At 43.0% G+C, this 72089-nt stretch overlaps 1 protein-coding gene across 1 annotated transcript; it reads left to right on the forward strand.

Annotated features, from left to right (window-relative positions):
* The first annotated feature begins 28628 nt into the window (after positions 1-28628).
* On the forward strand, positions 28629-31815 carry LOC123403363 (tetraspanin-2-like). The gene is made up of 2 exons (XM_045097302.1): positions 28629-29354; positions 31129-31815. Exons 1-2 carry the CDS (start codon positions 28644-28646, stop codon positions 31429-31431), a joined length of 1014 nt encoding a protein of 337 aa, XP_044953237.1. The 5' UTR covers positions 28629-28643; the 3' UTR covers positions 31432-31815.
* Positions 31816-72089: the final 40274 nt, after the last annotated feature.

Below are 72089 nucleotides of genomic sequence, written 5' to 3' on the forward strand. Positions count from 1 at the left end.
TGCAACGGCACTACCACCGCCAAGAAAGTCTTCGCAAAAAGGTCCGTCCACGAACAACCGTGTGACGCCCTCGGCTTAATCGTACGCTAATCATACACGCAAATGCGTACGATCAAACCCAAGGACTCACGGGGAGATATCACAACACAACTCTAGACACAAATAAAATAACATCAGCTTCATATTACAAGCCAGGGGCCTCGAGGGCTAGAATACGAAAGCTCGATAAGCACACGAGTCAGCGGAAGCAACAAATATCTGAGTACAGACATAAAACATGGGGTGCCTTAGAGAAGGCTAGCACAAAATATACAACGATCGAACGAGGCGAGGCCTCCTGCCTGGGAACCTCCTAACTACTCCTGGTCATCAGCGGCCTCCACGTAGTAGTAGGCACCGTCGGGGTAGCAGTCGTCGGTGGCGGGGACCTCCATCTCCTGGGCTCCATCATCTGGTCGCAGCAAACGGATCAAGGGGACAAGGGGGGAGCAAAGCAGCGGTGAGTACTCATCCAAAGTACTCGCAAGTCTTACATCAGAACTATTCTAATTATGCATCAGTATCAAAGAAGGGGGTTATATGTGGACTGACTGCAGCAATGCGAGAATAGAGAGAGAAGGCCTAGTCCTATCGAAGACTAGCATCTTCAGGGTCTTGCAGCAATAGACGAGAGTAGAACACGGGTAAAACATTAATAGTCATATTGTTGCAGCAATATAAAGTGAGGTCACGCCTAAAGATCCTCCCTCGACTCCCTGCGAGGAAGCAATCCCGAGGCAAACTAATGATCCAGTTAAGTAACAATTGTAGTTGTAAAAGATCGGGGCACAACTCCAAGTCATCCTGTAACCGTGGACACGGCTATCCGAATAGTTAATTTTCATCCCTGCAGGGGTGCACCACATGTCCCGTCACGCTCGATAACACTCTGGCCGGACATACTTTTCTGGGTCCTGCCCGGCCTCGGAATATCGACACGTCGCAGCCCCACCTAAGACTAATCAGAGAGGCCAGCCCGCCGGTCTAAATCCTAAGCACAAAGGGTTCATGGGCCCAGTTCCCCTTCACGCTCCTGCACGTGGCGTGGGTGGCCGACGTCAGTCCTAGCACCCCTTAATCACAAGCGCGATGCATCTCGGGACCACTCGGGCGCGCGCCGCTACACTGCTGGCATCTGAAAAGCTTCGGCTGATACCGCGACGCCGAGTACCCATAATTCTTCCCGCGTAGCCGGTTAGTGCGAAAAGGTGTCCGACCAACCCAGATCAAATACCCAAATCCATTAGCATTTTAATTAGGCCAGCAACACAGTCTCGCGGGAATCCACCCGTCTTACAACTAATCACCAGATGATCCCAGTAACATGGTCGAGTAACTGTGTGGTCGTAACATCGGGGGAATCCGAGGTATCACCCTCGTTGGATTCCGAATGATGTACCCGTCAAGGTGGGCTTAGAGGAATCACCCTCGGAGGTCCCACACTCGCGGGGTGGCACGACAGAGACGTCATCGGGAATGGTGAAAGAGGAATCACCTTCGATAACCACGACCGACTAGCTATACTATAGAGATATCATCAGGAGTACTTAGCGAGGTGTCACCCTCGGTACCCGATAGTATCTCTGTAGCGTCGTACAACAAGGGGGGGGGGGGTGAATGTGCTGTGTCGGGTCTGGCTCGTCGATCAGAGATCGAGATTTGAAAACAAGCGGGGCAACTGGACTACGGGGTCAGAGGGGATGACTGCTCCACCTATACTAAGCAGGTTAAAGGTACAGGACTGAAAGTAGCAGTTCATCAAAAACAGGCTATGCATCAGATATAGGAGCTAACTACAACAGTAGCAAAATACTAATGCAAGCAGTAGGAAGAAAGACATAGGCGATATAGGAATGATCAAGGGGAGTTTGCTTGCCTTGCTGCTCTGCGGCAAAGGACTGATCGGCAGGGTCGTAGATGTACCCGGCAGAAGCGTCAGTCTCGGGGTCTACCGGTAAGAAGAGGGGGAAGAAACAATAAATAATAGCACCGATGCAACACAAAGCATGACATGGAAAGATGCAGGCCAGACATGAGCTAACGCAGCAACATCCGTCATAGACGGGTCGGAAGAATATCTAACGATATTTTCCGGGTCTCGGGCTACTACCGGTTATACTGGAAATGATGGAAAAGTTCCATGTTTGCTATGCTAGGGACGCGTGACACACGAACGGACCGTGTATCCGGGTTCGTCTCGCTTCGCTGATCAACTTTCATGTTGAAATTATTTTGATCTGACTTACGGATTATTTAATATTAATTTACAAAGTTTTATTAATTATTTAGGAATTAAAAACAGATTTAAAAGATTTAATAAAATCCCATTATGACATCATCGCGATGTCAGGCTGACATCTACATTTGACCGGTCAACTGACCTGCGGGTCCCGAACGTCATAGGCACAAGTTTTTATTAAGATTAATTATTTATTAATCAGATTAATTCAACGAGGGACCCACGTGTCATACTCTAATTATGTTAATTAATTATTTTAACTAATATATCTATTTATTTATTTAATAAAACATTATTTTTATAATTTATATCAACTCTCGCGTGGGGCCTCCCTGTCATAGACAGCGGGTGCATTGGCCCCACCGGTAAGTGACCCTAGGCCATTTACTCATCTTTTTTATTAGATACCTAACCGTGCAAATACCGTATTCCTCTAAATATCCATATACGCAAATACATACATCACATCTCATACATACATACATACATACATACGCATTTAATACATCATTTATTCTTATTTCTTTTTCTCTCAAAACTCTCAACACTCATCTGTGTTAACAGAGACAGAGAACTCTGTGCTAACTCCACCTAGAAGAACCGAAAGTTCAAATCCTCCTACCGGAGTCTACCGTCGACGGATCGAGGCCCCGTTTGCCGGAACGGAACCGGGACGGCGAGGAGATCGACATGGTGGGAGGAGCCCGAGGAGGGGCTCACCGACGGTGACGAGACGGCCCGATGAAGCCGGAGTTCGCGGGAAGAGGCGGAGGAGACGGCGTGGAGGCAGACGAAGCGGTGACGGTGACGGTGACGGCGCGGTTCCGGCAAGGAGGAGCCCGAGGTGGCCGAGACGCCGTGGCCGTGGTGGTGGTGGTTGCCGGAGTTGGTGAAGAGGGGTCGGCCGATGGTGGAGGGCCGAGGCAGCCGGGGCCCCCTGCCGGCGGGGTGGAGGCCGAGGGGCGGGCGGCTCGTCGGCGGGAAGGAGGAGGGGCTCGCCGGCCGGGAGAGGGAAGGGGCTCACCGGCCGGGAGAGGAGACCGACGGGGGGGGGGTATAGGTGGGGGGGGCGAGCCGGCGCTGGGGGCGGCCGCCGGTGGGAGGAGAGGGTAGTGGCGTGGGGGAGGCCGCCGACGGGAGGGCCGACGGGAGGGAGGAGGAGGAGGGATCTGGGAGGGAGGTGGGGCTGCGGGAGAGGGAGACCGTGGTGGGAGGAGGCCACTGGAGGGGAGCCGAGGTGGGGAGGGATCTCGGGGGGGTGGGGGCTCTCGTGGGGTGGGGGGACCGAGAGAGAGAGGGAGTGTGTCGGTGGGGGTGCCCCCCCCCACGAGGGGGAGGCTGGCGGCGGCGCTGGGAGGGGAGGGAGCGAGAGGGACTCCCTCGCCAGGGAGGAGGCGCTAGGGTTGCGGGATGGGGGGGGGTGGCCGGCTAGGCCTTGAGCCCAGTTGGGCCAGGGGGTGGGGTTGCTTTTTTTTTTGTTGCTTTGTTTTGTTTTATTTTGTTTTCTTTTTCCCTTTTTATTATTTCTTTCTTTCTAATTTCTTTTCACTAACTGATTTTTCTTTTTAAATACTTTCTTTTAATTATACTTTTCTTTTTCAATTTATTATACATACTTCTAAATCTCTCTTTCATATACATATTCTTTTAATATTTGTAATGAACTTATAAAGTACTTTTCGTTTGTCTTCAAATTTTGAATCCGGACAAAACTCGAATCAACACGGGTCTGAGATGGGAATCCGATGACGTGGCATCGTTAGCGGTTGATCACTGTAGCTCAATTACAATAATCACTGTAGCAAAAGTCGAGGATGTCACAAACCGCTAGGCAGGCGGTACTAAGCTCCTGGAGCGGTACTACCGCTGACCAGGGGCGGTACTACTGCCAGCCAGCGGTACTACCGCTAGGGCCAGCGGTACTACCGCCAACTCTAGCGGTACTACCGCTAGGTCCAGCGGTACTACCGCTCGCCACTGAAACAGCCATAACTTTCGCATACGAGCTCCGAATCAAGCAAACCCAAGCTTGTTGGATTCAGGACGACAAGGGCTACCCAAGCTTGTTGGATTCAGGACGACAAGGGCTATCCAAACAGCCACTAAAATCTTAAGACCGTGCGGTTATGAATATGCCAAAGATATAGAGATGTGAGTCCTCTATGAATGAAGAACCGGCAAAAACTCCAACATCGAAAACATCATAGTAGTTGCATATGGACTCCGTTTTCGATGAACTCGAGCTTGTCATGAAGATGACCATAAGCTCTAAAACTCACAAAGAGAAACACCAAATAAGAACCAAGAAGTATGATGCAAGGATGCAAATGGTTTGAGCTCTCAACGAACGATACGATCAAGCTACTCACTTGAGAGCCCCCCTTGATAGTACATCAATCTATCCTAAACAGAAAACCTATCAAGGGCAAACCTATACCTTGCACCTCGTCCTCTTGAGCTAGATGATGATGAACTTGGCTTCCTCAAGATGGACCACCTTTCTTGATTGCGTTGGCTTGACGAAGACTAGTTGATTGCTCCCCCATACTCACTATGGGTGAGCCACTCTTCAGCATATCTTCACAAGTCCATTGCCACCACAATGAACAGCAAGCTTCAAGCAAGATATCTTCGTGCTGATCCACTTGAACTTGCACACCGCCATCTTGATGACGATCACCACTTGACGTCATCCTTCATGGGTTGTATGAGATCTTCCTCTAGACGCAAGCCCATGGAAACACACCTAACCCCCACATAGAACTCTCACAAAGACCATGGGTTAGTACAAAAACACGTAATGGACAATGCTTACCATACCATGGGATCACTTGATCCCTCTCGGTACATCTTGTATGCTTTGTGTGTTGATCATCTTGATTTACGCTTTGTCTGAGATCTTGATCAACCTTGTGTCTTGATGACGATCACCACTTGACGTCATCCTTCATGGGTTGTATGAGATCTTCCTCTAGACGCAAGCCCATGGAAACACACCTAACCCCCACATAGAACTCTCACGAAGACCATGGGTTAGTACACAAACACGTAATGGACAATGCTTACCATACCATGGGATCACTTGATCCCTCTCGGTACATCTTGTACGCTTTGTGTGTTGATCATCTTGATTTACTCTTTCTCTAAGATCTTGATCAACCATGTGTCTCTATGACCATTCTTTGGATAATACCTTGAATACCATCTTGGTCATCATATAAACTCCTTGAACCCAACAGATGGACTTCAAGAAGTGCCTATGGACAAATCCTATAAATATAACTTAAGGCAACCATTAGTCCATAGGAATTGTCATCAATTACCAAAACCACATATGGAGATATATGCTCTAACAGCGTTGAAGGGGGGGACCCGCCACCTGAGGAATTTCCTCACGACCAGCACGACGGTCACCCCTGCCTCCCTCAAGGTTTCTAACCTCCTCCACACCAGCGACAACCTTGAGTCGGTGAGCCTCTTGTTCCCCCACCCGGGGCTCAGCGCCGCCGGGAACGATGGGGTCAACAGCAGGGGATGTACTTCCCCGTGTCCACATACACCCACTCACGCGTGAAGCCTTCGACAGTATGATCGACCCTCATATTGATGCACTCGCCCGCCGTCCCGTCCACAGCCTGGAAGGACATCCACCCAGAGCGTTGGTCAGGGGCGGTCAGCCGGAGGGAGAAGAAGTGTCGGAACAACGCCACGGAGGGAGCAACACCAGGAAGGCCTCGCAGAGGAAGGCGAATGACGAGAGAAGAAGAACGAACGTCGGATCAAGATGCAGCTCATGAATTTGGTAATGCCCTAGCACGATATTGAAGAATTGAGGGAGTGAGGGAACCAAGTTGGAGAAGAGCGTAGGAAGATGAAGGGTGGCGGAGGTTGCGGCCAGCTCGGCAAGGGGAGTCGAAGCCGGCAAGATCTTTGTTGGCCCTCATTCACTTGAGTCAGCCGTGACCATGGGGAGGATCTTCTCGAGCCCCTTGTGATTCAGCATTGCAGACCTACCCAGGGCGGGTTCCGGTGCCTGGTGTCCTTCAACCATCGCCATTTCCTCACTCCTTCTGCTTGGGGGAGCTATGGCGGTGCTGTGGGAGAAGGGGCAATGGCCGCTGGGCGGACGGGAGCACTCTTATGCTGAAAGGAAGGCATGGTGAGATGGCACAAGATAAGGAAAAGAAATAACAAACCGACTTGACGTGCAGGCTTTATGCCAGCTCGGGGCAGTTATCGAGGCATTGTGGGGAGAAGGGGCATCCCACGACTGAGGGGCACCACACGTCATGCCTGGCCCATAGGCGGTTGGAGCCCATGTCTCTTTACCCCTCCCATCGGGCGGAGTCATTCCAAACGCAGGCTCGGGGGCTACTGTCGAGCCCCTAGGACCATGGGTACCCCGGCCAGCGGCCCTTGGCGCGGAGTGCTACATTAGCCCAATTCGGCGTGGCGGTAGGACGGTCGGAAAGTCCCTCGCGAGGCATGCATCGGGAATCGACGCCTGAGACCGTGCAGAGCTGCACACTACCAAGGTGCGTCCCGAGGCTACCCCTAAGGGGCCCGCGGGACGGGCTCACAAAGGCCAACTAGGCAGGGTCTCACGACCCTGCATCTTCACTGGGTGACGCAGGCGGCGCACAAGCGGTGCTAGCAGGCGTGGACATGAGGGCTTTCCACTTTCGTGCTAAGGAAGCGGGGCCAGCTGACGGGCTCCCAAAGTAACCCCCAAAGGTTTGCCGATTGGTGTAAGAAGTCGAAGGCTGGGGGCTCGGCAGGACGGAGGTCACCCCCGAGCCCACCAGCACGTTATAGCAAAGTGCTTTTGCAGGGGAAGACCACCTTTGTGAGGGCAGGCCGCATTCCTGACCCCTTTCAAAATGGTCGTTGTGGCGACCCTTCCCGCTAAGTGTGTTTTCGGGGCAAGAGGAGCAAGACTAGTATAAAAGAGAGACCTGACCTCTGTAACAAGGATCCATCGTCTCCACCAGGGCAAGAACCCATCTTGGTACTTGTCTTCCACCTGAAGCAATCCAGACAAGCAGGAGTAGGGTTTTACACCGCAAGGTGGCTCAAACCTGGATAAACTACTTGTGTGCTCTTGTTCGATTTCCTTAGTTAGAGCCATTGGAGAGTCACGGTGAAGTTGTGAGGTTGAACAGAGTAGGAGAGAGAGCGCAACCCAGAGTTTGAACCCTTCTAGGTCTGAGGAGCCCCGATTCCGGCAGTTTCCCTATTATGCTAATGGATCTCATGAGGTTTTCGTTGAGTTTTGTGTGCTAAAGTTTTCAAGTTTTGGGTGCGATCATGATGAATTAAGGAATAAGGAATAGCAAGAACCTAAGCTTGGGGACGCCCAAGGAACCCCAAACTAATATCCTAGGAATACCCGAGAGTCTAACCTTGGGAATGCCTCAGAAGGCATCCCCTCTTTCGTCTCCATTCCATCGGTATGTCACTTGGAGCTATATTTTTATTCATCACATGATATGTGTTTCACTTGGAGCATCGTGTATTATAGTTTCCTTTTGTTTTAGTTTTCCACAATCACTGTTTTCGGGACACGCCTATTTGAGAGAGAGACATGCTCATCATGATTTTTCAGAATACTCTATGCGCTTAACTTATATTTTTTGAGCTAATCAACTGCTCCATTACTTCACTTATATCTCTTCGAGTACACTGGCGTGTAGATTTTGTTGAAATAATTGGACTCCCGTTCTTCACTTATATTTGTTTGAGAGTCTTGTAGGGGGTAATGGTAATTTGCATGGGTTATAAGTCTAGTCCAAAAAGGATAGGTATTCAAGGATGATATAGTAAAAACTTTCATGTAGCACACACAAGAGAAATTGTGGGTTAACGATATTGATGTGGTAATATGAAAGGGTGTGAGTACATGGTTGTTAGTTAGTAGAAATATCGATAGTTAAAGGGTGTTAACTTGCTATTCATCTAAATATTGGGTATGGTATGTTGATGATGTGTAAGCATTCTTACCTCGTTAAAATCCTAGTATTGTTCAGGTTGGGGCATGCGATGGTTAACTCCTACCACCTCCTCCCTAGTGGCATGTGTGTAGTACTTTGCCTCAAGAGAGCTAATAAGGCTTTGCAATAAGTATATGATATCTATATGACTAATGTGAATCCATGAATGTACGCACACTCACCTTTCCATTTTTGCTAGCCTCTTCGGTACCGTGCATTGCCCATTCTCACCTCGAGGATCGGTGCAACCTTCGCCGGAGCATCCAAACCCCATGATATGATACAATCTATCACACATAAGACACCTTATATATTCCTCAAAACAGCCACCATACCTACCTATCATGGCATTTCCATAGCCATTCCGAGATATATTCCCATGCAACTTCCATTGTTACATCACATGACTCGTGTGTTCATCATCATATTGATCATGTAGCTTATATAGTATTCGTGGCAAAAGCCAATGTTCATCATTATTTACATGTTATGCTAGATCATTGCACATCCTGGTACACTGCCAAATGCATTCATATAGATTTATCTTGTTTAGTAGTTTTTCATATCGAGTTGCAAGTAGATAGAAGTGTGATGTTCATTATTATTAGAGTACTGACTCAGTAAGAAAAGGTTGATGGAGACAATGATTCCCCCACAAGTCACAATGAGACTCTGGATGGAAAATAAAAAAAACGAAAAATAAAAAATAAATAAAAAGGAAAAAAGGAATGAAAAAGTAAAAAAGAGAAAGAAATAAAAATAGAAAGAAAAAATGAGAGAAAAGAGAGAAGGGACAATGCTACTACCTCTTTTTCCTCACTTCCACTTAGTGAAAGCACCATGTTTTTCACATAGGGATTCTCATGTTTTTTCATTTTTGTATGCTAGTGGGAATTTTGCATTATAGACCTTGGCTTGCATATTCCGATGAATGGTTGCCTCCAATGCCCGAAGTCTTCATGAGCAAGCAAGTTGGATGCACACCCACTTAGCTTCCGTTGAGTTTTCAAACACTTATAGCTCTAGTGCTTTCGTTGCATGGCAATCCCTACTTATCACATTGATATTGATTGATGGGCATCTTAATATCCCATTGGTCCGCCTAGTTGATGGGAGACTTCCTTCTCCACTTTTACACCTTCAATAGCTACCACCATACTCTATTCCACCCATATGCCATGTCCATGGTTCACCCTCATGTATTGAGTGAAGTTGAAAATGCTGAAGTGCGTTAGAAGTATGATCCAATTGCCTAGCTTAACACAGTGGTGCTTAACATTTGTACTTATGTAGCGAAGACGGAGCCATGCCATGCTAATATGATAAAATGAATGGGGAGTAACATTCTTTAGGGATCGTATATTTTGAAAGTTGATGATTGTGTTACTTATGTTTATGGATTTTACTATATTTATGTTTATTAGTTCATATTTTCTCAATGATCATACCTAAAAAATATTACATGTTAGGTACCATGTCACATCAAAAAATTTGTTTTTATCATTTACCAACCCAAGGACGAGCACGAATTAAGCTTGGGGATGATGATATGTCTCCAACGTATCTATCACTTTTGATTGTTCCATGGTATCATACGATTGTTCTTGGATGCTTTATATGCATTTATATGTTTTTATATCATTTTTGGGAACTAACATATTAACCAAGTGTGTGGTGCGAGTTGTTGTTTTCTGCGTGTTTTTGGCTTTTCAGGAAATCAGTACAAACAAAGTCCAAATGCAATAAAACTTTTGGATGATTTTTTATAGACAAACATAAGACTTGGAAGCTTCGGTGGGAGACCATAGCCCACACTAGGTGGCTCCAAGCCAACAGGGCACACCGAGAGGGGTGGCCATGCCCTGATGGCTTGGGACCACCTCCTGATGCCTCTTGACCTAACTCCGCCTCTATTAATCCTAATATGTTTGGAAAACACAAGAGAGCCACCCAAATGCTTTTTATGACACCTCAAGCTTCTGTGCCATGGTGATCCCATTTGGAGCCCTGTTTCGGTGCCCTGCTGGAGGGGGGGACCAATCACGGAGGGTCTCTACATTAACCTTGCTGCTCCCATGGTGGTGTGTGAGTAGTATACCATTGACCTATGGGTCCGTAGTTAGTTCCTAGATGGCTCGATTCCCGCAGCGATCTATCCTATGTAGTCATCTTTGTTGTGTGTTTGTTGGATCCAATGAATTGTAGGTTTATGTTCAGATTATTCATGAAAACTATTTGGGTCAGCTCTGAATTCTTATATGCATTATTATGGCAGCTTTGTATTTCTCTCCGATCTATCAGTTTGGTTTGGCCAACTAGACTGATTTATCTTCAGCAGGAGTGGTGAGTTGTAATGGGTTTAATCTTGCGGTGCTCATCCCCAATGACAAAGGGGGACATGACCCATATTTGTATTGTTATCATTAAGGATAAAAAATGGGGTTTATTCCTATTGCTTGAGTTTACTTTGTCTACATCACGTCATCTTGCTTCAAGCATTACTCTATTTTATACTTAATACTCTAGATGCATGCTAGATAGCAGTTGATACATGGAGTAATAGTAGTAGATGTGGTAAAGAGTCGTTCTACTTGCTTATGGATGTGATGCCTATATGTGTGACCATTGTCATGAAATTTCAGCTCGATGAGAGCTACGGATCTCCAGATATTTAAGAAACAGTGAAGGGCCCGAAAACAAAAGCGAAAACTGGAGAGAAACAGAGAGAGAGGTCCAATCTCGGAGGGGATACTGCCCTCTGGGAGCCATGGCATCCATGGACCAGAGGGGAAACCCTTCTCCCACCTAGTGAGAAGGACAAGGAAGAAGGAGGGGATCCCCCCTCTCCCCCGGTGGCGCCGCATTGTCGCCGGGGCAACCATCGTGATAGCGATCTACACCAACAACTTCGCTATCGTCATCACCACCACCATCACCTTCCCTCATCTATCTACAGCGGTCCACTCCCCCGCATTCCGCTGTACCCCCTACTTGAACATGGTGTTGAATGCTATATATTATTATCATATGATGTGTGGTTATCTTACGATGTTTGATTAGTTCCTTTTTGTCCTATGGGATGATTGATGATCTTGATTTATTTGAATTGTGTGCTTTATATTGGTGTTGTCCTAAGATGCTTTCCGTAAGGCGCACACGTAAAAGATTCATGCTGGAGGGTTTGCAATATGTTCATGATTCGCTTATAGTGGGTGGCTAGAGTGACATAAGCTTACACCCGAGTAAGGGAGTTGCATGCGTGTGGGAGTAAAGAGGACTTGATGTTTATTGCTATGGTTGGGTTTACCTTAATTATTCTAGTAGTTACGGATGCTTGCTAGAGGTCCAATCATAAGTGCATATGATCCAAGTACGGAAAATATGTTAGCTCATCCCTCTCCCTCATATAAAACTACAATAATGATTATCGGTCTAGTTATCAATTGCCTAGGACAATCTCGCAAATCCTATCACCACTTTTCCACAGTCGGTATATTTACTTTATTGTTATTTTATTAAAATAGTACCTAACTTTTATTTCCATGTTCTTTATTACCTTGCAAACCTATCTATTACACCTATTAAGTACTTCTGGTTTCATACTTGTTCTAGGTAAAGTAAGCATTAGCGTGCGTAAGGTTGTCTTGGTGGTCGATAGAACTTGAGAGAATATTAATTCTACCTTTAGCTCCTTGTTGGGTTCGAGACTCTTACTTATTGAAAAAGGCTACAAACGACCCTACATGTGTAGGTTATCAAGACCTTTTTCTGGCGCCGATGCGGGAGAGCAATAGCGTACTCGTTGATATTCTCGTGTGTGCTTGTTTGCTTTATCACTAAGTAATTATTATTTTATGTTATTAGTTGTTATATATATTTAATTATGGATATGGAAGACAAAACACCAAAAACATTAGTTGTACTTGATACTCATGGAGATGGGGAACCTCCTAAAACCCTCGATGCCGGCTATGTGGAAACCATTAAATACTATTTTGGTAATCCTGAGAATTCCCCATTGGACTTGATAATGGGATATACGTTGGATCAATGTAAGTATTTTAGGGATTATCGCTTGACTCAAAAAGGGAAACACTTATGGGATCAAATTAACATGGTGTGTTGGTATGCTTGGAATTTATGCTTGAGATGTGATTATACTTGTTGCTCTGAGATGGAGACTTCACACCTTCCTTTTCAATGTGAATTTAGTGGTAATAAAACCTTTGACTCTTATGCTAATGGTATATATGATTACTATGATGTGGAAGAAATAGAAGAATTTGTTGCTTTTTAGGGTGCATATGAAATTGCTTCTTTCATTGAAAAGTATGATGATATTCCTTGCAAATCTGAATTTTTTCCATAGATAAATATTTCTATGAGAATTATGAATACAATGCCAATATTAATGAATTTATTGAAATAATGTCTGCTGCCTTAGAAGAGACTAATATTTTGCAGAATCTATGTAAGAAGAAATTGTAGAAACTATGAGCTCATTAGATGAAAAAGATGAGGATGAGAGCGAAGAACAAAAGGAGGAAGAGCGGATTAGCTAGCCATGCCCACCTTCTAATTTGAGTAACTCTTCAACTCATACAATGTTTAATTTCCCTTCATGCTTACCGAAGGATGAATGCTATCATGATTGCTATGATCCTTTGGATTCATTTGCAATATCCCTTTTTGATGAACTTGATACTTGCTATTCCTTTGGCCATGATGCCAATGTGAATTAAGATTATGAAGATGAACTTGCTATAGTTCCTTATGTTAATGATGAAATTATTGTTATTGCACCCACACATTATAGTCCCTAGTATCTTTTTGAATTCTCCCAACTATACCATATCTGAGAAGTTTGCACTTATTAAGGATTATATTGATGGGTTGCATTTTACCACTACACATGATGATTCTGATTGATATAATATGCATGTGTTTGGTGCTCCTACTTGCAATTATTATGAGAGAGTAACCACATTTTTACCTCTCTATGTTTCCAATACGATAAAATTGCAAGAAACTACTTATGTTATGTATTGGCCTTTACTTGATCTGCATAAATTGTTCTTTTATTACATGCAATGCATAGAAAAAGAGTTAGACTTCGTTGTAACATGATATATATCACCTTGTGCTCACAACTAAATTACAAATCGTTGTTAATTAAAATTGGCTTTGATATACCTTAGGATCCGGGTGGATCCATTACTTGAGCACTATATGTCTAGCTTGATGGATTTAAAGAAAGCGCAGTGAGGGACATAGACCGAAAGTTTTAGAGAGTCATTTATTTCTGTTGTGTGCTTTTAAAATAACTAAAAACAAAATAAATTGGGGAGCCCAAAACTTTTTCAAAAAGAAAAGTGGAAGTGAGAAGGACGAGCACCGTTGAAGTGGTGAACTAGCCTTGAAGTTCGTTCATGCCCATGGAAACTTTGTGAATCTTGATTACAAAAAAAAATCAAGAAAAATAATTATCCCCTTATGAAAATCCATTGTATTACACTAATAATGTGTCAAGATTTACCTTTAGGATGTTTGAATTGCTTGTTTGATATGTGCAGTGCAAAAACAAAAACTTTGGTTGTAGTGTTTGATTTTTCATATTTTACTAGAACGTCAAAAAATATGAAATATTTATAGAGTACTGTTATAGAAATAGTTTACCACGTACTAGATTTTCATAAATGTTTGAGTTACAGAAGTATATGTTTCATGTGCATCTTTCCAGACTATCCTGTTTTTCACAGATTGTTGTTATAGTTGCTTTGCGTGCTTATGTTTTGAATTCTTGTTGAGCCACATTGACTTGGGGCCATATAAGTGTGATATCATACAGTGGGTAATGTTATATTATAATTATGCGATAATTTTATGACAGGACATGATGAGATTTGATGATTATGTACTAACATTTCTAGTAAAAGTTCTCTTAAGTTTTGTGTGGATGAAGTGTTCGAAGATCGAGGAGGTATTGATATGAGAAAAATATGGAGAGGCAAAATCTCAAGCTTGGGGATGCCCAAGGAAGCCCAAGTAATTATTCAAGGATACTCAAGCGTCTAACCTTGGGGATGCCCCAGAAGGCATCCCATCTTTCTTCTTCAACAACTATCGGTATGTTTCGGTTTTTGTTTTGTCCACATGATATGCGTAAATTCTTGTAGCATCATGTTCCTCTAATTTTCCTTTTAGAATTGCACCATGATGGTTTGTGAAACTCCATGGTTGGTTTATAGAATGCTCTTTGCACTTCAGTTATATCTTTTGAGTTGATTTATAGAATGCTTCATTTGCTTCACTTATATCATTTGAAGTTGGATGCCTACTTCTCTACATATAGAAAACCATTATTTGTGGAATGCTCTTTTTCTTCACTTATATTTATTAGAGCATGTCCAGGTCTTTTGTAGAAAGAATTAAACTCTCATGATTCACTTATACCTATTTAGAGAGTCAAGAGGAATTGGTCATTTACATGGTTAGTCATAAAATCCTACATAAAACTTGCCGATCACTGAATATGAAATGTTTGATGCCCTGCAGTAGTTTTGTGACATTAAGATAGTAATATATGGGTGCACTAGTTGATGATTGTGGATTAGTAAGAATATTTATGTTAAGGTTTGTGATTCCCGAAGCATGCACGTATAGTCTCTAGTTATGTGATGAAGATTGGAGCAAACTTTATCCTTGATTGAAATCCTTTGAGTTGTTATAATCAGAGTCGTGGGATGGTTAACTCCTCCTAACCTTATCCTTCGGAGCATGCGAGTAGTACTTTGCTTTGAGAGAGCTAATAAAACCTTGCAATAAGTATGTGAGTTCTTTATGACTAATGTGAAGCCATGGATATACGCACTCTCACCTTCGCATATTTGCTAGCCTCTTCGGTACCGTTCATTGCCCATTCTCACTTCAAGTAAACAAAAGTATGATGATCACCATTATTGAAGCATTGTCCCAATGAGTAAATAGAAATGGGGAGGCCAAATGATCCCACCATAAAAAATGGGGGAGTCGAAAAAAAGGAAAAAAATCCCACCATGAAACAATAATGATAAATATGTTAACAAATAAATGAGAGAAAAATAGAGAAGGGACTCTGCTACTATCCTTTACCACACTTGTGCCTCAAAGTGGCACCATGTTCTTCATATAGAGAGTATCTTGTTTTGTCACTTCCATATGCTAGTGGGAATTTTTTATAAGAGAACTTGGCTTGTATATTCCGATGACGGGCATCCTAAAATTCCCAAGGTCTTCATGAGCAAGCAATTTGGATGCACACCCGCTTAGCTTCGGTCGAGCTTTCATACACTTATAGCTCAAGTGCATTTGTTGCATGGCAATCCCTACTCCCCGCATTGATATCTATTGGTGGGCATCTCCATAGCCCGTTGATAGGCCGAGTTGATGCGAGACTTCCTTCTCCACTTTTACACCTTTGAAACCTACTACCATATTCTATTCCACCTTTATGCTATATCCATGGTTTGCGCTCATGTATTGCATGAGTACTAAAAAGCTGAAGCGTGTTAAAAAGTACGAACCAATTGCTTGGTTTGACACTTGGGTGCTCATGACTTATACTTTATGCTAGGAAGACCAAGCATGACATGCTATATGATTTTGTAGGGATAGCATTCTTCAAGCATTATTATTTTGAAAGAACATGATTGTTTGCTAGTAAATCTGAGTATATATAGATGTCTTTTTGTCAAATAATAGACTATTGCCTTGAGTCACTTGTATCTTAATATACATGCCATGATTAGACATTTGTTCAAGATTATGATAGGTAACATTCCACATAAAAAATATCCTTTTATCATTTACCTACTCGAGAACGAGCAGGAATTAAGCTTGGGGATGCCGATACGTCTCCGTCATATCTATAATTTTTTATTGTCTCATGCGAATATTCTACAACTTTGATATACTTTTGGAAACATTTTATATTATTTTTGGGACTAACTTACTTATCCAGTGCCGAGTGCCAGTTCCTGCATTTATGTGTTTTTTGTTTCGCAGAAATTACATATGAAGCAAACTCCAAACATGATAAATATTTACGGATTTTTTTGGAATATATGTGAATTTTGGGAGTCGGAATTAACACAAGATGATGCCTGAGGGCCCCACAAGCCAACAGGGCACGACCTGGGGGTGGGGTCGCACCCTCATGGCTTGTGGCGAGCCCTTAAGTCAGTTGGAGCTCTCCTTTGGCTGCATGAAAGATAATTTTTCGGTAAAATTGCCCACAAAAAATCAACCCGGTCGGAGTTACGAATCTATGGATATTTAAGAAACGGTTAAGGGCTAGAAAACAATAGCAAAAACTGGAGAGAAACATAGAGAGAGAGAGAGAGAGAGAGAGAGATCCAATCTCAAAGGGGCTGCTACCCTCCGGGAGCCATGGCGACCATGGACCAGAGGGGAAACCCTCCTCCCACCTAGGGAGGAGGACAAGGAAGAAGAAGGAGGGGGGCTCTCGCCCCCTCTCTGCCGATGGTGCCGGAGCGCCACCGGGGCAGCCATCATGACGGTGATCCACACCAACAACTTCACCGCCGTCATCACCACCACCAACACCTTCCCTCATCTATCTACAGCGGTCCGGTCTCACGCATCCCACTGTACCCCCTACTTGAACATGGTGCTTAATGTTATATATTATTATCCTATGATGTGTGACTATCCTATGATGTTTGAGTAGTTCCTTTTTGTCCTATGGGTTGATTGATGATCTTGATTGATTTGAGTTGCGTGGTTTATATTGGTGTTGCCCTAAGGTGCTTTCAGTGAGGCGCACACGTAAAATATTCATGCTAGAGGGTTTGCAATATGTTCATGATTCGCTTACAGTTGGTGGCTAACCTGATAGAATCCTACAATGACTAAGGGAGTTGCGTGCGTATGGGAGTAAAGAGGACATGATGTTTAATGTTATGGTTGGGTTTACTTTAATTATTCTAGTAGTTACGGATGCGCTAGAGTTGCATATGATCCAAGTACGAAAAGTATGTTAGCTCATGCCTCTCCCTCACACTATTAGGGAAAAGCCTAGTAGTAGCACGACTCTAAGGGCTATCAATAGCGCGGGGCACCGCGCTACTGATACGGCGCTACAGCTAACGTTTAGCAGTAGCGCGCTTCAGCCCACTCTACTGCTATAGCTACTTAGCAGTAGCGATGTCCATACCAGCGCTATTGCTAAGTGCCTTAGCATAAGTGTTTTCCTGTTCAGCGCTAAAGAGCGCTACTACTATATTTTCACATATCTTTTTGTTTTTGCTACGTATTTACGATTTTTTTGTACAAATTTTATACAATATTCTATGATGAGAATATTGCCAGTTTATGATATGATTATCATACACATAATAGCCTCATCATATCATCCAACACAAATTATGTCGTCACATCCTAATCATGATATAGCTATACAAGTTACATGGCATGACTCATCATACATAATGTAGTATTTCTTGAGGCACCGGTTCGTATCCCTCTATCGCACTAGCGTGAACCTAAACTAACTACTTTCTGCTTCGGCTCTACTATCTAACCCTCTCTCGCTGTCGCTTGGAAACAGGTACACATGGGCCTGACACTCTGGTCACTCATTGTATACTTCTGGCATAGCACTTCTTCGCCATCCATGATCTATGTACCTCGTAGGCATTGCAATCACCAGAACCATGTCCTTCATCGTTGCTAGCCATGTTTCCAAAGATTAAATCTAGTCAATTAATTCTAGACCTAATAAAATAAATAATGACATAAAAAGTCCTATATTTTGGAGGAACGTTGATTCATTCCCGGTGCGGCAAATCCCGGGCACTCGATATGTCCTAGTTTGTAGCACAAGTCATGCCAAAATTCACGGAAAATTTCGGCATGACCTTTGCTAAGAAGTGGACAAATTGAGCACCTGAAATTTGCCGGAACGAAAATGAATCAACATTCCGGCAAAACATAGTCCACTCGGCTTCAGTCCCTGGAGACAACAAAAGTCCACTTGGGCACAATCGAACCACTTCAATGTTGCATATAACAGGACCACTTAAGAACATGTACATGAGCAACTAAAACAATGGATAAACATGAGCAAACACTATTGAGGAATTTGCATATAACATGACCACTTCAAGTTTGGATCTCCTAGTGTTTGACACTTCAAGAAAGTCTACACAGATCTCATGCTCTCTCAAACTCAATACAAAAACCAAATATAGATGGATTAACCCTAGAAACCTAGAACCCTTACATATTTTTGTCCTAAATTGTTGTCCTAATATAAATTATTAAGCTTAGTTAACCAAATTAACCTAGCTAGTTCACTTAGTTATTTAACCTACCTAGTTAACCTACTTAAGCTAGCTAATTCTTAGGGTTCATAACTAAATACCCTTAAGTTAATTAACCTAGAGAGGAGGGGTGGCGCTACAAAGAGGAGGGCGTTGAGGGTGGCTCCGGTGGCGTCTACGATGGCTTCGATGATGGCGAGGGAGGAAGGAGCGTCGAGGGAAGCAGGGCGGAGAGGAGCAAACGAGGGTGGCTCCGGGGGTGCGCGTCTCCAGTGGCTGCTCCGGGTGCGGCTCCGATGATGGCGACGGAAGTGGCCATGGCGCGCGGCTCCTGTGGCGGCGATGGCGCGCGGCTCTGCTGGCGGATCCGATGACAGCGACGGAGGCAGGGCGAGGAGGGAGCAGGGGCGGCGAGGAAGAGGTTGGGGAGACGCGCGCGAGAAGAATGGGGAATTGGGGGAGGGATGCCCGCGCAGAGGGGCAAGTCAAATTTAGTAGTAACGCTCTTACCAAACAAGTGCTATAGCTACTTCGCTATAGTGCTTTTTGAGACAACGCGCTGCTGCTGCCAAACTTAATAGTAGCGCAATTTCGACAAGAGCGCTACTACTATACCAACGCTGTGCTGCTATCAAATTTAGTAGTAGCGCGGTGTCGATAAGAGCGCTACTACTATACCAAGCGTGGCGGCAACGGTTAGATCAGTCATAGTAGCAGCTTGTTTTACGAGGACGCGCTACTGCTATTTGGGTAGCAGTAGTGGGCTTATTGGTCGCACGCTACTCTTACATAGCAGTAGCGCTTTTTTTAACAAGCGCTACTGCTAAGATTCCGTGTATAAGCTTTTTCCTAGTAGTGTCATATAAAACTGCAATAATGATTATCGGTCTAGTTATTAGTTGCCTAGGACAATCTCGCAAATCATATCACCTCTTTTTCACACTCGCTATATTTACTTTATTGTTCTTTTATTAAAACATTACCTAACTTTTATTTCCACGTTCTTTATTACCTTGCAAACCGATATGTTACACCTACTATGTACTTCCAATTTCCTTCCCGCAAAATAGTTTCATCCTTGTTCTAGGTAAAGTAAGCGTTAGTGTGCGTAGAGTTACATCGATGGTGATGGAACTTAAGAGAATATTAGTTCTACCTTTAGCTCCTCGTTGGGTTCGACACTCTTACTTACCGAAAAAGGCTAGAAACGATCCTCTACACTTGTGGGTTATTAGGGAGCCTCAAGGACCTCCTGGGAGTGGATGGTTGCCGAGCAGACGCATGGAAGGATGGCAATCTCGGGAGCAACTTCCGGGGAGGCCGCCCAAGTTACACTCTCGTCCATGCCCACAACGACGAAGCGATAAGTGGTGGCGGGGCGGGTTGGAGGTCGACTATGGGCACCGGGAAGATGGCAGTAGTGGCGTCCCGGCGCGAGCATTCCGTCAAACAGGTAACATGCGTCCTTGTGATACACGCAGGGGGCGCCTCGTGACTGACTTATAGCACTTCCCGGGCCTTCGTGATGGAGCCGGAGATGTCGGGCGCCAATGAGGCATGCGTCGTGGTTGAGGCCATCGGGTGGACGAGCGGGGTAACCACGTGAAGGTCACCTGCGCTTGCAACACCCAACACTAAGCTTATCTCCTCCGCCTTGGCGCATAATACCTTGAGATACCACAACAACTGCTCATTGGCATACGTGGCATCCCACTCCGATGGTTTGACAACGGACATGGCGTCGCCGCCGGTGGAATTGGGAGAAAATCAGGAATTTTTTAAGAAGAAGGGTGGTGTGTAGCTCTGAATACGAGATGTAAGGTATCATATGCCTCTCTTACGATCTATTGCTATTACAATGGATACAAACTTGGATTACAAGCATCAATGTAGCTACAAGAATTGAAAATTAGGGACAACAAGAAAAAGAGGGACATAGGTAGGAGAAGGGAGTCGTCGGGTGCGGTTCAAATGTGATTCACTCGATGGATCTATTACTGTTAGAGTGGATACAAGCTTGGGATACAAGCATCAATAGAGCTATAAGATTTAAAAATTAAGGACAACAAAAGAAAAAGGGTCACATGTAGGAGAAGGGAGCCGCCGGGTGTCGTTCAGCTGTAATTGACTCGATGGTTATATCGTTGCTTTGCCTAGATACTTGTAGCTCATAGTGGTCAATGGTGCCAACTAAGCCCGACCCATATGATATCCATGGTCCAGCCCAAATACATGTAGGTGTTAAGAATTAATTTAATTCTAGTAATCAATGCTTAAGTCGGTTGTGGGGTTTAGCAACCGTCACTTACCGCCTATGTAATTACCTCCTTTATACTAGGGTATAAATACCCTCATATTCAGTTAATGAGATGACTCTTCGATCATTTGCTTTCATTCTTTCACACGTTATCAGCACGCTCGCCATTGAGCGCAACGGCGACCCTCGTCCCGACGAAAAAGCATCCAAGCGACAGCCTCGCCCCGTGAATGAAGAACAGGAGCACTGGCGTCCATCTATCTGGAATAATAGAGAACGTGAACGACGACGACATCGGCTTCATCTGGCGTCGGCCCCGCTGGACTGGACCAACGGCTTGGCCTCCGTCGTCGTAAACAGTGGCGGGCCCTCACGCGCTCGACCCCAACGAACTTCATGAGAGGAAAATCAAGGAATCAAGGAATGAATCAGAGTCATACCTTGATTTCATCGATGTTACTAACAAGGTGCTTCTTTCCAATTTTACCACGCATATACTACTGTAATTGCTATCTGAAATTAGTACCTTTAGCCCTCGTAGTTGCAGCGCACGGAGGCATCGAGCCTTTGACGCATCAGCGGCTGGTTCGGGTTTCTTACGTGACGTAGTGGCTCTACTGGTGTGGCTTCCCGCGGCCCGTGCAACACGGCCGCCTAAGCATCAAGCGGCGGTTGCGCGTGCCTCGGCCCTTGCGTGTCCGCGCTCCCGGTGGCCGACGAAAGCGACGACCATGGACGCTCATGTCGTGGCGGCGCCCAGCCTGTTGCCATGCCCCACTGGGACGGTTGGCACCGATGCCCTCTGGCGCCAGCGAGATATGGTCAGTGCGCGGCGCCTGCATCCTCCAACGGCCTTGCATGCGGTACCCTCCTGTCTGAAGATTCTTCCAATAAGAACGAGTGCGGCAGGAGCACATCTCGCTGCCGGTGATGCGGTCAGCCAGCCGTGGGTGTCTCTGCCTGTAATGAAGACAATAATCTCCATTATCCACACATAGCACGGGGGGAGAAAAATTGGGGCAACCTTAGGCTGGTCATAGTGGGAAGTATCATGCATATGTTACTATTGTATAATACTACCTTCATAATGCATAGTATCATAAACTAGTATTATAGATGACCTCATTTATTGACATGCATGACACATAGTACCTTAGCATTTAATATGCTATGGTATCTACCTATGTTACTCTAACCATCTCTCTCTTCTTTAATTATCTGCCACATCAGCATGTTTGCTAGTCCCAAGTATATGTTTCCACCTAAGTTACTCCCACTATGGTCAGCCTCATCCCTTTGGCGAATTTTAGTTTAACCCATGTGATTACTCTTATTCACAAATTAGTCTTCACACTTCCTGTACAATGCAATAAGCAATCGTGCTTACTGAAAATTATAGATTAAGCCATCAGCTGTTAAGTAAATTTGGATGTGAGACCATCATGAGGATGGTTATTGCAGACATGGTATTTCTGGAAAATGTTATATGTGCAACGTATATGATTTTAGTGCAATAACTAGATTATACAATTGAAATTAAACTTATTTGGAATCATAAAGTATTGGTGCCATCTGCTACATATTTTGCAGATTATCCATCACTGTCGTGAGATCTACGTTTTGTCATTTTGACAAGATGACTATCTTCAACGTGCTCTTCCAAATATTAATGTATATATAGCCTATCTTTTTATTTGTGAATCACAAGGTATTGATAACATCTATTGCACAATTCGCAGATTATTCATCACTACCATGAGGTCTACATCTCGTCAGTTTTACAAGATGATTACCTTCAAAGTGTTTTTTTTTCAAATATTAGTATTGGATGTGACTACCTCAAGATATCATAAGGTAATATTGGCATCTACTGCAAAGACTTGCAGATTATCCAATATTACTATGAGATCTACATCATGTCATCCTGGCATATGACTACCTTCAAAAGTGATTTTCTTAAATATAGCATAACATAAGGTAATAGAATTATGAACATCTACTGACAAAATTCAGACTATGTTTTCTATTACTGTGAGATCTACACCATATTGGTGATTATCTTCAAAGTGTTATCCTATATAAATTGAGGTCTACACATATGGCTATAAGGCATCAGCCATACTAGAATTTGCTCCTCCGAAGCATTCATTATTGTTGTTCACTAAATGATTTACTCTCATAGTAAATATTGTTTTGCACACTTGCTATATGCCGAAATGGTATTTTGTGCTAATATCAACTAATCAAGCCTCATTTTTCTTGAATATGTCATAGGAAATTACGTAAATATTTGCATTTACTTGTGATTTCCTTCTATTACATTGGTAACATATATGGCAGTCGAGCCTATGTCACTATTTCTAATTATACTGTCGTCCGTCCATCAAGATGGATACTATAATTTATAGCAAGTGTTTCCAAGGACTTATGAAATGTCAACATGACATTGTGATGATACTTTCATAGTGACTAACGAATGTTAAACATGCAAAGTCTATATGTTTTGGCAGTGACTCTAAAATCATACACTTCCTCAAGAATGAAGTCCAAAACATTAGCAACGATTTCATCACATGCACTATATTGAAGGTTTACACCCCATGATTCACCAAGCATCACCTTGGCGGATTTTGCTCAATAATATCATTTCATCCATATATTTTATTTTACTCCAAGAAGTTGAATTAATAATGCATGCTCATTTCATGTAACACATGGCTATTCTATTGATGCACATATGCATTTTATATGTCACCAACTTCACTTGGTTCTCAAACTAAGTACACAATGGATGAATATAGATTCACCTTGAATATTCGCTCAAGTGAAACATGCTGCCATGAGCACATCGCGAATGATCTCCCATTCGTTTTTCAAAGACATGAAGTCTTATTGCGGCTCACAATTCTGTCACCTTAATCAACTTCAAGTTGAGATCTCATGATCAAAATCTTCATATGCAGATCCGATTGAAAATCCATTAATACACTTTACATCCTCTAATGATGGGACTACCATTTTCCATGATGAAGTAACATGGAATTTCTTAAAATCATCAGACTCACCCCACAAGTGCTATACCATCATTTGAAAATCTTGTTGGTAGTGAATACCAAGTCAGTGGCGACAAAATATAGCCATGAGGACTTCAAAGTAAAGTGGTGGCTAAAAGATAACCACAGACAGAATTACTTCTTAATAGGGAATAGATCATTTTCAAATGATCACAAAGACAACTCTCAAAATTTTCAAATGTGTGGTTACACAAATATCGTACATATGATTACCAAATCCCTCAAACATATGGTCAAAGCACATAGCAAATCTATTAAAAGGCTAATAAGTTCATTGGGATATTTGAAAATTTGCAACCATACAACCAGAAAATATTCTGGTAAATGATGTTATCAAATGTTCATTAGAAGGAGAACCAAAAATATAGTGCAATGAAAGAATAATCAATTCTTTTGTGCAATATCGTAATTAATTTTTCAGTAATATGGGCGACCTCATGTAATATACTAATATTCCCAAAATATCATTAGCCTATAATTATGCTACCACATGTAGTGCAATGTCTAATATCCTATTGCTTGGACATTATATTTGATAAATTTTGAATGTATGAATCAATTCATACTCAGTTTGTTGCGTACACAATATTTTTTTAAATCTTACAAAATCTTTGGTTTTAAGCCTTACAATCCTGGTTTGGGGTTGATTAGAAAAATTATTGGCAATTCTATTGGTCATAATACTTACCCAATCATCAAATTTTATATGCACCGCATGTGCCATAGGGGAAATAAGTTTTAAGACACTCTCACCTTAAACATTCAAATGAGCCACTCATTCTTTCTTAAACACATTCAAAAGATATGTGGATTACTCAACCATTATGTGGTATTATATAGATACTTCATGGTACTCATGGAAACATTTATAAAATGATTTCAAGTGTGTCTCTTGTCACATAAACCATGAATGATATAACTAAATTAATTGCTCATATTCTCAAAGTAAGAGCAAATTGTCCTAAACAAGGGATAAATCCATTTGAATGGACAACTTCGTTGAACTCATTTCACAAGCAATGTCTGATTATACATAATACTTTATGTGCATACCCAGAATGGTTTAGTTAAATATCTTATCAAAGATAGTGAAATTAATAACATTACCAAACTTATAGAATTGTAATTTAATAGCCTCTTGCTAGATAAATATGGCGTTACACACCGTAAGTATGATATAAATCATACCAACGACATAGCATACTACTTTCCCCTTCTAGTAATTACGTGGAAATCAACAAAGTATTTCCTATCTGCGATAATCTGGTTACATACCAATATCACCACTCCAGCATACATCAATGGGCTCTCGCAAAAAAATAGGGATCTATGTGAGGAATAACAATTTATCCGTCAATCAAAATTACTCATAGCCCGTATGCTGATTGCATCAGCAATAAGGACATTTCCGGCATTAGGGGGAGATTAGTACCACAAACAACACCGAGAAATAAATTAGACATGTTATTGACATTCAGTCCTTATATCCACGTACTCAAAGAATCTGAACAAGAAGTTTAGAATCACATATTTGCAACTTATTGCAAATCTGCCACATACATTTACTAATGACAAAGGTGTCACTCAAATTTATATTCCTGCAGTAAAATGTCAGAAAGAGTGTAGGTACCTGATAAACCACTCTTCTCCCCAAATGAGAGAAAGAGGGGGAGAAATCTGACCACATGAGATATAATCTCGCATATGCTTCCGCGGAAACAGAATAAATCAAATCCTCAACTAGTAAATGTAATTCAACATCAAGTTCAAAGACACCTCACTGGATGCTCATCATCCAAAGCCCGACATAAATGCGCACAAATGTTTTGGTGTCGGGATATCGAAAGACCTTGAATCCATTGTTGTAGGAAATCACAAGGAGTTAAAAGGAATAAATACATTTCCACAAATTTCACCGATTCCTCCAGAATCATATAACATAAGTCTTCATTTGTCGACATATATTTCTTCTGAAAATTGCTAAAACCTTTTGGGCCCTGAACCAAAATCCATGGTAGAGTGCCTCTTGCATTCATATTGGTTCACATAAAAGGAAGCAAGTAATGAAGAATAGCACTCGCTCATAAAAGAGTGATATTTACCACAGTAATACCTACTACTCATAAGTATCTCCCATAAGGAATACTAAAAACTTCTCATTTGACTAAGTCAATGAGGTGGTGAGAAAGCGAGGCTTGTAGCAAAAGGGTTCACGCAGAGACCCGACATCAAATTATGATGTAACATACGCTCTTGGTATGAGTAGAATTAAGTTTAGATAATAACTATCATTGGTAGTATAAATAATATTATCCATGCAGTTAATGGATGCAGTAACTACATACTCATATGAGTTACTCGTTTTGGAAATTTATAACAAAGTCCCTGAAGGGCTTACAATTCCAAATCCAAAATAAATCGCAACATATTTGTGTAAAATTTCAGAAGTCACTCTATGGCTCAAGATAGTCAAAAATCATATGGTACTACCGACTAAATGGTTTTCTTCTTCCCAAGGATTACTCAAAGAATGATGATCGTTTGGGTGTTAACAAAGGAATCCCAAATTTGAATTCCTTATATCACCTCAGTGTATATCGATGTTTTCATCATTAATGTCTCTACAAGAAATTAACATACACAAAATCATCTCAAGACGAAAAATTTGGATTCAACCAAATTTAGCTTAAGCTTACAACTTGAGCATTCTCAAGAATACATATCAGTCTACATATATCCAAAACATATACGAGAAGTTCAGTGTGGATATATCATAACAACAAAAGACATGTATGGTCATACTACCTTTGATAAGGTACATACCTAGGGTTGATAATGAATAGACATAAAGACATGAAGTTCTATATCTCACTAATGTCAAAGCACTCATATAATTGCAAACTATGTCAGGCCTGACACCATATTGATATGTTTGTTTAGAGTGCAACCCCAACAAAAGGTACATCCTTGATATATGGAATATCATCCTATATCCGAAGCTCACTATAAATCTTGGACAATTCCATCAGAAAATACAAGATATGACCATGATATGAGATAATGATATTGGCTCTTTATTTGACCCCAACAACGCCATATCAATGACTGAATTTGCTAGAATAGCCTTCACACGGAAGTCATCCAAATGGATTTTAATGGTTATTTCCAGTTATCATTTTGACATAATTGTTTTATCTAAAAGCATTGCAAAATATGCACAATTCAGTAGAATGGTTAACCACACTTAAAATCATGTGGTTGAGATTCATGAGAATCACATAACTTGATTTATCAAGATACTTCCACTTGTGTTACTCAATACCTACAGGTTATATGAAGAGCAATATCATAAATCACATTGCTCGGAAATTACTTATCCTCACGGATTATAGAAAAGTGAGGAAATAATTTGCAAACAAAATATTATTATAATCTAACAGATTATACGCAATATCATGTTCATGTCAATGGAATTGGTATGAGACATCCTCCATATTTGCAAAGTTCACGGGGAGTAATCTCCCAAACTATAACCTGTTAGCAATCATCAGATTGCATATATTGTACTCTTTTTCCCTTGATGATTTTTTCCCATAATGGTTTCTCATAAAAGGTTTTTAATGAGACAATATAAACACAAGTATCCATATATACCATATCATTTTCTCCTTATATTTTTCCCACTGGGGTTTAAAGGAGTTTTCAATGGCATATCAGATTTCCTTTATGAGTTTTCTCTCAAAGTTTCTCATAATGGTTTTTAACGAGGCAGTATCTTCTCAAAGATCATATGTCATACTTTTTATTTTTCCTATCTGTTTTTTTAAAAGGAAGTACTTAAGACATATTAATTGTTCTCTAAACTCTCAATGAGTTTTCTCCTTTTTCAAAGGTTTTTTTCATATGAGTTATCAAGAGACAATAATCATTATATGTTGCATAATTTTTTCCTTATTTTTCCCACTCGGTTTAAAGGAGTTTTAGCAACATATCTACACTATTCTCCTTATATTTTTTCCACGGGGTTTTTGGAGGAGACTGTAAAGACTATACAAGAATTTCTCAAGATGAAGATGTTGAGCATTCTCAAGGCGGACATATATTAGAAGGATTCTATCAAGATGGTGCATATTCACCTAGTCAAGCATAGATTAAGTGGAGTATTAAGAATTAATTTAATTCTAGTAATCAATGCTTAAGTCGGTTATGGAGTTTAGCAACCGTCACTTACCGTCTATGTAATTACCGTCTTTATACTAGGGTATAAATACCCTCATCTTTAGTTAATGAGACGACTCTTCGATCATTTGCTTTTATTCTTTCACAGTAGGTACCAGGGGAAGGTCTCTGTCACGCCGAGCCACCGTGCATCTTGTTTTGAAAAGAAAAGAACCAAAAGGATTTCATGTCTTTCTTTAGCATCGATCGATGAGGTTGTCATTCATCATACGGCCATTATACTAGGCCACACACCATCCTCGTTGGTACACTTGTGCATATAGAACTGCTAGTCTTTTTTTCTTTTGATATTTTTTCCTCTCAACTTTCACAAAAAAATCATCTCTTTTTCGGTTCCTAAGCTATAGTGGATCGACGTGGCATGTGAAAGCAAAACAACCATGCCCATGCCATACTCGTCCAAACAATCCCAGTCTCCCACACACGCGCTGAACACGCTGACAAGCTGCTAGGCGCACGATACGTCGGCAGTGGGGATCACACATGGTCTCGCGGGGCCAGCGTGTCAGCCCCAGTAAGTCCCCGCCACCTTTCCGCAAAACCGCAAAGCCCTTTTATGCCATCCCCCACCCACGAAGGAAGCCTGCACTGCAAACGAGACACCCCGCGCCGCGTCAAGAACACACAGCACAGCACAGCGCAGGCACGGTCTGGGAGAGTGGCAGCGGCGAGGGCGAGCCTCCAGCCATGGCGGTGAGCAACAACATCACGGCGTGCGTGACGCTGATGGCGCTCATCTGCGCCGTCCCCGTCATCGCCTCGGGCGTCTGGTTCGCGTCGGCTCAGGGGGAGGAGTGCGCGCGGCTGGCGCGCTGGCCAGTGGCCATCCTGGGCGGGCTCATCCTGCTGGCGGCGCTGGCGGGTTTCGTCGGCGCCTACTGGAACCGCCGCCGCCTCCTTGCCTTCTACCTCTTCGCCATGGGGGCGCTCATCGCCCTCCTCATCGCGCTCCTCGTCTTCGCCTTCGCCGTCACCCGCGGCTCCGGCGCCTACCCGGTGCTCGGCCGCGAGTACGACGAGTACCGCCTCGACGGCTTCTCCATGTGGCTGCGCGGGTACGTCTCCGACGACCCCGCCAGGTGGGAGGGGATCAGGTCCTGCATCGCCGTCTCTGACACCTGCAAGAAGCTCGCCCGACAGGCCAGCTTCGTCACCGCCGACCAGTTCTACCAATCCCACCTCACGCCGCTCCAGGTACGTACAGTATTATCCATCAACCCAACCCCCAGTCCTTCTCGTCGATATACAGTAGTATTTTTAGTTGTTTTTTGCAGGACAAGTATATTTGAGTGTTAGCTGAATCTGAATGGTGCTACCATGTATTCTACTTGAACTAGCTAGGATTAACATTTTTATTACATTTGTTGCTTCTTACAGCCTGCAAGAAGCTTTTAGTACTTCTACTGTCGGTTGTTTAGCCATAGATTTTTATCATATATACCACCTCCTCAAACATAGGATTCCACAAAATGAACACGTCAAAATCGTCGTACTGTTTCGACTGAAACTGTTGCCATACTACTAGAGATGATGTGAGCAAACGCATCGGTAGTGACACTTGTAGTCGAAACAAGATGTTGAGATGTGCTTTAGAAGGATCCGGGCATCAGGTTATCTTGGCCCTCGGAGATGCTACTAGATGAGGAGGAGGGGAATCCATCCGGTGGCAACTTTCTGACAGGGCACAAAGAAAAGCGGTGGCCATTGTTCACCGTCACTGTGACGTGGGCCATTCGGCTTCTTCAAGTGCCAAAAACGCCAAATGGTCTAGAGGGGAATCCGCGCGTAGGCCCATGTAATTAATCCCTTTCGGGAACAAATCTTACACTGATTTAGATTGATAATAGTATAATTGAGTACGTAAGAGCAAGTACAATAGTATAGCCAGCCGCTGGCTATAAGCCATTGCCATGTCATCTATAGCCCATCTTATAGCCAACATGTATAATACTCCCTCCGTTCCTAAATATAAGTCTTTGTAGGGATTTTATTAATGGACCACATACGGATGTATATAGACATAATTTAGAGTGTACTTTCAATCATTTTGCTTCGTATGTAGACATCTAGTAAAATTGCTTAAAAGACTTATATTTAGGAACGGAGGGAGTAGTTTATTATAAAAGTGTACTACTTCTTTATTATATGGTCCACCTTTCATATTCACAAAATGCTTCATGTCATCTATAGTCCATCTTATAGCCAACATGTACAATAGTTCATTGCAAAAGTGTACTACTTCTTTATTATATGGTTCACCTTTTATACTTACAAAATGCCTAAGAGCACGTGCTAGAGAGCCTGCGTACCTTCTCTCTCATCTTTTCTTTCCTCTAACTAAACCAAAATATATTAGTTTATTTTTTATAGCCAACGGACTTAGCTCTATTCTACTTCCTCTAATGAGGAATTACTTGATGGTACGTCCATGCTACTTTTCACTCTATCCCCTGAAAGAGTTGCTGTCCCAACTCCCAAGAACAAGAAATGGACGGGACATTGCGGAGGACAAGGGTCGCATGGGCCGGTGCGTGGGGGCTTGTGATTAGTTCTAGAGTCGTGTGTTAATTACTCCTGCTATCATCTTAGTTCCGGTGTGGAGGGCACTTGATTGAGCTCGGTTCTGCTGTGGCCGCACGCAGCATCTCGATGTCCTCATGTGAGGAGGGTTTGTCTGTGTCTGTTTGCCCCCGCGTGTTCCGGAGCTTTGGTCTCTCAGACGTTCATGCATCCATCTCCATCTCTAGGAAACTCCACCTCACGTGATTAAGAGATAAGAAAAATGCTTCTGATCCAGCCACTGACGGAGATGGATGCGTGAACGTCGCAGGATGGCTGATTCCTGTAAAGTTTCTTAGCATAATAACTACGCTGAAACATGGACTTAGAGATTTCTTAGCATAAAATCTCTGACAAGACAACTGACGGAGCTTCTGGTGTGGTGTGGTGTGGTGTGGTGTGGACGCAGTCGGGCTGCTGCAAGCCCCCGTCGGTGTGCGGGTTCGGGTACGTGAGCCCGACGGTGTGGACGAACCCGGCGCGGCCCGCGGCCGACCCGGACTGCGGCCTGTGGAGCAACGACCCGGCGCAGCTGTGCTACGAGTGCGAGTCGTGCCGCGCGGGCCTCCTGGCGGCGCTGCGGAGCCAGTGGCACAAGGCCAACATCGCGCTCGTCGTCGCCACCGTCTCGCTCCTCTTCCTCTACCTCATCGGTTGCAGCGCCTACAAGAACGCGCACGCCGAGGCCATCTACCGCCGCTACAAGTGGTGATTCCGATCCCATCACTCAGGACCGCCATCGCCGATTTGCCGCATGTAATATGTTTGCTTCATCCAGTATTATTATTAGTAGCTTGGTACCTGGTAGTAAGCTAGTAGGGAATGTTTCCTGGTTTATGGTTGCCCATGCATGTTTCGTGGAGAATTTTAGCGAGACGCATGCGCTGTTGGTGTTGATGTCAATGTTTTAGTAATATGCAGTAGAGTTGTTCTTCAGATTTATGGTTATGATTTTTATTTGCAAATGATAGGTACCACATGTGTGGCACCAAGCACTACTCAGGACCTTAACAAGTGTCACATATGTGATACCAACATATGGCAACTTCGAACGTATTTTATGACAAATTTAATGACATGGGGCAATTTTTTTGAATCGCAAGTTTCAGTTATTTTGGGTTTGTTTTTTCTTTTCAGGTGTCAGCTTTCATTGTAAGAAAGTTAGTGCCGGAGTGCTTCCTGTTACCCGTATGACACCTATCATTTGAGAGAAATAGGATTACCCTCGACCTTTGCATTAAAATAATTCAGACCATCATCTTTATTAAATTATTCAACAGAGTATAACAAAAAAATACAAAGAACATCATCTAGTCCAATGAACTTGAGAAATTGCCCGCCCGCATGCTGAGAGCATTAATTGGTTCCAACTAGTTTAGGCATTCCACATCGCATACTGCATGGGTGTGCTCTAGGATCCATTGTTGTCATCTTCCGCTATCCAATCACCAGTAGGGATCATTGCATAGACCTTGCCAAGTCCATGTGTCGTCAATGTCATCATGATGTCACACAATGCCACCAGTCCATGCACATCAATTAACCCTGCGTCCAATGCCGAGACTCCATTGCCCCACGTCGTCGAGCTCCGTCGTCTTCAATGCAGTTGATGCAACATTGCTCCCACCCGCTGCCCCCTCCAATGAACCACTCCTCCAAAACAATCCCCTTGGGAGAAAAAACGACACCATAGTCTCCATTATATTCTGATATGAGAGACTCGGATCTAGTATTTTACACGGAATAGATGCCCTATGCAGGAATATGGGCATGCTATCTACACATGCCAATGAGCCAAAACGGTTCCCACCATCACAAAGTTCTCTCGACGAAGCCTTCGGGAAGGACATGATGCCTTGAGCGCCGACGCCGCCCCCCCCCTCCCCCAAGTTAGGGTTTTCACCCGCGAAGCAGTGACGCTAGAAGAGGTTAGTGTAAGTGCATCTAGTGCCCTTAGTGATTCTGGTACATTGAAGACTTATAGGATAGGCGACTAATGCGTTTGTGAGTGTACACAGACTCTATAAGTCGTTGAGGAGTCTGAGTTATTTGAAGAATATCAACCCCTAAAAATGATTGTCCTCAACTGAAGACTTTGATAATTCCTCGAAGACTTTGAAAGCGAGGAAATTGGTTTGTCCTTGAAGATATTGATGCGAGGACTTTGAAGCGTGAAGACTTTTGTTTTCTTAGTTTCATTTTTTTTTTGAGTTGTAAGTGTATCTAGTGCCCCTTAGTGATTTTGGTGGTTTGAAGACTTATAGGTTAAGTATCTAATGTGTTCATGAGTGTACACAGGATCTATAAGTCGCCGAGGAGTTTGAAATAGTCGATGAATATCGACCCCTAAAAATGTATATCTTCGGCTGAAGAAATTGGTCTTCTGTTGAAGAATTGAATCTCAAAGAAATTGCGATGAAATTGATATTCCTCATGAAGATATTGAAGATGAGGAATTCGGTGTGTCCTGAAGAAAATCAATCTGAAGACTTTGAAGCATGAAGATTTATTCCTTCTGTTTTATTTTCTTCACTCTTGAGTCGTAGGAACAGAGTACTGTTAAAGGGGGTCGAGGTAACACTTCGGAATGAATATCCTCATGATGCTCAACCCAAGCCTAATCCTACCAAAAGCCTCAAGTGAGGAATATGAGAGACATGAGGACTCTCACAGATGAGGGTCCCGACCGTTACTGCAATTCGCGCCACATCACTGATCTTATCCATACCAACGGTTATATTATTTAAGGGCATTAATGTGAAATCATGTCGGGATGCTCCCAGCTATAAATAGCCGTCCCCACAACCATTAGCTGGTTGGCCACTCTATTAGAAATTGACACTTGTCATAAGAGCAACCCAATTCCCGAGAGTCTTCGAGAGTAAATCATGAGTGAGGAAATACCCCAAACACCAAACCACAAACCAAAAACCAAGTGATTGAGCATCACTGAAGAAATTGTTCCTGTGTGGGACTGAAGCCTTTTACCTTTGAGGACTGTGCATCCTCCAGACGGTTAGGCGTCATGGTCTAGAGCAATCCAGCAGTCAATTGTGGATCGCCGGGTGACCAAGTTTGTGAGGGTTTGGAAGTCTTCCCTGAATACTTACCACGAGTGTTGGGCGAGAACTGTGTGTTCTTACCTCAAGGAGAATACGGTAGGGACTGTGTGTCCCGGGACTTTGTGTCTTTTGGTTTCAATACCAAGCCGCTCCAAACCAGATGTACAATCACAGCAGTTGGAACTGGGTCATCAACCATAGTCTTCACTGTGAAACGGGTTCTATTTCTTCAACTCTTTCAATTGCTCATATTGTATGTTGAAGATTTTCATTGTCACTATTTGAAGAATTCGTTGAAGACTTTCTCTGAAAATCCTCAACCCCATATTCTTCATGCGAGTTAATCCTCACCTTCTTTCTCTCTGCCTGCATACTGTGTAAACTGCTTTTCATATTCTTCACCCTGAAAACTGATGTAGTGATACTTTGCACCCTTAATCCTTTGTTGTTTCCGCTACAAGTTAGTTATCAGTGAGGAATTTCCTTAGTGATGAAATTCTAAAAATCTTCTATTCACCCCCCTCTAGTTGATATAACGCACTTTCAATTGGTATGAGAGCAAGGTACTCCCTTGTTCTGTGTGATTTTGGTTTAACCACCTGGAGTTTTAGTTATGTCGACTGCAGGCATGATCAAGGTTACTGCAGGATGTCCTATTTTCGAAGGAAAGGACTTTCCCTTCTGGAAGACCAAGATGCAAATGCATCTACTAGCTATTGACAATGATCTCTGGTATATTGTGGAACATGGTGTCCCTATCATCACTGCTACTGTCTCTGCCACTAACGTGAAGAAATTCAAGCAACTTGATTCTCAAGCAAAGAATATCATTTGTGGCCATCTGAGAAAAGGTCAATATGGCAGAGTGAGTGCTTTGGGCTCAGAAAAACTAATCTGGGAAAGGCTCTCCAGAGTAAATGAAGGAGTATCAACCCAGCGTGATTCTCGTGTTGATGTTCTTCGCAATCTCTTCAATCACTTCAAGCGGCTTGACAATGAGAGCTGCCACGACACCTTTGATCGCCTCACTGACATATCAAATGAACTGCAAGCACTAAGAGCTCGAGACATTACTAACCATGAAGTTGTGAAGAGACTGCTAAGATTTTTGGATTCTTCATTTGATACTTTAGTTCTGATGATTCAAGAAAGACCAGACTACAAGATGCTTGATCCTGCTGATATACTCGAAAGACTCAATATTCATGAATTCCAACAAGAAGAAAAGAGAGATCTATATGGACCAAGCTATTCTATACCTCGTGCACTGAAAGCCAAAGCAATTTCCTCATCCGAAGAAGAAGACTCAGATGGCAGCATTGGTGATCCTGAAGAATTTGGACAGGAGCTTGCAATGCTCGTGAGGAAATTCTATAAGTTTACAAGACGTGTCCAGTTTGATAAATCTTTAAGAAGAGATATGAGGAAATCATAATCTTCACCTGAGGATTACAAGAAAAGAACCTGCCACAAATGCAAGAAATCAGGTCACTACATTGCTGATTGTCCTCGTTGGGTGAAGGAATCAAAGAAGAAGAAATACAAGGATGAAAGTTCTGATGACTCGAAGAAAAAGAAGAAATATTCAAAATCCTCATCCTCAAAGTCCTCATCGCACAAGAAGACTAGTTTGAGAAAGGCTTGGGCACTTATTGACAAGGAAATGGATTTTGAGGCAGAATCCGAGGAATGTGATGAAGAGGAGGGTTCTGATGAAGACTCAGAATTTAGATAGGCTAGTCTTGCACTTGCAACCACATTCGTCAGCAAGTCAATCTTTAACCTAGAAGAAAATGATAACACCATCCACACTGATGACTATGTTGATGACTTCGCTCCAACCTATTGCTTCATGGCAAAAGGTTCAAAGGTACCGAATGATGCTACCTCCTCTGATTCAAGTGACTGTGAACCTGATGATTATAAAAAACCCCAGTTACAGTAAACTTGCTATCATTGCTACTAAACAACAAACTGCCCTAGAAAAGCTTCAGAAACTGCTAGACATAAGCGATGATATGTTGAATGATGAAATGAATCTTACCCAAATCCTCACTGAAGATACAAAAAGTCTTCAGTCCAGATTTGATAATCTTCAAGATCATCATGTCACACTCCTCGCTAATCATGAGAAACTGTCCTATGAATTTCTTCAAAGAAAACTTGATCTTGAGAAGCTGAGGATTTCTCATGATGATCTTCGTATGGAAAATGATTCATTACTCGCTCAATAGATCAGTGCTGCTCAGGCTGAATTGATTCCTCCATGTCTTAAATGCATCGAACGTGGAACTGCTAATTCTTCACCAGAATCATCAAATGCTTCTATTGCTACAAATTCTTCTAATGATCCTGTAGTATCAAATTCCTCACTTGAGGAAACCACAAATGTCACTTATGAAAATGCAGGATTGAAGGAATTGTATGTGACAGGCATGTACAAAAGTCTCAAAGGGCACCAAACCCTTTGCGATGTGCTCAAAAAGCAGATCTTGAACACGAACACGAGGAAAGAAGGAATTGCCTTTGAGAGGAAATTGAATGCTGACAGATCATACTAGAAACCTGAGCAGTATCCCAAAACCTCATGGGTTGCTGCTAAAGGGCCTTCTGTTGATCCATCCAATCTAACAGGCTTTGCATGTGAATTATCCTATTTCTCAGATGAGTCATTTGACTCCAACTATAAACTGTACAAAAATTAATCTGGTGAAGTATTTTCTCGATATGTTGGAACTAACTGCAGGAATGGACCACCCGTGAGGAAAATCTGGGTCCCCAAAAGTTGCCTTGAAATCTTCAGGGGAATGTCCTCATGACACCACCTATGAAGAATCTAAACCCCAAATCAAATTCCTCAGGAGGACCAAAGTCTTCAAGAGGATCAAAATCCTCAACTGGTCAAAACTATGCTCGTACCCGTGCTAATTCATCTAACATGCAGGGAAATTACAAGGAATATGAATATGAGCGTTATTCTTTAAATCATTATGTTCATAAATCCTCAAAGAAATTATCTGCATATTCATTTGAGTACTTTAACCCCCCTACTGTTAAGAGAAGTGCATTATTTTCAATGCCTCCTTTCTCATATGATGCGCGCAGGATGATGAATGCTTTACCACCCCTTCAGATGTGGGTGGTGAAGAAATTGAACTAATCACTTCTGCAGGTCAGGTCTCCACATGAAAATCATCATCTGAAAAATTTGCTAGAGACCAGAGGAAAATGCTTGATAGGACGCAAGCTAATATTGATGAAATGAAAATATTTCATACGTCCTCATAATTATTGTTTCTGATGAAATTCCTATCTGATGAAATTGATATTATATTCTTAAAGTCTGAAACATATGAGATGGTAAGCTGTACTAATTCATTTGCAGGATGACAAACCCAACAGTACTGAGTGGGTTCTTGACAGTGGCTGCACACATCACATGACTGGTGACAAAAGCTTGCTGATGAATATGCCACTAACAAAGGTAAAAGCAAGGTATTGGGACTTGGCAAAGTGGCGATTTTCAAGGACATGCACATGGAAAAAGTTATGCTTGTTGAATCCCTTGGGTTTAACCTCATGTCAGTCTCAATGCTTTGTGATCTTGATATAATTGTTATCTTTGGAAAATATAGATGTGTTGTCATCATGGAATCTGACAGATCCAAAATCTTTGAAGGTGTTAGAAGATGAGATTTGTACATTGTTGATTTCTCTACAGGTCCTCAACCAGCCACTTGCTTACTAGCAAAAACCTCAAAAGGATGGCTATGGCATCGAAGACTTGGTCATGCAGGCATGAGGAATTTGCACAGGCTTGCGAAGAAGCATGTCATCGGCATCGAATCAGTCAAATTCCTCAAGGACCACCTCTACGGTGCTTGTGAGACTGTGAAAATGACCAGATCCAAGCACCCCTCGAAGACCATCATGACCACTACTCGTCCATTTGAATTGCTTCACATGGATATATTTGGACCTACTCATTATGCCACTCTAACAAATGCAGCATATTTATATGGCTTTGCGATAGTTGATGATTATTCCAGATACACTTGGGTGCATATCATTTTGTATAAAACTGAAGTGCAGGAAGTCTTCAAACGTTTTTCCTCAAGGGCCTCGACGAACTTCGGTGTCAAGATCAAACACATCAGGAGTGATAATGGAATAGAATTCAAAAACACTGGTCTTGATAATTATCTTGATGAACTTGGTATTACTCACGAATTGTCTGCTCCTTATACTCCTCAACAGAATGGCGTCGTCGAAAGGAAAAACAGGACTCCGGTTGAGATTGCACGAACCATGCTTGAAGAATATCATACTCCTCGTCGTTTCTGGCCTGAAGCAATCAACACTGCTTGCCATATCATCAAGAGGGTATATCTTCACAAATTCCACAAGAAAACCTCATATGAACTCCTCACTGACAAGAAACCCAATGTAAGTTATTTCAAAGTCTTCGGTGCAAAATGTTGGATTAGAGATCCTCACCATAGCTCAAAGTTTGCACCTAAGACACATGAGGGTTTTATGCTTGGTTATGGAAAGGACTCACACACCTACAGAGTCTTCAATACCTATCACAACAAGGTTGTTGAAACTGTAGATGTGCGGTTCGATGAAACTAATGGCTCGCAAAGAGAGTAATTGCCTCCTGATCCAGATAAGCTGTCTCCTGAGGAAGCAATGAAGCTCAAAGCTACTAAAGACATTGTTCCCACTGAGGAAATTGCTAAAGAAATCATTCCCAACACTGATGAAAATCAAGAAGATGATCCTGAGGAAATTGCTCCAGAACCAATTCCTCAGCCCAGACGAAATCCTCAACCAGCTCTTCAGAGGATTGCAAATGAAGTAGAACTTGACAAAATCCTCGATGACATCAACGCACCAGGTCCTCTCACTCGCTCAAAAGCTTCGCACTTAGTTAACTTTTGTGGGCATTCTTCCTTTGTGTCTATCACAAAACCTTGAAAAGTTGCTAAGGCTTTCATGAAACCGGAGTGGATTCAAGCCATGCAAGACGAAGTTCTTCAATTCAAGCTGAATGACGTATGGGAGCTCATCAAACGACCAGATCCTCGCAAGCACAATATCATCGACACCAAGTGGATTTTCAGAAACAAGCAAGATGAGGATGGTCAAGTGGTGAGGAATAAGGCACGACTTGTAGCCCAAGGCTACACACAGGTTGAAGGAATTGATTTCGATGAAACTTTTGCACCTGTTGCTAGACTTGAAGCTATTCGAATACTGCTTGCTTATGCTAATCATCATAACATTATCTTATATCAAATGGATGTGAAAAGTGCATTCCTCAATGGTAAGATTGAGGAAGAAGTATATGTTGCTTAGCCCCCAGGTTTTGAGGATCCAAAGAATCCAGAGAAAGTCTTCAGACTCAAAAAGGCGCTCTATGGTCTCAAGCAAGCCCCTCGGGAGTGGTACGATACATTGAAGGAATTACTCATGAAGAAAGGCTTCAAACCTGGTTCACTCGATCCAACTCTTTTCACTAAATCCTATGATAATGAACTATTTGTGTGCCATATATATGTCGATGACATTATATTTGGCCGTGCTGACAAACGTTACAGTGATGAGTGAAGAATATCATATGTCTATGATGGGGGAGCTGAAATTCTTCTTAGGTCTTGAAATTCGTCAACAACGCAATGGGATCTTCATATCATAGGAGAAATACCTCAAGGATGTTCTGAGGAAATTCGACATGCATGAATGCAAATGTGCAAAGATGTAACGACTAAGATGCGGTCCTTTCCGATCTGGGGATCGAGGCCCCGAATTGGAAAGGAGCGCATCTAAGCGTCTCGCAAACAAGGTATCATTGCACATACATAATATCACAGAATGACAATAAGGGATTCAATTGCCATCTCATAAATATATCAGAGTACATCATGCATACAATCAAAGTAGTTCCGCTACGGACTACAAAACACGGGAAATGACTATGCTACCCTGCCTGCTGGCCCACGATCACGACCACGCCTCAATCTTCTGGATAGTTCTCGTACAGGCGGTCGTTCTCCTCATCGTACTGCCACGCTAGTTGCGTATCGTCGGGATCACCTCTCTCTGGGGTACCTGAACTTGTCGGTGTTGTGAAGGAATCTGTGAGCCACGAGGACTCAGCAATCCATGACCTCGGTGCTAGAACTAGTCAAGTTATTAGGTTGGATAGGTGGAGTGTTTAGGTAGCAGCAACCTAAGCTTGATATGGTGGCTAACTTACGTAGAGCTTATATGAAGGTGGTCTATACTAGCGGTCGATTATACTTGATCGCTAAGTGATCCCGAACACCTACCTACGTCAATCATAACCCCACCGTGTTCCCGATCGAAGAACGTTCTTCGAAGGGGACAGTCACGGTTACACACACAATTGTCAATTTTATTAGCTTATGTTTAAGTTATCTAATACCGGATGTTAACAAAATATTCCAAGTTGCCACATAACCGCGGGCACGGCTTTCCGAAAGATGAAACCCTGCAGGGGTGCTCCAACTAGTCCATCACAAACATACACAGGCCGCAAAGTAATCCTCTATCACGAATCTCGTGATCTCGTCGGATTCCTTAGAGGAAAGCCCCAAATCTGGGGAGAACCAAAGCTTCACCGGGATTCCTATACGCAAGATATATCGCTAAGGTAAGACAAGACTAGCAGGACCTCCCGTCGTGTCGACGACCCTGATAAGAGCCGCGTATCTCAATCTTAGGACACGATAGATATGAGCTAGACGTCGGGATGACTAAACCTCTGGGTGACCAGTGGGGCCCCGTATATCGCTCACGTGGGACCAACACTCATGAGGAGCACTGGCCCGGGTTGTTGATTAAATTCCTCGGGGTAGCTATTCCCTATGCAGATTATTATTAAGTGATTAGCAGATTAAAAACAATGTTGGGTCCTGCTGGACAAGTCTTAACACTACGCGATTTATCAAGGGCGTCCCCATAACAACCCCGAACGTGTTAGGAGCGATCAATATGGAATCAAACACCGGTAGCCGGTAACTATGGCGGCAATAACGGAACAAAGCACCCGGTAAAAGGCTGGGCCTTCCGTTATTTACCAAGTATATGGGTGCATTAATTAAATAACAGAATTTGAGATAATGATATCAAGCTCATGTTATCACATGAGGCAAAGCACCTGCATCTAGCAACGCTAACATTAGTAGCTGAGCAAAGCCTACTTAGCTAGTCAAGATTTGCTAGGAAGGGATAAGTGTATGGATTTCATGGCATATCAGGAGGCAAATATTTCAGTGGTAGGTAGCGAGCATATGACAAAGGAAACGTAATCTAGCATAACAAGTCTAGAGATGGAATCAAGGTCATATCATCTTGCCTCTGATATCCTCAGCTTGGAATGGTTCTTGTTCGTCCTGCACGTACTCTCCCGAATCCACGTATTCGTTCTCCGATCCCGGTGCTACCCAACATAAGAATAACATCCAATGAACAACAGCACCTCAAGATGCAACAAGAACATCATGCATGAGATGAATATGAGCATGCATCACTATTTCTATCACTAGCACAGGCATGAGAAGCAAATACATGTTCCTGGACAGAAATGCATCCTAAGCTATATTTACATGCATGAGAATGTCATGATCAGATGCGTCTCGAGAAAACGATGCAAAAGCATATAAAGATCATTAGAAACGGAGCTACGGATCAACGGGAAACAACGAAACAAGAAATGAAGCCCTACGTGTCAAATTCATCACCACACACTCAAATGGCACAACTCTGGTATTTCCAGGTTGCCAAGACATAAAAAAACCCAACATGGATGGGGTGGAGCAAAGGAGAACACGACATCATCAACTAAGCACTCACAAACATCAAATTAACAAAACTACACAATCTGCCATAAACTGCATCATAGCACTTTGTGGGCTACATGCAAAGCACCTACAACCACCCAAATATGACAAATAATATATGTGGATGTAGCTATCCAAGAGTAATACAAGCACAAGCAAGAATCACACACAAAGGAATTAAACATAGAAAGTTACAAGGCTGCAAACTTGCCCAAAAATATCAGATTTCAGGGACTTGGTGAAAATTCCAGATTCTCACTATCTGTCTTTGCTCTGAAGCATTTTGACAGCAGCCAAAACAATATCTACAGGACTCCAAATTGAATGAAATTTTACAGGGAGCTAGACAAACATATCAGCTCCAACGTTCCAGTTGAAAGCTAAGGCTAGATTACAACACATTGACCTGCACAACCTCATCAACAGGAGAAGAAAATGTAAACAGATTCTCAGACTTAGATTTTCACTAATCTGGAATTACAACCACATGCCCACTTTGTCTAGGAACAACTTGAACATATGGATTCCAATACATGAAATGAAACCAACATGTGGTAGAGGGGGTCACCCTCTACTATCACTACCAAGAAACAAACACAAGCGCTCATCACACTCCATGGAAACAAGGACTAAACTTAGAACAAATCTGAATATGTCATCTCCAGAAAGTGTTCCAATGGGAAAACTAAGTTCACCAATGGATTCCTTGGGAGATTCTACCCTAAAAACATATAAAATACATATGCACTTGCTTGGAGCAAGTGAGCACAAACTAGGGTAGAAAATCTACAAAGAATCATATATATAGTGAATAGTGCATCATTACATGTGCTATTCACTATATCAAACCTACATAAGTATATTCACATGATCACAACATCAAGGGGGGTTACATGAGGGGTAGACCTCATGTCTATGTGCATGGCACATCACCACATCATCACTAGCAACAAGCACAACAAGTAATATAACTCCTATATACTAACAAGAGAGTATGCACACCCTCACATATGGGCATGTGATGGTGCACACTCACACATGCACCACAAGGGACACCCCTTAGTGCCTTGACACTCTCAAGCTACACACCACACATGAATCCACAGAAGCATGCATACAACTCCACCTACATCACATACTAAACATAGCATGCACCACTAGTGCAACACACACACAAATATGTGGTGAGGGGGGAAACCACCCACACACATACACAAACTCCACTAAATCTGAAAAGATGCATAGCACAAGAACTACCAGTGCAGCCACATAATCAAGCTAAGCTTGCAATCCTACTAGCATAAAAAACCTACACAAGCTCTACTAAATACATCTACATACAAACACAATGCAACAACATGGATTCATAGCTAGCGACACACAAAACACCCATGCAGATTATGAGAGGGGGTAAATCACAAACTACATGTGCAAAAATACTACAGAACTACAAAGAACATGGGGCTGCATATATAACAAACAGCAAAGGGAAAAAAATAAAAGAAACAAGAGAAAGAAAAATGGGGCAGGGTCTGGGATCGAACCCCAGACCTGCTGGTGATGCAACTGCAGCGCTGCCACTCTACTAGGCCAAGGTAGTCGACAGGCAGAGGGAGGCTTGCGGGGTAAGCTTGCCCTGGAGACTACTGCTACAAAATCAACAGAAAAACAAAAGGGGCGCACGGGGTATCGAACTCACAACCTACAGCGCCAAAACCAGCCTCGTTACCACCCTGCTACGAATCGTTACTTGACATATAAGAGGAGGTAACCCTCTTGGGGTAACCCCCCTCTGTTCGTGCACCAAATCAGCGGCGACCAAAACAGGGGACGGCGATTGGAGGTGCTGCATGCCAAATCACGCTACGGGTGCTCGCGGGGAGGAAGAGGAGACCACGAGGGTCTCATTCCCGTGCCTAACCCGACGGGAGGAAGACCAACACGGCGGCTCCTCGACGCACGGCTACGCGGCGGCGACGGCGACAGGACGGCGGCACTAGGAGACTAGGAAGCTACGCGCGAGGGGGGGAAGGCGAAGGAGGAACGAGTTGCTCACCCTCGAGCCTCGGGCTCGACTGCTTGGCCGAAGGGGAAGAAGGGGAAGCAGGGGAAGAAGATCCTATCGACGCAGCTGCTCCGGCGACGACGACATGGAGGGAACGCCAGGAAGGAGATCCGGCCCCGCTAGCGCCAGGAATAGAATGGGGGGAGGTCCTCCATCCTCGTGGGCGCCTTTGGCTCGACGGAGACGCGGCGGCGACGAAGTGAGGGACGGCGATCGACGACGGGCTCGCTCTGGATCCTCTGCTAACTCTGAATCTGACTGGCTTACCTTGCAAAGGAGAGGGGGAGAGAGATGGGGAATGGAGGCGGCGGCGGCGGATGGGGAGAGAGGGAAAACCTAGGGAGAAGAGGGCACAGACGCCCACGCATATAATGGAGTGGTCCTCGATGTTCGAGCCCTCACGGCGGCAGCACGCGCTCCCTGTCTCTGCTGCGTGACAGAAAGTTGGCCGAGAGGGGGGACGGCGTTAGGTAGGAGAAGGAGGGACACCGCATGGGCTGGTGCGCGTGAGAGGGAAAGAAGTGGGCCACCAGGAGGGAGGAAGCCCACCAGGTGGCGCCACATAAGAGATAGAAGACCCTGGGCTAATTCCTATTAAAAGAAAAACCAGAGAAAGAAAAATAGACACAGGGCTATCTGTTGTGGATAAAATCAAACTAAAAATGTCCCTGGTCATGAAAATAAATAACCTATTTAAATAAAATACAAATGGAATTTATGGAGCAACTTAAATAAATACAAAACAGCAATTTAGTTTCTGTTTTGTGGTTTATTTAGACCTTTAGAACACTTAAGAAAACACCAAATCTAGCACTGCAATATCCCCACAATATATCCCAAACATAGGACATTTTAAATCAGGTTAGGAGTAAGACAAATTTTGGGTTTGAAATAAAGAAAGAAAGGGGTTTAGAAAAATGATAAGCCACCACCTATGCTATGTCTACTAGCCACATCACCACATGCACACCATCACAAGGCATCACATCACCACAAGAACACAAGGCAACACAAGACAAGGGCATGACATGATATGCTATGCATGCATGCAAGAAAGAAAATACAAGGGGCACATGAAATCATACATGCATAGGACACTCTCATCAATGACAAGGTGGACGCACATGAAGTAGGTTCCAAATAGGGAAGGTTTTACACTTGGGCATTACAAAAGACTCCCATGCCTACCAACGGCCACCTCTGCACTGACGAAAATGGTAAAAATTCGATTAGCAGGTATATCACTCCGTGATTGGCTCTTTACTGTATTTGTGTGCATCTAGGCCAGATATAATGCTTAGTGTTTGCATGTGTGCACGTTTTCAAGCAAAACCGAAGGAATCACACCATAAGGCTGTGAAGCATATTCTTCCATACTTAGCTCACACACCAACACTAGGATTATGGTACCCCAAGGGCTCAAATCTTCATCTTGTGGGATATTCTGATTCTGACTATGCTGGTGACCGTGTGGATCGCAAGTCAACTTCTGGCACATGTCATTTCCTCAGAAGATCACTATTGTGCTGGTCCTCAAAGAAGCAGAACTGCATTTCTCTCTCCACTGCCGAAGTTGAGTACATTGCTGCTGGTTCATGCTATGCTCAATTACTATGGATAAAGAAAACCCTCAAGGACTACGACATCAACATGAAGAATGTGCCTCTCTACTTCAACAACGAGAGTGCAATCAAGATTGCATACAACCCAGTACAACACTCGAAGACTAAGCACATCCAGATTCGTCATCATTTTCTTCGGGACCATGTCCTCAAGGGCAATATCCTCATCGACCATGTGAAGACTGACGATCAACTAGCAGATATCTTCACTAAGCCCTTGGATGAGAAAAGGTTTTGCAAGTTGCGGTGTGAGCTAAATATCTTAGAATCTTCAAATGTTTCGTAAAAACATGCACACATCCTAATACTATGCAAAATTGATGACTTAGATGTGCAACACACGAAGAATCGATTTTCTTCAACCAATGAAGAATATCACTCTTAGTGTGAGGAAATTAACGAAGAAATTGATTCTCAGGGCCCTACGATAAATGTACGCGACCCCTGAAATCAACATTCTTATACGGTGGGTCACGCCACCACCCAACTTGAAATTCCTCAAGTTGATTTTCTTCAAAGTTGATTTCCTTCAAAGTTGTTGTTCTTCAAACTTTTTTTTTCTTCAAAGCTGAAATTCATCAACATGAAGTTTTGTCACAAAATCCTCAAGTTAATCAAAATCTTCAAAACACTTGATGATTTTCATTTGCCTATATATATATATATATATATATATATATATATATATATATATATATATATATATATATGTATATATATAGACTGTGATTTCAAAGTCCTCAACAACATTCACTTATAGCTATTTCTTCAACTTGATATTTTATCTAAGTGAATGTTATCGGACCCTACTTCCCCTATATGCTATACTCACCGAGTCTATTCAATTCTTCAGATGCGTTCTACTTGAAACTTTGTTCAAAATACTCACTGCGTCCTTGTCAGCTCATGATTTTGTAACAAAATCCTCAAATCCTCAAAAATGTTTTTTATATTGTTACACAATAACTGAACCCCACTTCCCATGATCGGATAAGCACGATCTCCACCGCTTTAAACGGTTGCTACACGTGTCCTGCGGAGACGAAAGGGAAGGGGTAGTTCGGTCCGAAAGAATCGGTCGGACAATTTTCACCTGAGCTATAAATATGTCCTTACCCCTCCGGTAAAAACTCTTCATTCTCTCTCTCGACCCCCTCTCCGCTACAGCAAAGACCTAGCGCCACCGCTAGAAGTTTCGTCGTCGGCGAGGGACAGCTTCACTGCCTCGACCTCTCCGTCGCCAAAATCACACCGGAACCGGACCGTCTTCGTCCGCCGCCGCCGTAGCCAACTTCTGTCGCCAAGTTAGGGCGCACTGGACTCGCACCAAAGAGCATCTACTGCTACTTATTCTTTTGTACTTCGTGCGTTGTATATAGGGTAAATAAAACCCTATTTTTAGAGTCGTTTTCAATCTACTATTTTACCTTAGATTCATGGAATCTGTTTTTCCTCAGTGTCTATTAGTCTCTATTCCTCAAACACTGCTTATTCCTCAAACTATTGATGAATTTTACTAAGCAACTAAAAGTCTTCACGAGATTCCTCAATTGTGCAAATTTTCGAATCTGTACAACTCTAGAACCCAAGATCAGAGTGATTAGACAAATTCCTCAACCCACTGGTCAAATTCCTCAACTTTAAAATTTTCAATTTCTTCAAATCTGAGAATGCATATGACCTCTCCAAATTCCTCGCAACTATACTCTGTTCACAGGTACAAAAACGTCAGCTGATGAATCTCTAGGTTCTCATCAACTTAACTCATTTGCAGCGTTTCTTGAAGAAAATCTGCCAGTGTCATGAGAATCCTCAAGAGTTCAATTTCCTCAGCAAAAGCCTCAGCTGAAGAAAATGGAAGATGACAGGACGCAAAAGGGTGGCAAGAAGCTCAAACAAAACACTGCCATCGATATCCCTGAGGATATATACCTGGAAGACTGCACACCAGATGAGCAAGAAACAATGCCCAAGAGGAAAATAAGGCTCCAAAAGATAGAACGCCGGTGGGCTAAGGATTTGAAGGAATACCGATTCGTCACTCCAAAGTACGTGAAGAAATTCGCTCTTAATCCACCTGGCAAAAGGCCTCCTCTCGAGGATCATCAGGATGCCCATCCTTCAAGCCTCAAGACAATTGATGATTATCCCGAGGAAAAGACCAAACACTTGTCAAAGCTTCAGAAGCAAGCATAAGCCGCCGTGAGGAAATTCAACGAAGAATCAGCTGCTGCTGCTCCCGCAGCCACCTCCTCAGCTGCTAAAACTTCTGGCACGACCATTCCTCAAGTGGAGACTGTGCCACAGAAATAAAGGCTTCAAAGCCTCAGGAGAATTTGCTTCAGAAGGCTGCGCCTGCGTCTGCACCAAAACCCTCAACAACCAAACAGGCCTCAAAGCCTGAACACAAGAAAATTGTGAAGCAACTACCTACTATCTCCAGCTCCTCTGTTCCTTCTGCAACGAGCTCAAAGACAAAGTCTTCACCAACACCATTGAAGACTAAGATGTCAGCTGGAAGAGGAAACATACCCAGCCCAAGCAAAGTCATCGAAGTCCCTTCTTCATCAGAAGGAAGTGATGAATTTGATGATCAGACGCTGCAAGCAATCATCAGGGACAAGCAGGAGCGTGTCGCTCAAGCTTCAGGCAGCGTTGTTTCTCTGGCCATGGACCCAAAAGTCCTATTGGACTACATCAATGTTTGGTATGATGACCCCAACACACCCATTGATGACTTGAAGCTTCCCCGGGCATCAGCCATATGATGGCCACATTCATCAACGAGGCCAAGTGGAAGGAGACGCAAGCCAAACAAGCAAAGGCTGCAAAGCTGAAGAAGGAGAAATTCCTTAGAGAAAATCTCCTCAGCCTGACGCCTGATGCTCTTGTGTCAACCCACGCAGAATTGAAGACTTTGACTGACAAGTATACCAAGCTATCTGATCGTCAAAGTCTCAAGAACAATTTCATCAAGTTTGCAACCAGCGTAGTTGATGGTTACAACAAAAAGGCTGCCCCTCCAGCAAAACCACAGCAGCCTGATATAGAAGAAGAACAAACCACCCCTGCTGAGGAAATGCCTCAAGAATGCTGTGCTGATGCACCGACAATTGAGGAAATAGCTAAGGATATTCCAGCTGATGCATCTAAGACAGCTGATGAATCTGCTCGAGCTGAAGAAAATGCTTGAGCTGAGGAAACTGCTAGGACGGATACGGCTCCGCCTCCTGAAGAGAAAATACCTTCACAAAAATCCTTAAAGGTGAAGAAAATGACTCCGTCTACATCAGTCGTGAAGAAAACCAGGGCTCCAGAAAAAGAAGCTAAGAAAAGAAAAGCTTCTTCAACACCAGAATCAACAGAGGCCAAGCACCTCAAATCTCTTGATGAAAATGCTCCTTTGGATACTGTGCCTCTCAAGATTTCTCCGTCCTATGCCATGATTCCCTTCGAGAGCGAAGATCAGGAGCATCTGATTGATAAAAATGAAGACTGCTGAGTCTGAGGAACACACTGATGAGGAAATTCAAATTGATGACAGACCTTAGACATTCATTCCTCCTGAAGAACCAGCTCAAGGATCAGCCGCAACAGCTGAAGAATTTGGCTCCTCCTCCAAGAAAATTCTTCAAGCTAAGGAAAACCAAGGTGAAGATCCTCACCCCGAGGAAAATCCAAATCTTGAGAAAAACCCTCAACGTGAGGCTTAGCATGAGGAGATTCCTCATCCCGAGCAAAACCCTCATCCAGAGGCTCAGGCTGAAGAAAATCCTCACCCGGAGCAAAATCCTCAACCTGAGGCACAGGCTGATGAAATTCCTCATTCGGAGGAACATGCTGAAGAAAATGCCCTTGCACCAAATACAAAAACTGCTATTGTGGTTGTCAATCCGGAGACTGCCATGATCATCTCTCCTCAAGGGAAGCAGCAAAATCTTCAGCCTATGCAATCCTTCTCCAAGAGCCAAAGTTTCAGAAGGAAGCGTTCTATGAAGAAAGCATGTATTTCATCGGAGACAATCCTTATGAAAAGCCTCGCATCAGGCACATGAAGTTTTGGACAAGGACTCAGCTCAACTATTATGCATCTGTGCTCTGTGGAAAAAACAAAGTATTTCAGCACAGGCATATTCCTCATGTTGAGCTTGAAGAAATTCCTTGCTTTGCCCAGTCCTCAACGTTCTTCATGAAGCAGGACCGCGACCACTCTGCACTGATATTTGCGATTGGAACAACGACATCATTCTTCAATTCTATGCAACTTTGCACATCTCTGGAGATCCAACAGATATCAACAGTTGGGTGTTGGATTGGATGACATAGCACACACACTTCAAAGCCTCTGCAAATGAGCTGCTGCGAGTACTTCCTGTGTCAATTCCTTCAGAACATGCCGTGAAGATGTATGATGAACGGGAGCTTCCCAATAAGCTGATGGAAGTCCTCATGAAGCCTTTGGCCAAGGATCAACCACCAAGAACGACTTTCCTGGTCCAAGATCTAAAGTATGAACCCAGGACTGTCTACAGAATTCTGTGCACTGTCCTTGCTGCAATCAAGGGCCATGATGATGAAGATGTTGTAGGCATCATAAAGAATATCCTCTACAACATCATCCATGGCATCCCCATAAACGTTCACGACTTCTTCTTGAGGACTCTGGCTGAAAATACTATGTCACCTTTTGACCTGAAGATTTACGCTCCATGGATCATGAGATTCATCAGACTCAGGTCAGGCATCAACTATCATGCCGATTTCAATAATCACATTGGATATATGCCTCCGATCAGAGCCAACAAGAAGACTTTCAAGCCAGTTTAAGGAAAAGGCAAGTCTGTAATCGATGAAGGAAGTCGGCCCCTTGATGGTCAGTTTCGTGAACCAGATGCATATTCTTCATGGGATGATACAGAAACACAGCCGCCAAGCCCAGTTGCCCCACGGGTGATGAATAGCACAGAGCTACTCCTCAGTCTTCATCAGAAGGTCGATCGCAATCACAAGTGGGTCAAACGCCAATTCGGCGCCATTGTGAAAACCCTCAATGAGACTCAGAATGCAGTGAAGATTAATCATCACTATCTTCATGAGGTTTTTGATCGCACCTGGGCCACACTGGCTCATTTGAAGACTCCAGCAGAACTTGAAGAATTGGACTTTACACAGGACTTTGACTGGTCATGGCCACCAAATAAGAAATTCAGGCCTATTCCAGTTCCAGACCTTGAGGACAACTCTTTTTCTTCATTCCACATAGCAGAACCTGATGAAGACCAAGAAGATACTACCACTGGTCGAAGGAGGAAGCCCGCTCTCAAGAATCCTCACGCGTCTTCCTCAACTACCAAGAAGTGAAATTCTTCAAGGGGCGTTAGTCCTTAGTTTTGTCCCTTTTCGTCACTTGATGACAAAGGGGGAGAAATCTGAGAGTTAGTATTCACGCGGGATATATACTGGGGATTATGAACTTTATTAAGTTACAAACTCTTGGTTCTTATGAAGTGTTTTATGTAATGAGATGTAACTTAAGACCGATGGTACTCTGACGCTTTTGAACGTTTTGCTTCGCATGCTTATTCCTCAAAATATTAATGCACGCATGCTGAAATTTGTCAGATACCATTTCTCATCATGCATTCTTAAATTCTTCATGTTATATGTCATATGTATGCATGATTTACAAGATTCAGGGGGAGATCTCCATGATATAAATCATCAATGTGCATTTGCTGTGAAAAGCAAAATCCTCAAGATATGCACATCTTCAGGGGGAGCCTCTTTGTATCTTGATTTCAAATTCCTCAAATGAGTATTTACACTTCATATTTTTATCCCCATTGAAGACTTAACCTAATTGTCACCAACCACCAAAAAGGGGGAGATTGTAAGTGCATCTAGTGCTCCTTAGTGATTTTGGTGGTTTGAAGATTTGTAGGTTAAGTATCTAATGGGTTCATGAGTGTACACATGATCTATAAGTCATTGAGGAGTTTGAAATATTCGATGAATATCGATCCTTAAAAATATATATCTTCGGCTGAAGAAATTGGTCTTCTGTTGAAGAATTGAATCTCGAAGAAATTGCGATGAAATTGATATTCCTCATGAAGATATTGAAGATGAGGAATTCGGTGTGTCCTGAAGAAAATCAATCTGAAGACTTTGAACCATGAAGATTTATTCTTTCTGTTTTATTTTCTTCACTCTGAGTCATAGGAACACCGTATTGTTAAAGGGGGTCGAGGTAACACTTTGGAATGAATTTCCTCATGATGCTCAACCCAGGCCTAATCCTACCAAAAGCCTCAAGTAAGGAATATGACAGACATGAGGACTCTCACAGTTGAGGGTCCCGACCATTACTGCAATTCGCGCCACACCACTGATCTTATCCACACCAATGGTCATGTTATTTAAGGGCATTAATGTGAAATCATGTCGGGATGCTCCCAAGCTATAAATAGCCACCCCCACAACCATTAGCTGGTTGGCTGCTCCGTTAGAAACTGACACTTGTCATAAGAGCAACCCAATTCCTTAGAGTCTTCAAGAGTAAATCATCAGTGATGAAATACCCCAAACACCAAACCACAAACCAAAAACCAAGTGATTGAGCATCACTCAAGAAGTTGTTCATGTGTGGGACTGAGGCCTTTTACGTTTGACGATTGTGCATCCTCCAAACAGTTAGGCGTCATGGTCTAGAGCAATCCAGCAGTCAATTGTTGATCGCCGGGTGACCAAGTTTGTGAGGGTTTGGAAGTCTGCTGTGAAGACTTACCACGAGTGTTGGGCAAGAACTGTGTGTTCTTAGCTCAAGGAGAATACGGTAGGGACTGTGTGTCCCGGGACTATGTGTCTTTTGGTTTCAATACCAAGCCGCTCCAAACCAGATGTACAAGTGTCACAACAGTTGGAACTGGGTCATCAACCATAGTCTTCACTGTGAAACGGGTTCTATTTCTTCAACTCTTTCAATTCCTCATATTGGATGTTGAAGATTTTCATTGTCATTGTTTGAAGAATTCGCTGAAGATTTTCTCTGAAATTCCTCAACCCCAAATTCTTCAGCGAGTTAATCCTCACCTGCTTTCTCTGTGACTTCATACTGTGCAAACTGCTTTTCATATTCTTCACCCTAAAAACTGATGTAGTGATACTTTGCACCCTTATCCTTTGGTGTTTCCGCTGCAAGTTAGTCATTAGTGTGGAATTTCCTGAAAAGGAATTTCCTTAGTGATGAAATTCTAAAAATCTCCTATTCACCCCCTCTAGTCGATATAACCCACTTTGATGAGTCATATTAACACCGTAATGTTAAAGGGGGTCGAGGTAAAACTAACAAAAAGTTTCCAAGTGATGCTCTTCTCAAAGCCTATACGTACCCAATCGTTTGAGTGAAGCATTTGGAAATCTTTTACAGTTTAGTCAATTTCTTCAGTGACAGAGTCGAAGATCTTCTAGTCTCTGCGGAAATTGCTCTAACTGAGGAGTTAGGTTTTCGCGAATGCGAATTACTTACAAGTGAGGAATATGAGAGACATGTGGACTTTCACGGTTTGAAAGTTCCGACCGTTGCTGCGCCGCAGGCCAGCTGTCCCCAAACCTTATCCACATAATGGTCGTATCATTGGGGAATTTGTGTCAAATCATATCGGGATTGCTCCCTGGCTATAAATAGCCGCCCCATAACAACTAGCTGGTTGGCTCCTCCGTGAGAGAGACTGAAACTTGTCATTTGAGAGCAACTCATTCCCCGAAGACTTTGAATGAAAATCATCGGTGAGGAAAAACCCCAAACAGAAACCCAAAACCTAAAGTGATTGAGCATCATTAAAGAGATTGTTCCTGTGTGGAACCGACGCTTGTTACCTTTGAATACTGTGCATCTTCCAAACGGTTAGGCGTTAGTGGTCTAGAGCATCCAACAGTAAATTATGGATTGTCGGGTGACCAAGCATGTGAGGGTTTGAAAGTCTACCCTGAAGACTTACCACGAGTGTTGGGCCACGACTGTGTGTCCTTAGCTCAAGGAGAATACGGTAAGGACTTAGTGTCCTAGGACTATGTGTCCTTTGGATTAAATACCATGCCGCTCCAAACCAGATGTGCGACTGTCACAACAGTTGGTACTGGGTCATCAAATCATTGTATTCCCCAAGTACCTAGTTCTATTTTCTCAACCCCTCTATTTCCTCATTTATGTGTTTATGAAATTGATCTTTCCTGTTTAAAGAATTTGACTGAAGACTTTCACAATTTCCTCATCTCAAATTCTCCACTTCACTTGTTCTTCACCTGCAGATCCTGATCAGGCTACTCGCGCTAATTTTTTGTTTCATTTGATCATGATGACTAGGCTTTTGATGTGTGGCGCTTACCCGTGAGTCCTTATCCCACTGCAAGATGTTCATGACTGAGCAATTTCCTCACCGACACATTCCTTAGTGATGAATTCGTTAAAATTGCCTATTCACCCCCTCTAGTCGATGTAACGCAATTTCAATGGTATCAAAGCAAGGTACTCCCTTGTTCTGTGTGATTTTGGTGTAACCATCTGGAGTTTTAGTTATGTCGACCGCAAATATGATCAAGTACACTTCGGGTTGTCCTACCTTTGAAGGGACACACTACCCCTACTAGAAAAACAAGATGCGCATGCATCTTGAAGCAATTGACAACGATCTCTGGTATGTTATGGCAAGGGATGTTCCCACTATGTCTAAAACTATCAATGTTGCTGATGTGAAGAGATTCAAGCAACTCAACTCTCAAGCAAAGAATATCATCTGTTCATCTATGGCCATCTGAGCAAAGGTCAATATGGTAGAGTGAGTGCTTTGGGAACTGCAAAGCTCATCTAGGGCAGGCTATCCAAGGTTAACAAAGGAGTATCTACTCAGCGTGACTCTCAAGTTGATGTTCTTCGCAATCTCTTCAACCTCTTCAAAAGACTCGATAATGAAAATTGTCAGCAAACCTTTGATCTCCTCACTGATATCTCCAATGAGCTACACGCTCTTCGGGCCAATGACATCACCGACCATGAGGTGGTGAAGAAATTGCTGAGATCTCTTGATTCTTTATTCGATACACAGGTTACTAGATCGTGTTGATATTATTGAGAGACTCAATACTCATGAATTCCAACAAGCTAAGAAGAGAGATCTCTATGAACCAAGCTATGGAAGATCTCGTGCGCTGAAGGCAAAGGTTGTTTCGTCATCTGAAGAAGAAGAGTTTGATTGCAGTCTTGATGATCCCGAATAACTTGGTGAGGAACTTGTTATGCTTGTGAGGAAATTCCAGAAGTTTTCAGACGAGGTCAGTTCGGAAAATCTTCAAGAAGAAATGTGAGGAAATCAGAATCTTCATCTGAGGACTACAAGAAAAGAACCTCTCAGAAATGCAAGAAGTTTGGTCACTACATTGTTGATTGTCCACTACGGGTAATGGAATCAAAGAAAAAGAAGTACAAGGACGAGAGTTCTGATGACTCGAAGAAAAAGAAGATATCTTCAAAATCCTCATCATCGACGTCCTCATCGCACAAGAAGAACAGTTTCAGAAAGGATCGAGCTCTTATTGGCAAGAAAATAGATTCTGAAGAAGAATCGGAGGGATGTGATGAAGAGGAAAGTGTTGGGGAACATCACATGGGAAACAAAAATTTTGCTACGCACACATAAGATCTATCCATGGTGATGACCATCTATGAGAGGAGAGATTGTATCTACATACCCTTGTAGATAGCTAAGCGGAAGCGTATATAACGCGGTTGATGTAGTCGAACATCTTGGTGATCCAAATCACAGTCCATCCCACGATCTCATCACGATCCATCCCGCGATCCCATTACGATCCATCCCGATCTAGTGCCGAACGGACGACACCTCCACGTTCAGCACACATACAGCTCGATGACGATCTCCACCTCCTTGATCCAACAGGGAAGGGTGGATAGGTAGACGAGTTCTCCGCCAGCACGATGGTGTGGCGGCGATGGTGGTGGAATTGATTCGGCAGGGCTTCGCCGTGTACTGCCGAACCGATCTAGAGGTGGAAGGAACTAGAGGAGGGAGAGAAAGCTGCGCGATGACCTAATTGGGGCGGCTGCACGCCATAATCTTTTCAGGGTCGGCTGCCTCTCTCCTCTCCAGTATATATAGGAGGGAGGGGAAGCGGTGGCCCCATGACCTAATTGGGTTGGGTCGCGCGCCATGACCAAATTGGCGCCGGGCCGCGCGCCATGACCAAATTGGGGTGGGCGGCGCTAGGAGGAGTCCCTCTCCTATTCAGACTCCTCTCCACCTCCTCACTTTTGGTGCATAGGCCCATAGGGGATGGCCTCCCAGCCCACCAGGGGCTGGTGCGCCATCTCTTAGGCCTATGTGCCCGCCGGGGTGGGTGGCCCATCCCGGTGAACCCCCGGAACCCATTCGTCACTCCCGGTACTTTAACAATAGTGCCCGAAACCTTTCCGGAACCCATATGCCTCTTTCCTATATATCAATCTTCATCTCCGGACCATTTCGGAATTCCTCGTGACGTCCGGGATCTCATCCGGGACTCCGAACAACCTTCGGACACCAACATACGTAACTCAACTATACGGAAACGTCACCGAACATTAAGTGTGCAGACCCTGTGGATTCGAGAACTATGTAGACATGGCCTAAGACACTCTACGGTCAATAACTAATATCCAGACCTGGATGCCCATATTGGCTCCTACATATTCTACATAGATTTTTATCGGTCGAACCTCTATATCAAGGATTCAGTTAATCTCGTAAACTATTCCCTTTTCCCGAGATTCGATCGTTGGTATCTGTAAGTGCATCTAGTGCCCCTTAGTGATTTTGGTGGTTTGAAGACTTATAGGTTAAGTATCTAATGTGTTTATGAGTGTACATAGGATCTATAAGTCATTGAGGAGTTTGAGATATTTGAAGAATATCGACCCCTAAAAATGTATATCTTCGGTTGAAGAAATTGGTCTGAAGCTGAAGAAATGAATCGCGAGGAATCTGCGATGAAATTGATATTCCTCATGAAGATACTCATATTGAGGAATCCGGTGTGTCGTGAAGAAAATCACTCTGAAGAATTTGAAGCATGAAGATTTACACTTTCTGTTTTATTTTCTTCGCATTTGAGTACTAGGAACACCGTACTGTTAAAGGGGGTCGAAGTTACACTTTGGAATGAATTTCCTCATGATGCTCAACCCAAGCCTAATCCTACCAAAAGCCTCAAGTGAGGAATACGAGTGACATGAGGACTCTCACAGTTGAGGGTTCTGACCATTTCGATAGCCACGCCAAGTCATTGGTCTTATCCACACCAACAGTCATATTATTTAAGGGCATTAGTGTCAAATCATGTAGGGATGCTCCCAGGCTATAAATAGCCACCCCCACAACCATTAGCTGGTTGGCTGCTCCATTAGAAACTGACACTTGTCATAAGAGCAATCCAATTCCTCAGAGTCTTCGAGAGTAATTCATCAGTGAGGAAATACACCATACACCGAAACCACAAACCAAACCTAGTGATTGAGCATCACTGAAGAAGTTGTTCCTGTGTGGGACTGAAGCCTTTTACCTTTGAGGACTGTGCATCCTCCAGACGGTTAGGCATCATGGTCTAGAGCTTTCGAGCAGTCAATTGTGGATCGCCGGGTGACCAAGTTTGTGAGGGTTTGGAAGTTTGCCCTGAAGACTTACCACGAGTGTTGGGCGAGGACGGTGTGTCCTTATCTCAAGGAGAATACGGTAGGGACTATGTGTCCCGGGACTGTGTGTCCTTTGGTTTCAATACCAAGCCGCTCCAAACCAGATGTACGACTCTTACAACAGTTGGAACTGGGTCATCAACGACTGTCTTCACTGAGAAACGGGTTCTAATTCCTCAACTCCTTACTTTCCTTGTATTATGTGTTGATGACTTTCACTGCGACTGTTTGAAGAATTTGCTGAAGACTTTCTCTGAATTTCCTCAACCCCAAATTCTTCACGTCAGTTAATCCTCATCTGTATTCTGCGTGCCTGCTCACTGTGCAATCTGTTTTCACATTCTTCACTCTGAAAAACTGTTGTTGTGAAACTTTGCACTTCTGATCCTTTACTGTTTCGGCTGTAAGTTAGTCAACAGTGAGGAATTTCCTGAAAAGGAATTTCCTCAGTGATGAAATTCTAAAAATCTCCTATTCACCCCCTCTAGTCGATATAACGCACTTTCAATTGGTATCAGAGCAAGGTACTCCCTTGTTCTATGTGATTTTGGTTTAACCACCTGGAGTTTTAGTTATGTCGACTGCAGGCATGATCAAGGTTACTGCATGATGTCCTATTTTCGAAGGAAAGGACTTTCCCTTCTGGAAGACCAAGATGCAAATGCATCTACAAGCTATTGACAATGATCTCTGGTATATTGTGGAACATGGTGTCCCTATCATCACTGCTACTGTGTCTGCCACTGACGTGAAGAAATTCAAGCAACTCGATTCTCAAGCTAAGAACATCATCTGTGGCCATTTGAGCCCACGCCAGTTTGGAAGAGAAAGTGCTTTGGGCTCTACAACACTGATCTGGGAGAGACTGTGCAAGGTAAATGAAGGAGTATCAACCCAGCGTGACTCTCGTGTTGATGTTCTTCACAATCTCTTCAATCGCTTCAAGAGACATGACAATGAAAGCTGCCAAGACACCTTTACCGCCTCACTGACATATCAAATGAACTGCAAGCACTGGGAGCTCGAGACATCACTGATCATGAAGTTGTGAAGAAACTGCTGAGATCTTTGGATTCTTCATTTGATACTTTAGTTCTGATGATTCAAGAAAGACCAGACTACAAGATGCTTGATCCAGCTAATATACTTGAAAGGCTAAATACTCATGAATTCTAGCTAGAAGAAAAGAAAGATCTATATGGACCAAGCTATTCCAGACCACGTGCACTGAAGGCTAGAGCAATTTCCTCATCTGAAGAAGAAGACACAGATGACAACTTTGGTGACCCTGAAGAATTTGGACAGGAGCTTGCAATGCTTGTGAGGAAATTCCAGAGATTTACACGACGTGGCCAGTTCGGTAAATCTTCAAGAAGAGACATGAAGAAATCAGAATCTTCATCTGAGGACTACAAGAAACGAACCTGCCACAAGTGCAAGAAATCAGGTCATTACATTGCTGATTGTCCCCGTTAGGGAAAGGAATCAAAGAAGAAGAAATACAAGGATGACAGTTCTGATGACTCGAAGAAGAAGAAGAAATCTTCAAAATCCTCATCTTCAAAGCCCTCATCGCACAAGAAGACTAGTTTCAGAAAGGCTCGGGCACTTATTGGCAAGGAAATGGACTCAGAGGTAGAATTAGAGGAAGGTGATGAAGAAGAGGGTTCTGATGAAGACTCAGAATCCGGACAGGCTAGTCTTGCACTGGCAACCACTTTCGTCAGCAAGTCAATCTTCAATCTTGAAGAAAATGATAACACCATCTAGACTGATGACTATGCTGATGTCTTCGCTCCAACCTATTGCTTCATGGCAAAAGGTTCAAAGGTACCAAATAATGCCTCCTCCTCTGATTCAAGGGACTGTGAACCTGATGATTATAAGAAACCCAGTTACAGTAAACTTGCTATCATTGCCACTAAACAACAAACTGCCTTGGAAAAGCTTCAGAAACTACTAGATAAAAGTGATGATCTGTTGAATGATGAAATGAACCTTACCCAAATCCTCACTGAAGATGTGAAAAGTCTTCAGTCTAGATTTGATAATCTTCAGGATCGTTATGATACACTCTTCACTGATCATGAGAAGCTTTCCTATGAATTTCTTCAAAGGAAGCTTGATCTTGAGAAGCTGAGGATGTCTCATGATGATCTTCGTATGGAAAATGATTCATTACTAGCTCAACAGATCAACACTGGTCAAGTTGAATTCATTCCTCCATGTCTTAAATGCATTGAACGTGAAACTGCTAATTCCTCACCAGAATCATCAAATGCTACCATTGCTACAAATTCTTCAACTGCACCTGCTGTGTCTATTTCCTCACTTGAGGAAAACACAAATGTTACTGATGAAAATGCAGGGTTGAAGGAATTTTACGTGACAGGCCTATACAAAAGCCTCAAAGGACATCAAACCCTTTGTGATGTGCTCAAAAAACAAATCTTGAACAGGAACCCGAGGAAAGAAGGAATTGCCTTTGAGAGGAAATTAAATGCTGATGGATCTTATTGGAAACCTCAGCAGTATCCCAAAACCTCATGGGTTGCTGCTACTCGGCCTCTTTTTGATCCATCTAATATAACTGGATTTTCATGTGAATTATCCTATTCCTTAGATGAGTCATTTGACTCCAACTATAAACTGTTCAAAAATCAATCTGGTGAAGTATTTTCTCGATATGTTGGAACTAACTGCAGGAATGGCCCTCCCTTGAGGAAAATCTGGGTTCCCAAAAGATGTCTTGAAAATCTTCAGGTGAATGTCCTCATGACACCACCACTGAAGAATCGGAACCCCAGATCAAATTCCTCAGGAGGACCAAAGTTTTCAAGAGGATCAAAATCCTGAACTGGTCTAAACTATGCTCGTACCCGTGCTAATGCATCTAACATGCAGGGAAACTACAAGGAATATGAATATGAGCGTTACTCCTCAAATCATTATGTTCATAAATCCTCAAACCAGTTCTCTGCATATTCATATGAGTACTTTAATCCTCCTACTGTTAAGAGAACTGCATTGGCCTCAATGCCACCATTCTCATATGGTGCTCGTAGGATAATGAATGCTTTGCCACCCCTTCAGATGTGGGTGGTGAAGAAATCGAACTAATCACTTCTGCAGGTCAGGTCTCGAGATGTAAATCATCATTTGACGAATTTGCTGGAGATCTGAAGAAATGCTTGATAGGACGCAAGCTAATGATTGATGAAATAGAAATATTTCACACGTCCTTACATTTCTGTTATGATGAAAATACTGATCTGATGAAATTAGTATCATATTCTTCAAATCTGAAGCATATGAGATGGTAAGCTGTACTAATTCATCTGCAGGATAACAAACCCAAGAATATTGAGTGGGTTCTTGATAGTGGCTGCACACATCACCTGACTGGTGATAAAAGCTTATTGATGAATATGCCACTAACTCCATCACCTCTGAAGCAAACCACATATGCTGACAAAGGTAAAAGCAAGGTATTGGGACTTGGCAGAGTGGCTATTTCCAAGGATAGGCATATGGACAAAGTGATGCTTGTTGAATCCCTTGGTTTTAACCTCATGTCAGTCTCCATGCTTTGTGATCTTGATATGATTGTCATCTTTGGTAGATATAGATGTGTAGTCATCATGGAATCTGACAGATCCAAAGTCTTCGAAGGTGTAAGAAGAGGGGATTTGTACATTGTTGATTTCTCTACACGTCCTCAACCAGCCACTTGCTTATTAGCAAAAACCTTAGAAGGATGGTTGTGGCACCGAAGACTAGGTCATGCAGGCATGAGGAATTTGCACACGATCGCGAAGAAGAAGCATGTCATTGGCATTGAATCAGTCAAATTCCTCAAGGATCTTCTCTGCGGTGCTTGTGAATCTGGGAAAATGACTAGATCCAAGCATCCCTCGAAGACTATCATGACCACTACACGTCCATTCGAAATGCTTCATATGGATTTATTTGGACCTACTCACTATGCCACACTAACCAATGCAGCATCTTTATATGGCTTTGTCATAGTTGAAGATTATTCCAGATATACTTGGGTGCATATCATAGTGTATAAAACTGAAGTGCGGGAAATCTTCAAACGATTTTCTTCAAGGGCCTCGACAAACTTTGGCATCAAGATCAAACATATCAGGAGTGATAATGGAACCGAGTTCAAAAACACTGGTCTTGATGATTATCTTGATGAACTTGGTATTACTCACGAATTATCTGCTCCTTATACTCCTCAGCAGAATGGTGTCATCAAAAGGAAGAACATGACTCTGGTTGAAATGGCAAGAACTATGCTTGAAGAATATCAGGTTCCTCATCGCTTTTGGCCTGAAGCAATCAACACTGCATGCCATATCATTAACAGGGTATATCTTCACAAATTCCTCAAGAAAACCTCATATGAACTCCTCACTGACAAGAAACCCAATGTAAGTTATTTCAAAGTCTTTGGTGCAAAATGCTGGATTAGAGATCCTCACCATAGCTCAAAATTTGCACCTGAGGCACATGAAGGTTTTATGCTCGGTTATGGAAAGGACTCGCACACTTACAGAGTCTTCAACAACTATCACAACAAAGTTGTTGAGACTGTAGATGTGCGGTTCGATGAAACTAATGGCTCGCAAAGAGAGCAATTGCCTTCTGATCCAGAGAAGCTGTCTCCTGAGGAAGCAATAAATCTCAAAGCTATTGAAGACATTGTCCCCATTGAGGAAATTCGTGAAGAAACGATTCCCATCACTAATGAAAATCAAGAATATGCTCCTGAGGAAATTGCACCAGAATCACTTCCTGAGCCTAGACAAAATCCTCAACCAGCTCATCCAAGGATTGCGAATGAAGTAGAATTTGACAAAATTCTCAACGACATCAACGCGCCAGGTCCTCTCACTCGCTCAAAAGCTTCACACTTAGTTAACTTTTGTGGGCATTTTTCCTTTGTATCCATCACAGAACCCTCAAAAGTTGTTGAGGCTTTTCTAGAACCGGAGTGGATCCAAGCTATGCAAGACGAACTTCTTCAATTCAAGCTGAATGACGTATGGGAGCTCGTCAAACGACCAGATCCTCGCAAGCACAACATCATCGGCACCAAGTGGATTTTCCGAAACAAGCAAGATGAGGACGGTCAAGTGGTGAGGAACAAGGCACGACTTGTAGCCCAAGGCTACACCCAGGTTGAAGGAATAGATTTTGATGAAACTTTTGCACCTGTTGGTAGACTTGAAGCTATTCGAATACTACTTGCTTATGCTAATCATCATAACATCATCTTATATCAAATGTATGTGAAAAGTGCATTCCTCAATGGTAAGCTTGAGGAAGAAGTATATGTTGCTCAACCCCCAGGTTTTGAGGATCCAAAGAATCCAGACAAAGTCTTCAGAGTCAAAAAGACTCTTTATGGTCTCAAGCAAGCCCCTCGGGCATGGTATGATACACTGAAGGAATTCCTCATGAAGAAAGGCTTCAAACCTGGTTCACTCGATCCAACTCTTTTCACTAAATCCTATGATAATGAGCTATTTGTGTGTCAAATATATGCCGATGATATCATATTTGGCTGTACTGACAAACGATACAGTGATGAATTTGCCTTCATGATGAGTGAACAATATCAGATGTCCATGATGGGGGAGCTGAAATTCTTCTTAGGTCTTCAAATTCATCAACAAAGCAATGGAATCTTCATATCACAGGAGAAATACCTCAAGGATGTTCTGAGGAAATTCGACATGCATGAATGCAAAGGTGCCAAGACTCCAATGCCTACCAGCGGCCACCTCGGCACTGATGAAAATGGTAAAGATTTCGATCAGCAGGTATATCGTTCTATGATTGGTTCTTTATTGTATCTATGTGCATCTAGGCCAGATATAATGCTTAGTGTTTGCATGTGTGCACGTTTTCAAGAAAAACCGAAGGAATCACACCATAAGGCTGTGAAACATATTCTTCGATACTTAGCTCACACACCAACACTAGGATTATGGTATCCCAAGGGCTCAAATCTTCATCTGGTAGGGTATTCTGATTCTGACTATGCTGGTGACCGTGTGGACCGCAAGTCAACTTCTGGCACATGCCATTTCCTCGGAAGATCACTAGTTTGCTGGTCCTCAAAGAAGCAAAATTGCGTATCACTCTCCACTGCCGAAGCTGAGTACATTGCTGCTGGTTCTTGCTGTGCTCAATTACTATGGATGAAGCAAACCCTGAAGGACTACGGCATCAACATAAAGAATGTGCCTCTCTACTGTGACAATGAGAGTGCTATCAAGATTGCATACAACCCAGTACAACACTTGAAGACCAAGCACATCCAGATTCGTCATCATTTTCTTCGGGACCATGTCCTCAAGGGCAATATCCTCATCGACCACGTGAAGACTGATGATCAACTGGCAGATATCTTCACTAAGCCTTTGGATGAGAAAAGGTTTTGCAAGTTGCGGTGTGAGCAAAATATCTTAGAATCTTCAAATGTTTTGTAAAAACATGCACACATCCTAACACTTATGCAAAATTGATGACTTAGATGTGCAACACATGATGAATCGATTTTCTTCAACTAATGAAGAATGTCACTCTGAGTGTGAAGAAATCAACGAAAAATTGATTTTTAGGGCCCTACGACAATTGTACGCGGCGTCTGTAATCAACATTCTTATATGGTGGGTCACGCCACCGCCCAATGTGAAATTCCTCAAGTTGATTTTCTTCAAATGATCTATTTCCTCAAAATTTATTTTTCTTCAAAATAGTTGTTCTTCATTGTGATGATTTATCACAAAATCTTCAAAAACACTTGTGACTTTCATTTGACTAGATAGACTGTGATTTCAAGTCCTCTACAACATTCACTTATAACTATTTCTTCAAGTTGATATTTCTGCTAAGTGAATGTGATCGGACCCTACTTTCCCTCTATGTTATACTCATCCAGTCTATTCAATTCTTCATATGCGTTCTACTTGAAACTTTGTTCAAAGTCCTCACTGCGTCCTTGTCAGCTGATGATTTTGTAACGAAAATCCTCAAATCTTCAAAAACTGTTTCTTTAATACACAGTAACTGAGCCCCACTTCCCACGATCGGATAACCACGATCTCCACTATCTCCACTGCAGTGTTCCGGAGCTACACGTGTCCTGCGGAGACGTAGAGGCAGGGGCTGTTTGGTCCGAAATTTACGCGCCAACAATAACTATTTGGCTATAAATATGTCCTTATCCCCCTCGGCATACTCTTCTTCGCTCCATCGCTCTACTGCCACAGCTAACACCACCGAACCCTAGCGCCATCGCTAGTAGTCTCATCGCCGGTGAGGAAGAGCTTCACTGCCTCGAGTTCTCCGTTGCCAGAACCACGCCGGAGTCGGACCATCCTCGTCCGCCGCCGCCGTAGACGTCCTCTGTCGCCGGGTTAGGGTTCATTGGACACGCGACCGAAGAGCTTCTATACACACCTTTCTGTGTTCTTCGTGCGCACCTTCCAGGGTAAATAAATCCCATTTTTACCGCAAGTTAGATCTAAAATTTTACATCTTCTTTGTGAAATCTGTTTTTCCTCAAGAATCGATGAACACTTGATTCCTCAAACACTGCCTATCAGCACATCACTGATGAACTACGCTAAGCATCTAAGATTTTCACGAGATTCCTCAATTGTGCGAATTTTCGGATCTGTACAACTCTGGAACCCAAGAACAGTATGCTTAGGCAAATTCATAAACCACTGATTATATTCCTCAACTGTCAATACTTTTTTATTTTCTTCAAATCTGAGAACGCATATGACCTCTCCAAATTCCTCGCAACTATACTCTGTTCACAGGTAGACACATGTCAGCTGATGAATCTCTCGGTTCTCATCACATTAACTCATTTGCAGCGTTTCTGGAAGAAAATCTTCAAGTCTCATCAGAATCCTCAAGAGTTCAATCTCATCAGCAAAATCCTCAGCTGAAGAAAATGGAGGATGACAGAAAACAGAAGGGAGGAAAGGAACTTGAGAAAAACACAGCTGCGGATATCCCTGAGGATATTTACTTGGACTATTGCACGCTTGATGAAAATGAGACAATGGCCAAGAGAAAGATACGGCTGCAGAAGATAGAACGCCGATGGGCGAAGGAATGGAAGGAATACAGGTTTGTGACTCCCAAGTATGCGAAGAGATTCGCTCTAAAGCCCCCTGGCAGACGGGCCCCACTTGTGGATCATCAAGTAGCACATCCCTCAAGCCTCATGACCATTGATTACTATCCAGATGAGAAGGAAAAGCATCTGGCTAAGCTCAAGAAGGAGGCAGAAGCTGCAGTGAGGAAATTCAATGAATCCTCGGCTCCTGCCTCAGCTGCTGCTACCTCCTGTGTCGCTGAGACTTCTGGTTCAGAAATTCCTCAAATGCAGTCTGTACCGTCAAAGCCAAGGGCTCCAAAGCCTCAAGAGAAGTCTCCTCAGGCTTCAGCCACAAAACATTCAGCACCAAAACCATCAGCGCCGAAACCCTCAGTGCCAATCTCCTCAACTCCAAAATCCTCAGCTCCACCTCCAAAGCCTCAAGAGAAACCAGTACAGAAGCAAGTCATGAAGCCTATGATCGCCAGCTCCAGCTCCTCACTCCCAGCTGCAACCAGCTCGGAGACAAAGTCTTCAACACCTCCTGCAAAGACTCAGGTGTCTGCTGAACGTGCAACTCTGCCAAGCCCCAGCAAAATCATCACCGTCCTGTCTGCATCAGAGGGGAGTGATGAATTTGATGATCAAACCCTCCAAGCCATCATCAGAAACAAGCAGGAAAGAGTAGCTCAAGCATCGGGCAGTGCCATTCCTCTGGCAATGGACCCCAAAGTCCTCCTTGACTACATCAACATCTTGTATGAGGACCCAAACACTCCACTTGATGATTTGAATCTTCCCCTGGCATCAGCCACATGGTGACCACTTTCATCAATGAAGCCAAGTGGAAAGAACAGAAGGCCAAACAGGTCAAAGTTGCAAAGCTTAAAAAGGAGAAATTCCTCAAGCAGAATCTCCTCAAATTGATTCCTGATGCACTGGTGTCAACACAGGCAGAGCTGAAGAAATTGACTGACAAGTACTCCAAGCTGTCAGATCGTAAGAGTCTCAAGAGCAATTTCATCAAGCTGGCCACTAGTGCTGTTGATGACTACAATAAGAAGGCTGCACCCCCAGCACCAACTTCTCAGCCCTTGATTGAGGAGCCAGCAGATGAATCTCCTCAAGATGAGGAAACTCCTCAAGCTGAGGAAGTACACCAAGAACGCCGTGTGGATGAACCGGCTATTGAAGAAATCATCATGGAAACTCCAGCTGATGAATTTGCTGCAGCTGATGAGACTGCCCCTGACCCAGCTGCTTCGTCAAAGCAAGCTGATGACTCTGTTCCAGCTGGTTCCTCAATACCAGCTGAAGAATCTGTCAAGAGAACCCCTTCACCAAAAGCTTCAACGGTGAAGAAGATGACTCCGTCTGCATCAGACGTGAAGAAAACCAGGGCTGCTGAGAAGGAAGCCAAAAAGAGCAAGGCCTCCTCAGCAGAAGAAGAAACAGAGGCCAAGCGCCTCAAAGCACTTGAAGAAACTGCTCCTCTGGACCCTGTGCCCCTGAATGTCGCTCCTTCTTATGAAATGATCATCATTGATGATCCAGCGAAAAAGGCAGACGAGGAAATGAAGGATGCCGCCTCTGATGAACACACTGACGAGGAAATTCATATAGACGACAGTCCTCAACCTTTCATTCCTCAGAAGGACACTGTTCACGCATCAGCTGCACTAGCTGATGAAACTGCATCTACCACGAAGCCAGCTGAGGAAGAACAACATGAAAATCCTCATGCTGATGAAATTCAACGCTCTGTGCAAAATTCTCAAGATGAGGAACAGGCTGACCCAAATCCTCCAACGGAGCAAGAAGAAGCTATTCCTCAGCCTGATGCACAGCCAGAGCACGCCCCTCATCCTGACGCCCAGCAAGCACCATCTGAGGAAAATGCACCGAACCAAGATAATGCATTCGTCGTGCTCAACCCAGAGACTGCCATTGTTGTCTCCCCTCCTGTTCCTCAGCAAAATCTTAAGCCAGTTCAGTGTCAGCCATTCTCCAAGCGTCCTAAGTTTTAAAAGGAAAATTTCTTTGAAGAACGCATGTACTTCATTGGAGAGAACCCCTATGACAAGCCTCAGATGAGGCATCTGAAGTTTTGGACTAGGACTCAGATGAATTACTATGCCTCTGTGCTATGTGGACGAAACAAGATATTCCAGCACAAGCATATTCCTCATGTTGAACTTGAAGCAATACCGTGCCTGGAGCCAGTCCTGATTGTACTCCATGATGCTGGTTTACTACCTATGTGCTCCGACATCTCTGACTGGAACATCGAGCTAATTCTTCAGTTCTATGCCACTCTTCACATCTCTGGCAACCCTGAAGACATTAACACTTGGGTGTTTGATTGGATGTCACAAAACACTCACTATAAGGCTCCTGCTACTGAACTCCTCTGAGAGCTGCCTGTACCAATTCCCTCAGATGAGGTTGTGAAGCTTTATGGTGAGCGTGAGCTGCCCAATGGAATGATGGAAGTCCTCATGAAGCCTTTGGCTGAAGGAAAATCTCCGAGAACAACCTTCCTCATCCATGAGCTCAAGTACACACCTGGATGTGTTTACAGAATCCTCTGCCGTGTGCTCACTCTGATCAAAGGTCATGATGATGAAGAAGATGTTGTAGGCCTCATGAAGAATATCCTCTTCAACATCATTCATGGTATTCCTATCAACATCCCTGATTTCTTCTTGAGGACTTTGGCCGACAATGCTATGTGTCCTTTTGATCACAAGATATATGCCCCATGGATCATGAGATTCATCAGGACAAGGATAGGCATCAACTTCCACGCTGATTTCCAAAACCATGTTGGTTATATGCCTCCTATCCGGGTAAACAAGAAGACTTTCGAGTCAATTGAAGGAAAAGGAAAATCAGTGATTGAAGAAGGCAGTAGGCCCCTTGATGGCCAGTTCAAAGAGCCAGAATCTTATTCTTCATGGGATGATACTGAGACTCATCCGGCAAGCCCCGTTCCTCCTCGCGTGATGAATACCAGAGAGCTCCTCCCCAGTCTTCACCAGAAGGTGGATCGCAATCACAAGTGGGTCAAACGCCAGTTTGGTGCCATTGTGAAAACACTCACTGAAACACAGACCTCTGTGAAGCTCAACCATCACTATCTGCATGAGGTTTTTGATCACACCTGGGCTACAGTTGCACATTTGAAGACTCAGACTGAGCTTGAAGAAATGGACTTTGAGCGAGACTTTGAATGGTCGTGGCCTCCCAAGAAGAAGTTCAGGCCCATTCGAGTTCCAGACCTTGAAGACAACTCTTTTTCTTCATTCCGCACTACTGAAACTGATGAAGAACATCTCGACACTGCTACCGGTCCAAGGAAGAAGACTACTCCCAAGAAGCATCACGGCTCTTCCTCAACCGCCAAGAAGTGAAATCTTCACGGGCGATAGTCCTCAGTTTGTCCATTTTTGTCACTTGATGACAAAGGGGGAGAAACTTGAGAGTTAGTCTTCAAGCGGGATATTTTTGGGGCTTATGAACTATATTTAAGTTACAAACTCTTGGCTCTTCTGAAGTTTTTATGTAATGAGTTGTAACTTAAGCCCGATGGTACTCTGACGCTTTTGAACGTTTTTCTTCGCATGCTTATTCCTCATGTTTTAATGCACGCATGCTGGAATTCGTCAGATACCATTTGTCATCATGCATTTTCATTTTCTTCATATGATATATTACATGTATGTATGATTTACAAGACTCAGGGGGAGATCTCCATGATATAAATCATCAACGTGCATTTGCTGTGAAAAGCAAAATCCTCAAGATATGCACATCTTCAGGGGGAGTCTCTCTGAATCTTGATTTCAAATTCCTCAAATGAGTATTTACACTTCATATTTTTTTATCCCTGTTGAAGACTTAACCTAATTGTCATCAACCACCAAAAAGGGGGAGATTGTAAGTGCATCTAGTGCCCCTTAGTGATTTTGGTGGTTTGAAGACTTATAGGTTATGTATCTAATGTGTTTATGAGTGTACACAGGATCTATAAGTCATTGAGGAGTTTGAGATATTTGAAGAATATCGACCCCTAAAAATGTATATCTTCGGTTGAAGAAATTGGTCTGAAGCTGAAGAAATGAACCGCGAGGAATCTGCGATGAAATTGATATTCCTCATGAAGATACTGATATTGAGGAATCCGGTGTGTCCTGAAGAAAATCACTCTGAAGAATTTGAAGCATGAAGATTTACACTTTTTGTTTTATTTTCTTCGCATTTGAGTACTAGGAACACCGTACTATTAAAGGGGGTCGAAGTTACACTTTGGAATGAATTTAATCATGATGCTCAACCCAAGCCTAATCCTACCAAAAGCCTCAAGTGAGGAATACGAGTGACATGAGGACCCTCACAGTTGAGGGTTCCGACCGTTTCGATAGCCACGCCAAGTCATTGGTCTTATCCACACCAACGGTCATATTATTTAAGGGCATTAGTGTCAAATCATGTCGGGATGCTCCCAGGCTATAAATAGCCACCCCCACAACCATTAGCTGGTTGGCTGCTCCGTTAGAAACTGACACTTGTCATAAGAGCAACTCAATTCCTCAGAGTCTTTGAGAGTAATTCATCAGTGAGGAAATACACCATACACCAAAACCACAAACCAAACCTAGTGATTGAGCATCACTGAAGAAGTTGTTCATGTGTGGGAGTGAAGCCTTTTACCTTTGAGGACTGTGCATCCTCCAGACGGTTAGGCATCATGGTCTAGAGCTTTCGAGCAGTCAATTGTGGATCGCCGGGTGACCAAGTTTGTGAGGGTTTGGAAGTCTGCCCTGAAGACTTACCACGAGTGTTGGGTGAGGACTGTGTGTCCTTAGCTCAAGGAGAATACGGTAGGGACTATGTGTCCCGGGACTGTGTGTTATTTGGTTTCAATACCAAGCCGCTCCAAACCAGATGTACGACTGTCACAACAGTTGGAACTGGGTCATCAACGACTGTCTTCACTAAGAAACGGGTTCTAATTCCTCAACTCCTTACTTTCCTCGTATTATGTGTTGATGACTTTCACTGCGACAGTTTGAAGAATTTGCTGAAGAGTTTCTCTGAATTTCCTCAACCCCAGATTCTTCATGTTAGTTAATCCTCATCTGTATTCTGCGTGCCTGCTCACTGTGCAATCTGTTTTCACATTCTTCACTCTGAAAAACTGCTGTTGTGAAACTTTGCACTTGTGATCCTTTACTGTTTCCGCTGTAAGTTAGTCATCAGTGAGGAATTTCCTCAAAAGGAATTTCCTCAGTGATGAAATTCTAAAAATCTCCTATTCACCCCCCTCTAGTCGATATAACGCAATTTCAGTATCTCCATACCTAGTTCAATCTCGTTACTGGCAAGTCTCTTTACTCTCTCTGTAATACAAAATCTCATGACTAACTCCTTAGTCACATTGCTTGCAAGGCTTGTTGTGATGTTGTATTACCAAGTGGGCCCTAGAGATACCTCTCCGTCATACGGAGTGACAAATCCCATTCTCGATCCACGCCAACCCAACAGATACCTTCGGAGATACCTGTTGAGCACCTTTATAGTCACCCGGTTATGTTGTGACGTTTGATACACATAAGGCAATCCTCCGGTGCCCGGGAGTTGCATGATATCATGATCATAGAAAAATATACTTGACATGCAGAAAATAGTAGCAATAAACTAACACGATCACATGCTACGTTCATAGTTTGGTTCTTGTCCATCACATCATTCTCCTAATGATGTGATGCCGTTATCAAATGACAACCCTTGTCTATGGCGAGGAAACCTTGACCATCTTTGATCAACGAGCTAGTCAACTAGAGGCTTACTTGGGACAGTGTGTTGTCTATGTATCCACACATGTATTTGAGTTTTCAATCAATACAATTAGAGCATGGATAATAAACAATTATCATGAACAAGGAAGTATAATAATAACCAATTTATTATTGCCTGTAGGGCATATTTCTAAGAGTCTCCCACTTGCACTAGAGTCAATAATCTTGTTCAAATCACTGTGATAGTAATGAATCTAACAGCTATACAGTTCTGGGGTTTGATCATTCTTGCTTGTGAGAGAGGTTTTCAATCAACGGGCCTAAACCTTTCAGATTCGTGTGTGATTTACAAACCTCCATGTCATCCTGTAGATGTTACTACCATGTGCCATTTTGAACTATTGCAAATGATTGCTCCACTATACGAATCCGTTTTACTACTCAAAGTCATCAAGATTAGTGTCAAAGCTTGCATCGACGTAACCCTTTACGACGAACTCTTTTATCACCTCCATAATTGAGAAAAATTCCTTAATCCACTAGTTACTAAGGATAACTTTTGACCGCTGTCCAGTAATCCATTCATTGATCACTTTTGTACCCCTTGACAGATTCACGGCAAGGCACACATCAAGTGCGGTACACAGCATAACATACTATAGAGCCTACGGCTAATGCTTAGGGGACGACCTTCGTCCTTTCTCTTTATTTTGCCATGATCGGGCTTTGACTCTTACTCAATATTGATACCTAACAACACAGCCAAGAACTCCTTCTTTGACTGACCAATTTTGAACCCGTTCAAAATCTTGTCACGGTATGTATTCATTTGAAAGTTATATTAAGCATTTTGATCTATCTCTATAGATCTTGATGCTCAAGTTCAAGTAGCTCAATCCAGGTTTTCCTTTAAAAAATTCCTTACAAAGAGCCCTATATGCTTTCCAGAAATTCTACATCATTTCCGATCAACAATATGTCTACCACATACACTCATCGGAAATTCTATAGTGCTCCAACACACTTCCTTGGAAATACAAGTTTCTCATAAACTTTGTATAAACCCAAAAGC

The sequence above is a fragment of the Hordeum vulgare genome, chromosome 6H (genome assembly GCF_904849725.1).
Source record: "Hordeum vulgare subsp. vulgare chromosome 6H, MorexV3_pseudomolecules_assembly, whole genome shotgun sequence".
Taxonomy (NCBI): Eukaryota; Viridiplantae; Streptophyta; class Magnoliopsida; order Poales; family Poaceae; genus Hordeum; species Hordeum vulgare.

Coding starts and splice junctions, on each gene's coding strand:
- LOC123403363 (XM_045097302.1), top strand. CDS start 28,644: ATGGTCTCGCGGGGCCAGCGTGTCAGCCCCAGTAAGTCCCCGCCACCT. Junction 29,355..31,128: donor CCCACCTCACGCCGCTCCAG/GTACGTACAGTA, acceptor GTGTGGACGCAG/TCGGGCTGCTGCAAGCCCCC.